This window comes from Urtica dioica, chromosome 2 (genome assembly GCF_054948205.1).
Source record: "Urtica dioica subsp. dioica isolate 48M chromosome 2, U.dioica_male_clone48M_v1_H2, whole genome shotgun sequence".
NCBI classification, from domain to species: domain Eukaryota; kingdom Viridiplantae; phylum Streptophyta; class Magnoliopsida; order Rosales; family Urticaceae; genus Urtica; species Urtica dioica.
Window position 1 is genome coordinate 32,495,769 of NC_142757.1, and position 71,677 is coordinate 32,567,445.

Genomic DNA, 71,677 nt, shown 5'->3' on the forward strand with positions numbered 1-71,677 from the left:
ATGACGATGAAGCTCATATAATTATATCACTGTGTAGTCAGCACAAAACCACTTTTTACAGTTTGATATTTAAAAAATCTTTGTTATTAAATGATCTTTCTTGATTGAATGTATACTGGTGAATCTTTGTGATTAAACATTGTTTTTATACAGAAGAATAATGAAAAGTTGGTTCTTTCATATCTGTTACGACCAATTTCTTTTTTTTTAGGAAACAACTTATTCCAGTGTGATAGAGTTGCAATAAAGATGACCAAATTTACAATGAAGATGATCAATTTGCAATGACGACTTCTTTTGTATTTTTTATTTATTTATTTTGAATTTTAATGTTTTTTATATTGTAGTAGCACTTTGATATTTTTCACCTAAATTTTATTATTTTTAAACTTTATATTGTTGATGGATTTTTATTTTATAAACGGGTAAGCGGGTCTATCCGACCCGCTACCCTTTTTTTTTAAACCGGATAAACGGGTAACAGGTCCAATATTTTTAACCCGTTACCCGGCCCGTCTCAAAATCCGAGTAAACGGGTCCGGGTAACGGGTAAAAAATTATAGCGGGTACGGGTAACGGAATAGGTGTACCCCGGCTTTACCCGTACCCGTTACCATCACTAAGTTTGAGGAGAGAGAAACAATCAATTACAAAAATACTATTTCTTCATTTAACTCTCTATCTCTTTCTTAATATAATTTATATTTTCTTAATTGTAAATATATACACATAAATTTTTTACCTAACCACATGGCTTGACGGATCCCTAACGAGCAAAAGACTTCCCTTGGGGGAACGTGACTCTCACGATCGTGATAAAAGAGGAGAACGTTATGTGAAAAGAAGATTTGCCGGTGAAATATCGGAGATGTCATTCGAGATCCTCTCTTTTTAGCGTCAAAATGCTCATGAGCTTCATCCCTTAACTATCATTTTATTTTGGATTCAGGGCCATGGACGAAGGGCCATAGCCTGTTGGCCTTATATGTGCCATTGTTGTTGGTCCTAATTCTTGGGCCATGGACGTTGGCCTCGCTCGAGCCATGACCAAGGGGCCATGATTGTTGGCCTTGCTTGGGCCATATCCGCTGGTCATAGAGTTTGTTAAATTTAATTGATCATTTAAATAAAAGAAATAGCTTTTCTCTATTTTATTCGATTGTTTTAAGCTTGTTTATCAGGTCCATAGTCCATAGTCTCCATTCGGCTAAAATAAGAAGAAATATGATATTTCACTGTTGTTTGATTAGTTACAAACTCACTTTTATAGTTTAATTGCAAAACATTTTAGTTTAGTAAAAAAGGATTTTGACGAATTAGTATTAAAATAACTAAATTTTAAGTGGGTTTGAAGATCACTTAAACCAATTCACAAGGCCGAGTTGGCTAACTCACTGTCTCTATCCAGCAACAATCGGATTGATGAACACAAAGTTGATCTAATCAAATTGAAAGTATTTGTGCACATTTCTTCTTATTTGGAATATGAAAAAATAGAGTATTCTTTATTTTTGTTTAGAAATTTGTATACAATATGTTTGTAATCAGGTGTTCTTTCAATTGAAGCTGTATATTGAAAGGGAAATTGATACCAATAATACCAATTACGTGTCACTTATAAAAAAAAATCAACTAAAACTCAAATATTAACACATTTAATATCAAATATGTCACATGATCAACTAATTCGTGGCCAAATGTGTCACAGAATAAACCAATTCGTTATCGATTTGCTACTAGATGTGTCAATATTTGAGTTTTGGTTGATTTTTGGTAAGTGACAAGTAATTTGTATTATTGCTGTCAATTTTCAAAAGGGTAATTAAGTTAAATGGCCTCCCGAAAATAAGCAATTGTTTTTTAATCCACATTTTGTTAATTTATGGTTAATAGCCACAGCAATATATTTACCGTAAGTTAAAAGATGTGAATGACCTTAAATGACTCCCGCCCATTATTTTCAACGTAATAATTTAAATGGAAAAAAAAAAATTCGACCATAACTACCTCGCATAAATCAAGGGAGCATTTAAAACTCCATAAATGCATATCTAACCCCTCTCTCATTATCTCTCCAGCGTAAATAAATATCAAATCTTCATAAATTAGAATTCTTCCCTCACCTCTCTGTTCATGCGCTCCAGGCCGTAATCCACGTGCTCTGCGTGATTCCTCCCCGACGATGGCGCTCAAGGTCACAGCCGCCGATTCCTCCCCGATGATGGCGCTCTGACGCCCAAGGAAGATGGGTCGGTGATTGGCTACACGAGGAAAATGAGTTTCGGTGGTTGTTTGGTTGTACAGAATAGGATGATTCGTTTTTGTTCGGATAGTGTATATTCCTGTAAATACAAAGCATATTTACAGTATAATTGTGTAAAAACAAAGCATATTTACAGTATATTCGTGTAAATACAAAACATATTTACAGTATATTCATTGTAAATACAAAGCATATTTACAATATATTCGTGTAAATAAACTGGAAAAATTTCTGGAAATATTTTGGACGTTCTAAAATTATGAATATATGGAAAACAAAATAATATCAATAAATGAAGAATATTTTCCAAATCCACACGTCCAAAAATTCAAAAAAATCAGGTTAACTACTTTCCTAATCAGTTTGATTCAAAATTAAAAAAAAAACTGCATAAATTAAACAAATTAGTTAAGTCAACGCTGAAATTTCCCCATATCCACAAGTCCAAAAATTCAAACAAACCAGGTTAACTACTTTCCTAATAGGTTTGATTCAAAATTTAAAAAAAATGCCTAAATTATAATTAATAAGGACAAATGTGTAAAATTATTTCAATTAATGAGATGCCACGTAAGCAACTAGGCTATTTACAGATTATTTATAAAACGTTGGCCAAAGTTAAATTGCTATGGATTTGGTGGCTTACGCAACCAATTTTTTGTTTTCAAAATGTACAAATTTTCAAGTTTATTTAAAATTAGTGAACTATTATTTATAGAAATATTTCAAGTGTTCATAATTTTTTTTTTTTGACATATACGGGGCCATATTTTTACTGACAAAGTAAAAAATATTTGAAAAATGTGGCTATTTTGATAAAACTTAATACTTCGGCTATTTTATTAGTTAATTAGTTTCAAACTTTTTAAATATATTTATTCAAATTTAAAGCATCATAAATAGAAATCCCACTCTAGAGTTAGGGTTTGAAAAATAACAATACTTTGTCTCGCCGCCCCTCAATAACCTAAATAGATTCTATGTTCATATATGATTCGGGAACTTGAAATTTCGTTTGTTATCCGAATCTTTTATACAGATGTATCATAGTCTTACGAAATTTACTTTCCCGAAGAGCAATAACTTGACGAAGTCAAATAGTATATTACTTGTTATATTCATCCGCATAAAATAGTTGAATAAACAGTTGTCATGCTGCGTGATTAACTCCAAAATACAATGACGCTTGAAGAAGAGGAATCTAGAAATTCAAACGATATGGACGACGAAAAGTTCCAAACTACCGCGGACGGTGACCGTGATGCGGATTCAGAGGCCATCGATGACTTCTTTCAGGCCAGTAATTATCGTAATAATATCACCATCTCTGCAAACGACGTAACGGCAAGCAATTCCAATATCGACGACAACGTGAAAGCTCATGCATGGCCTCTTACTTACGGGTTCGTAATTATATTTATCACACCAACAATACAGTACTTTTTATTCGAATGTAAATGTCTACTTCTATACGGCCTATAACTGGTTTGTATCTCGATATACGCGAATAGAGGCACCAGGCTACTATGTAATTTCGACAGTTTTTTAGGAAAAGTTTATTTGTGAATTTATAATGCGTATTTCATCAAATTAGGTATGTATTTATGCATACGATCTTGGGTGTTATTGACATTTATAATAGCATAAGAAAATGTCAACTGCATGAGAATTTTTTTTTGGGTCTATCAAAAATAAGTTCTCTTGGCTGCGTCGTATATAGATACCATCAGTAACTTGAATTAGTTATTTGTTCAACTCATATTTTTCCCGTAGTTTCACTCTTATAAATATATGGTTGTAATCATTAATTATAATTACAGTATAAAATAAAAGAAATATTGGTTCAATCTTATTGTAATCACCCAATTATACTACTTCATATATATGAGTTACTGGATATCAATCTTTCTAGAAAGCCTCTCACATGTGAATTTTATTTTTTAGTTTGTTTGCTATTTTGGAATCCAATCACACTGCTAGCGTTACATGTGGTCCTAATATCACAAATCTATGCGTTACACGAAATGGCCTCCATTCGTAGTAATTTTGATATAATAAATTAAAATAACTCAATTTATGTTTTTAGACACTTCTACTAGTTACTGCATATCTATATATCTATAATTATTGTTGCTTGTAGACTTATAAATCTACACTTTATGACAATTGTATACTGTCATGTCTACATTTACTAATAAAAGTGTTCAAAAACATAGTTTGATTTATGTTAGTCCAAAGTGTGAAAGTTGCCACTGCTAATGACCATTTTCCACTGTATTACTGCCGCCTATAATTCAATGGAAATATCAAGCCTAAATAAAATGAGGGAATTTTCTTTTCTGAGCAGGGCGTCAATGGACCTGCTCTCAACATCACCATCGATGGGGTTGCTGAGTTGGCATAGCAAAACCTCGTCGCAAACGCTTCCACTATATGCTCCGTTGATTGAAACTCCGGATAATAATAAAGAAACAACGCCTCTTCTAACATCTTCAGCGACCGGGTCGCCCCCGAAGCTCACACGCCGCCGATTCTCCAGCAACAACCCTCTCATCGCTCTCACGAAAGACCCTCCACAATGCTCTACTGCTCAGTCAGTATTTAATGGTAACAAAGTTTCATCTCAAAACTAATTGGCAATAACATAGCTCTTTATTTTACATAATTTTTTTCCCCTTCCAAATATGATGGTATGATGTTAATTAATTGTTATATTTTGTAGGGGTGAACGTGATATGTGGGATAGGAGTGCTTACGTTACCATATTCCATAATGCAAGGGGGGTGGTTAGGGCTTTCTCAACTAGGAATCTTTGGAGCCATGGCTTATTACACAGCCATTCTCTTGATGCGATGCTTAGACAGTAATGGCAGAATTCAAACCTACCCTGATATAGGCCAAGCAGCTTTCAGCTCCCCCGGCCGACTCAGCGTCTCAGTAAGAACCATTGAAAAAACAGTTTCTATATACTCTCTGTCACATATTACATGTATTATGAAAATGACACTTTTGTTCTGTTTCAAACCCAGGTGGTTTTGTACTTCGAGCTCTTTGTAAGTATACTATGGTACTCGATTCCTTTTGTTTCAATGTGATGATAAGAAATATGATACATATAGAATTGATAATGTTTGAAGGGTACTTGCGTGGAGTTTTTAATCATGATGAGTGACAACCTGACAATGCTATTCCCAAACGCTTCTCTAAGCCTGTTTGGAACACGTTTGGCAACTCGTCAATTGTTCTCCATTCTCTCGTCTCTCATAATTCTTCCATCTGTGTGGCTCAACGATCTCAGCCTATTATCGTACTTCTCAGGTAATATAATTACATCTCTCTACTCTCTGTCGCTCAACTTTTTATGACCATTCTTATCAAACAATATACGTACACGTATCTTCCAGTGGGAGGAGTTGCGGCGTCGATTCTGATCGGGATTTGTCTGTTATGGATCGGAGTGGTGAACGGCGTGGGGTTTCACCCAGGCGGGTCGGCCTTGAATATGCCTGGCCTTTATGCCACCATCGGAATCTACGCCTTTGCCTTTTCTGGCCACTCCGTTTTCCCAAATGTCTACACTTCCATGAAACACCCCTCTCGCTTCCCTTTTGTTCTCGTCGTCAGGTTATGTTGTTTGCGACACTCATTATCATTTATTTATTATTATCATTCATTCTCATATCATAACATTTCTTAATTTGTTGAATACTTAGATATACAACTGTTTCTTGAGATATATTGACATTTTTTTTTTCTTTCTTTCATTTGCTTCTTTTGGATTTGTAATCTCTATTTTGTTACACTATGTAAAACCTCTGAGCTTGTAAGAGCATCTTTAATGGTTTATGCCTTAACAATTTTAAGGATTTGCTAGTAAATATTAAAAGTATTTAGCTAGTTGCTTAACCATTGTTTTATATATTGGCTATTGATTTAGCTAAGCAAATTAGCTCTATAGAGCTAGTTGCTTAACTATTTAGCTCTAGAAAATCTATGTGACAAATTGAACTAATACATTTAGTTAAACCATTAAAGATGCTCTAAGATGTAACATCTTTAGTAATCTTGGCTCTTATATATGTTCTTCGTTGAGATTTGTTCTATTTTCTGTTTTCGGGGCTATATATCGAAATGTTGTTTGTTTGTTTGTAAAATCAGTTTTATATCATGCCTTTTGATATCAATTGGAGTTGGAGCGTGTGGATATCTAATGTTCGGAGACGCCGTAGAATCGCAGCTCACACTAAGCATGCCCAAACAACTCGTTGCCACCAAAATTGCTGTTTGGACAATGGTAAGATTATTACAACTTTTATTCATTGATATCATAGATTTATTAATTAGTACTGATTCTGTTACTACAGGTAGTGATTCCGGTGACAAAGTACGCGTTGACAATCACACCTGTGGCAATGAGCCTCGAAGAGCTCTTGCCTTTGACTCTCAGAAAATCTCACTCCGTCTCCATCATTGTCCGAAGCCTTCTGGTTATTTCAACTTTGATTGTGGCCTTAACCGTCCCATTTTTCGGTAACTAACCAATCTTATCCTTTTTCATAGTACTTTTTTTTTAATGATTTCGGCTGACTTATTGAACTTTTTGTAGCTTCTGTAATGGCACTTCTTGGATCTGTGTGTTCAATGCTCGTGGTAAGTGTATGTACATAATGAATCCTTAGATTTTGGTCGGCCATAAGATTTTGACACCTTAGCGATGTTATCTTTGGCAGTCCTTCATATTCCCATGTGCTTGTTATCTCAGCCTGTTCAAAGGAAGGCTAACTAGAATCCAGGTCACAAAAGAATTTTTTTTTCCCCCAGTTTTAGTTTCCATTATCTCTTTATTTTGCATTTTGGGTATTAATTTGTTTTGTGTTTAACTGCAGATCGCTAGTTGTGTTAGCATCATAATCTTCTCTATACTCTGTTGTTATCGCGGCACATATTCGGCAATAGCAGATTTAGTTGCGCAACAGAAAGTCGTGCAGGGTTAAGCATAATTTTTTTTAAATGTTACTTTTGACCAATTTCGAAATTGGTATTTGTTTTCTCGTCATAGTCGATAGCATATATGTTTATACTAGCACAATTAAATTTTAGCATACGAGGATTGTTGTTACGTGTGTGGTTGGCTTATTTTTTACTATAAGTTTGTTTGACAAGATGTCTGACAACATACTACAGGATACGTTGAGACATCTTTGCCTTTGCGTGCAAATCTGTTATTTTTTGTAAGTTTTTTGAATTTCCAGACTGTCTCGCCGAAGACTTTTTTTTTCTACATCGACTTCCAGAGGTGTTGATTATTATAAAAGTCAAGCGCTTCTCTCTTAGTAGTTTTGATGCATTCATCTTACATGTAGGGTTCTTAGACGTGCATGATCGGTGGACTGAGAAACTAATTGTGTGATGTGTGTGGTGTAATTCTCTAAACACGTTTCTAGACATTTGAGTGTTAGAGAGTTGTTGGGTTTTGTGATTTCGTGATTGAAGGTTTCATGAGCGTTGACATCGAAGAATACCAAACACTCGGAGAGTGTTTAAGAGTGGAATGGAGGGGATCCAATATTCAGGGAGGGCTTGATTTGGAATTCACATGTAGTAATTGGAAAAGGACATTAAGATAGAAATTTCTCATAGAAGTCCATTATTATACTATTGACTACTTATTGTTATAGTGAATTTCCTTTTCAATAAGCACTGCCCTCCAGCGTAGGTGACGTTGCACCAAACTCAGTTACCATTATTTGTGTCATTTTTGTTATAGTCAATTCACTGTCTTGTTTATAATTCATTGCTTACATCGAAACAGAGTGTCGCACATATTGATTCTATATTGTGTGCAACATCTTATATCTGTCTAAACAGAATTTCAATTGGTATCAGAGCAGGTACTCAGATCTAGAAGGTGTTTTCCTTGTGTTGTTGACCTTTTTATGTTTGTGGATAATATCAGGGAAGGTGGATTTGCTAATCGTCCTTCGGTTCTTGGCGGAACAAATTATGGGTACTAAAAAGCTCGGATGAGTGCCTTTCTTAAGTCCATTGACAACAAGAACTGAAAAGCTGTCATAATTGGCTGGTCTATCCCCCTTATCAAAGATGATAAAGGTGTTGTCATATCCACCAAACCGGAAAAGGACTGGGATCCCACTGAAGATGAAGCTGCTCTTGGTAACTCTCGTGCTCTAAAATGCAATCTATAATGGTGTTGACAAGAATATTTTTAGGCTCATAAACACTAGTACAAGTGCCAAAAAGGCGTGAGAGATTCTTGAAGTTGCTCATGAAGGAACTTCCAAAGTGCGCAGTCAAAGATTTCAATTTCTCATCACCAAGTGCGAAGACATGAACATGCTCGAAGAAGAGACCATAACTGAGTATCATGTGCGAATTCAAGATATTGCTAATGAATCATTTTCACTTGGTGTTCCTCTGAGTAATGAGAAACTTGTTCGAAAAATTTTGAGGTCTCTCCTTGAGAAGTTTGGAATGAAGATCACAGGCATTGAAGAAGTTAACGATCTTGCTCATGTGAAGGTTGATGAGCTAATTGGATCTCTCATGACATATGAACTGTCTCTTCCCAAACCTGAGAAGAAGAGCAAGTAATTGGCTCTCAAAATGTACTTCACTGATCAAAAAGAGCATGTACTTTCTGAAACTGATGATGAAGTTTTTGACAATTATTGCTATGCTTGCCAAGAATTATAACAAGGTTATGAGGAGACTTGACAAGCTGCCTGGGAAAAACGCATCTCATCAACAACATTATCAGAAAGGAGGGAGTTCTCAAGGAAATGGAAGGGATGGTGACAGGCACAATAATTCCTATAGTTCTAAGGAAAGTTCTCATGAGTATGGCTTCGGACATTTTCAAAAGGAATTTTCTAACTTCTTAAAAAAGAAAAAAGGGCTATAATGCTACTTTATCCGATGATAATTCTGATGAAAGCAAGTCCGATCAGATAAGTGATTTTGTTTCCTTTACTACCTCTATCATTAATCATAATCCCGATGATTTCATTAATGTGTCTATTTCCTCTATTCCCACTGATAATTATGCTATAATTGATGATGGCGATGAACTCTCTAATGAAGCTCTTGCGGAAGCTTACAAAATTCTTTACTCTAAATGGATAGAGGAATAAAAGGTTCTGGAGAAGAAAAAAAGGAATGATTGAATCTCTCAAAGAGGAAAAAATTGGGTTGTTGAAGTCTATTGCTGAACTGAAGCTTGAAGTAAATCGTCTCAACTCTAAGCTTGAGAAAATGACCAAATTTGTGAGGATGCTCAACTCTGGAATAGATAATCTTGACAAGATTCTCACCATTGGTAAACCTGCTAAGAACATGAAGGGATTGGGATACTATCATGGTGCATCTAGCTCAAAGACCACATTTATACCTCCCACTCAGAATAAGGCTGCTCAAATGCCTCCCAAGATGACTTGGATATCTAGTAATGAGATGCTTCATGTTCATCAATCCCAAACTGCTATCGTCTATATGGGAGAAATCTCCATCGCCCTCAATTCTCCCATATACATTAGAATGATCAACCATCGAACATGCACATAGTTTGGAGAATAAAAGCTGACTATCGTGCAAATATTGCTTACACCTCTCTTCATACTTCAACCACTAAAGATTAATATTATAATAGTGGTTGCTCCACATGATAGGTGTTAAAAGCTATCTGACCAACATTAAGTCCTACTCAAACAGCCATGTTACTTTCGGGAATGGCATTAAGTCATAAATTATTGGTAAATGTCAGCTTAATTATCGTGGTCTTCTTTACTTAAAAGATGCTTTATTGGTTGATGATCTTACTGCTATTCTTATCAGTATTAGTCAACTTTGTAATCAAGACTTGCATGTTAACTTTACTCGTGATGAGTGTATTGAGTCTAACAAGCAACAAGTCAAGCTGATGAAGGGAGTTCGATCCCTTGATAATTGCTACGTGTGGTCGCCCATAAAAGACTATAAAGTTCAATCTTGTCGCATGACCAAGGTGGATGAAGGTAAATTGTGGCATAAAAAACTTGGTCATCTAAATCTGAGAAGCATGAAGAAGATTATTACTAAGAAGGCCATTGCAGGTGCGTGCATTCCTGAGCTAATAATTGAGGAATAAAGAATCTGTGGTGACTACGAAGTTGGCAGGCAAGTAAAGACGTCGCACAAGATGATTCCACATCTTATCACCTCTCGTGTTCTAGAACTTCTCCACATGGGTCTCATGGGTCCTATGCAAGTTGAGAGTCTTGGAGGAAGCATATATTTGTTTGTTTGTGTTGATGACTATTCCAAGTATACTTTGGTTTATTTTATTCGTGAATAATCTGATACGGTCACTGTTTTTGAAGCTCTGTGTAACAAGGTTGAACGCGAAAAAATGAAAATATCGAGAAGGTGGTCAGAATTCAAAGTGATCATGGAAGGGAGATTGAGAACTCTAGGTTCTGTTTGGTATATCATTGGAAAAATATTTTCCACTTTTTAAATTTGCACAGTGTTTTTCAATAAAGTGAAAACGTGTTTGTTTTGTAACTTGGAAAATTTACTTGAAATTTTTTCAAGTTCTATTATGCATTTGTGAAGAATTTTCAAATACAACTAAAAGTCGTTTTCTCTTTTTTTTAACTCATTATTTTGGACTAAAAGTTCTTACCAAATAGTTATTTGAAAACAACTGCAAAAAAAATTTAAACTACAACTATATGAAAACAAAAACAGAAAAACAAAAACAAGTTTGAGTGAACTACCAAACAGCCCTCTAGTTTCTCGGATTTTTGTAATTCTGAAGGGATATATCATGAATTCTCTGCTCCAATTACCCCTCAACACAATGAGATTGTAGAGAGAAAGAATCGTACGCTGCAAGAAATGGCAAGAGTAATGATTCTTGCTAAGGACATTCCTCTTCATTTTTTGGCTGAAACACTAACACTTCTTATAATATTCATAATTGTGTGACCATTCGTCTGAGAACCATGTCTACTCATTATGAAAAATCGAGGGAAAGAAATCCCAATGTTCGCTATTTTCATGTGTTTGGATCAGTTTGCGATATTCTTGCCGATCATGATCAAAGAAGAAAATTTGATCCTAAGAGTGACGAGGGTATTTTTCTTGGGTATTCTAGAAATAGTCATACATATCGTGTGTTAATAAGCGGATTAAGTCTATGATGGTATATATTCTATGGTTAATGATAACCTCGATGTCTCTGTGAGTTCTGTTGATGAGGATGATAGTCCTCTAGGTAGTACAGATGGCAACAATGATGTATCAGACAACTCAAGCGACATTGGTACTAAAGAGGATTCCACCTCAGATCATCATCCTTTTGACAAAGAAGAAGAAGAAGATCTCACATGAAGCATAGGTCTTTCGTCAAGTGTTCAGAAAAATCATCTTGTTGAAGACAGAAAAATCATCTTGTTGAAGAAGTCATTGGCAATCTTGAAAAAGGATTTGTACTAGAAGAAAAGACTGAGTCAAATACAGGGAGATGGTCGGTAATGTGTGCTATTTACTTCCAAGATTGAGCGTAAAAATATTAATGACACTATTGATGATGAGTTTTGGGCGAATGCCATGTAAGAAGAACTAGTTCAGTTTGAAAGAAATAATGTCTGGAATCTTATGCCAAGACCTGAGTCGGTTAATGTTATTGAAACCAAGTGGATTTTTAAAAATAAGTCCAATGAAAATGGGCACGTCACTCGAAATTAAGTGTTGTCAATGGTGCCCACAAGAAGAGTTGTAGTCTTTATTTTTTACATTTGATGTAATAAAGTCACACGAAGACTCTTGCTTGTAATTGCTTATTCATTTAATAAAAAGTTGAAACGTTCATTCATTCTTCTTTGTTTGTTTGAAGCTTTATGATAAAACATAAGTCTTTATATCATAAACAAACTTAACAACTTACGAAGAGACAAATGTAGATTTGCATGAACAAACTCTTCGTAGTTTGCTTAAAACGATATATTCGCAATCTAAAGGTCAAAGGACTATTGACCTCAGTACGATTGTTAGGAGAATCTATGATGTCTGGTTATGGGGCATTGAGAGTTGGAGACTCTATAGTTCTTCTAGGTATCTTCCGAAGGTACTGAATTGACCAGTGCACTTCTAGAGACAAAATAAGAACAAACCATTTAACCTCTTATGTCTCGAAGTCACTACGTATGAATTGCATCGTGCTTACCTTAATCCTGAAATGAGACATGCCATTTCACAGCTTACGTATTCTCATTTGAGAAAGTCAGAGTTCGGACTCACTATGTGATTCCGAACAGGACCTATTGGTGAAGTACTAAGTTGTGAAGATGTCATGAGTAACTTTGTGAAGTTCTCATAGATATGGAATTCATGTACAAGATTGCTGAAATGCAATGTATATCACCTCATGCTTTGTTCCTTGGAATGTGAATAAATGAACTGGCTAGTGTCCAAATTGAGTCTTGACTCTTTTGGATGAAACAATGTGACTTCTTAGCTCCTCGTCAATACATTGTTTCTAACTTATTCACAAGCGACAAAGGAGTTGAGGAAATAACAGCCAGAAGGGTAAAATGATAACTTTGTAAATCCCGACTAGCTGATGATATTCATGAAGGGTAAACATAGATAATATTCAGTAGATCCACTCATTACAATTAGGTTGAATTCTTGAGTAGAAAATAAATTCATTTGAACCGAGAGATTTTCAGTGTCAACTCTTTAGTGGAGTCAGTTGACATTAAGCTAAACTTAGAAAAGGTTTGTGAACTTTTGAGTCCAAGTGTTTAGCTCAAGCTTTGTTCATTTGGATCCATGAGGTCACTGTCACAAATCACATCGAGTAGGAATAGTTCAACTGGAAGCTAAGTCAAAACAAGAACGAGACAAGTTTTACGAAAATTGTCAAAAGGGTTTTTTTGTCTTTTGAGACATAGGATGAAATGAATGTCAATAAATTTTTTCACATGGTCATTTGATGACATACATCACTCGGCCAACATTAGTTTTATTGGGCCTTGTGGATTAATCTCATTTCATAAGAATTTTATTGAAAATTCTTAATGGGCCTTTTTCATGTTGTCATGAACAAATGGAAAAGCTTCTAGAAGCCCTTTCTAGAGGATGTTGGGCGCCTACTACCCAAGAGAAAAGAGAGAATATTTTGTGCATAAATGTATCAAGATACTTGCCAAAAGAAAAAGAGGAAACAAATTTCTCATGCATGCATAAGGGAATTTCGGCCAACCTAGAGAAGGAACAAAATAGGAAATGAATCAAGGCCTTGTTTGGCCGTGTGTCTCAAGTGGGAAAGGAGGGATATTTTGCTCATGAATATGTGATACTCTATAGAAGAGGAAACTACCTTATTGAAGGTGAGACCTCTCCTATAAATAGAGCCCTCATTCCTCACATTTTATTCATCCAAGTTTTAGAGATTTGAGATACTCTCTCTCTAGAACATTGGCCGAATCCTCTCTCTCTCTCTCTAGTCAATTTCGTTTTTGGTTTTGGCACCTAGGTCCTCATTTGACCTAGTGTTTTAGTTCTTCGACTTTAAGACTTGTTCTTAAGTCGTAGTGTTTAAAAGTGCCCACACACTAATTCCTTTTTCTCTCGAGTGATTTAGTGATAGAAACTTTCGTGGTTGCTCGAGTTGTCGAGGAAGGAAGAGAGACGTGCTGCGAGGGGAGACGAGCGTTGCAACCTTTTCCAAAATCTTCTCAACGTTCAAGCTTCTAAAAAGGTTAGTAATCTTTAATGCTCATATATTAAGCTATATAGCCACACGGATATAGTGGATTGAGATATAGCTCACCTTTAGTTAATTTCTTGTAAATAGCCAAGTAAACTTATTAACAGATTAATAAAAGACTTATTTAACACAGTCAAACATATATTTTAGTTAGTTAATAGGCTGCCACATATGCAAGTTGGTTATTTACAAAGTATTTACCAAAGGTTGGCTAATTTACAATTCCTATAGTTTAGGTGGCTTATGTAGCCAATTTATTAAGTTATATAGCCACACGGATATAGTGGATTGAGATATAGCCCACCTTTGGTTAATTTCTTGTAAATAGCCAAGTAAACTTATTAACAGATTAATAAAAGCCTTATTTAACACAACCAAACATATATTTTAGGTAGTTAATAGGCTGTCACGTATGCAAGTTGGCTATTTACAAATTATTTACCAAAGGTTGGCTAATTTACAATTCCTATAGTTTAGGTGGCTTATGTAGCCAATTTATTAAGTTATATAGCCACACGGATATAGTGGATTGAGATATAGCCCACCTTTGGTTAATTTCTTGTAAATAACCAAGTAAACTTATTAACAGATTAATAAAAGCCTTATTTAACACAACCAAACATATATTTTAAGTAGTTAATAGGCTGCCACGTATGCAAGTTGGCTATTTACAAATTATTTACCAAAGGTTGGCTAATTTACAATTCCTATAGTTTAGGTGGCTTACGTAGCCAATTTTTTGTAGTTTTTATTTACATGTGCTTGCTCTTTGTCTAGGTTAGTAAAAACGTTTTACATATCAAAAGAAATTTTTTAAAATTCCTCCGCTTACCGAAGCGTTAAACTTTTTCTTAAACCCTAGATCAATTCCAACAAATGGTATCATAGCTATGGTCAAAGATATGCATGTACATGTATTTAAAATTATGATCTTGAAAATCGTTTTCGAAAGTTTACTAATTTTGTGACAAGTTAGAATTGTTATCTTAGATTTTTTTTTTATTGCTCTGACCTTTAAATTAAAAATCATGTTGATTTTCTATGAGTTTGGGATGATATTAAAACACATTAGAATCAGTTCTAAACGTTTTTAATTTTTTTATATTAAAAAACGTGTTCTTAAGTTTGAGAAAATTTCGAGTAAATTTTGTGACTAGTTTTCTTGTCTTACTAGTTTCTTTTATTTACTTGAATCGTTTTATGCTTGTTGTTATTTCTTTTATACCTTGTTTTTACCTTGCTAATAAAACAAAAATAAAATCTTTAACAACTTCCTAAAACGTTCCGTTACACTCGATTCTTTTTCGCACCTAAAAAGACCGAACTTTAATTATTTCTTTTTCTTCGAGCTGGAGTAAATCCCGCAGTAAAAGTGGCATAACTCTCTGCTCAGAAATCGAAGTTTAATGATTCTTGAACCATGTTAAAGCTCTGTCTGTCCTCTTTCCAATTCCACCGGTTTTAGGTTAAAATGACATCGGAGCCGCCAGTTATGGCGATTTTACTCCGAGGTGTGCGGCTGTTCCAAAAGTCCAGTTTTTTAGAAATCCGGATTTTCAGCCCCACTACCATGAGTTATAGAACTCTAATGAGAAAATTTTGTTGAGAAAAAAAATGTTTTTCATAAGATTATAAACATGATGTGTAAGATGTTTTGATTTTTGAAAGTTTAATTGAAATTGAATTTTTACAAAACTAGTTTGATTTTTGAAAAAGTGTTTTCATTTTCAAACTCGAAAATATTTTGTCATCCAAATCAAATAAGTTTTCAAAATGTTCTCAAAACTATATCTATATCACATATGTTCAAAATCTATATGCTCTTGAAAATTTGAGTGGGAGGTCTCTTCGTAGACAAGCCGAAAATAAAAGAATCTTAAACCCTAGATCAATTCCAACAGTAAGTACGTATAAAAGAATCTTTCGTTGGGGAAGCAGTGAAGCTTAGGGCTCATATGTATCAGGAAAGGTGTAACGAAATAATTGACCTTTCTCGATACGAGTTGAACTTGGAGGATTGAGCTCATAAACTGATTATATCAATGGACGCTCATATACATCGAGTAAAATATAATTCTAGTAACAAGAAGAGTGCAGTCTCGGGTCATCTTGTGGAGTGACGCCGAGATTGATGAATCGAATGAATAAGAGAAAACATAGATTTCATCTATTTTGTTCGGATTCATAGGAACTTCAGTTACTAGGTCCATAGTCCTCAAGGTTGCTCTGATAAGATGTATAAAAATGCTCGTAATAATTAGATAATTGATTACATTCTCACTACTGCAACTTGGTTGCAATTTCTTTGGTATTCGTAATAAAGTATTTTACAAATAAGTTATTAATTGTTTAAATAACTTTGTAATATCACTTAGATTTAAATGTGCTTATAAAAGAGCAATTTAAATCATCTCACAAGGCCCAATAAGGCTTGTGGTAGGCGTGTACATCATGGTACATGGGCCTTGAATTTGTTTGATCAAAACTCAATTGTATTGGAGCTTTTCTCAAATAGGAAATAAATATTATATATTAAATATGATCCGATTTGGTGAGTATTTAATGTGGTAATTATTTATGAGAGTGTCATGAAGATATTCTCTACTTTTTATTTTATGGAATAATATACCCTATTGTGAGAAACAAACACTATACTAATTATGTTATTTATTGAGAGTATCATGAAGATATTCTCCACTATCCTATCTGTAGAATACTATCTCTTATTGTGATAAATAAATAATATATTATTGATGTTATTTATTGGTAATATCATGTAGATATTACATATTAATCAGTTACCTGATTAATATATTCTAAAGTGAGAAATAAATAAATATCATATATGAACTGGATTCATAGAATAAATATCTCATATTAATTAGAATAAGGTCAAAGGAAATCAATTTTGGGTAAGTTAGAAAGCTAGAAATAGAGATGGTAATTTGACCCGTTACCCGCGTTCCGGCCCGTTACCCGCGTTCCGGCCCGTTACCCGATTTATTCGGGTCGGGTAATACCCGTTCTTTTTGGGTAAACGGGTAATACCCGTTAAGGTTTTAGCGGGTCCGGGTACGGGTAACGGAATAGTCATCCCGTACCCGGTTACCCGGGACCCGATCCGTTAACCTTTAAATATTTAAAAAGATAATAAATTTTTATATGTTGTAATGAAGATGATAGCGTTGCAATGAAGATGACCAAATTTACAATCAAGATGATCAATTTGCAATGAAGACTTCTTTTGTATTTTTTATTTATTTATTTTGAATTTTAATGTTCTTTATATTGTAATAGCACTTTGATATTTTTCCACCTAAATTTTATTATTTTTAAATTTTATATTGTTGATGAATTTTTATTTTATAAACGGGTAAACGGGTCTACCCGACCCGCTACCCTTTTTTTAAACCGGGTAAACGGGTAACAGGTCCAATATTTTTAACCCGCTTACCCGACGGGTATCCCCGTTACCCGGCCCGTCTCAAAATCTGGGTAAACGGGTCCGGGTAACGGGTAAAAAATTATAGCGGGTACGGGTAACGGAATAAGTGTACCCGGCTTTACCCGTACCCGTTGCCATCCCTAGCTAGAAAGCTATAAATATGGAGTTTGGGGTAGTGCGAAATTTGCCCAAAACAATGTCTTCCACCCTTGAAATTCACTCCCAACTGAGTGCAATTTAATCTAGAATTTTTCCGAATTAAGCTTTATTCCACACTGGAAATTTGGCAACCTCCTTCCCTTTGCTCTGGACGTTTTTCCTCTCTCCCATAGTTGGAAAATTCATTCATACCATCTCTCAAAGAAAGAAATAATTATTCCAACACCTTGTTGGAGTAATTAGTGAGAAAAGAATTGACTTACACCTTGGTCTCTTTCCTTCTGGAGATTACATCTTGGAAGATTGTAGTAACGATCAATCGACGAGCAATCGAGGAGTCCAAAAGCTTGGAGATCCGAAGATCCAAAGAGCAAGGAGTCGCCGAGGAGTCCAAGAGCTTGGAGATTCAAAGATCTAAAGAATGAGGAACCGCCGACGAAATCAACAAACAAGGAGATCGAAAAAGCTAGGAGCGTGGAAGATCTGTGGCTAAGCCGAAAGGTATATATTACTAAATCCTCTTGTGGTTTGTGTTGATTGTGCTTGTCTTAAATATTAGATATGTTGTTATTGGATAATTTTGAGTATCCTGGTAGTTATTGTCTACATTAAAGATTAGTGATTGTTCGTGTATTCTTCTATTTTGCATCAGTAAACATATTGTAAGGGTTAAGAGATTGGTTACCTAATAAGAAGTATTGAAACTGTTGTCGATCGGTCTCAGAAAACCCTATTATGGCCCCGTTGTCGAAAGACGTTCTCACTGGTTAAAACTTTCTTAAATGAAAGTCGAACCTGAATATTGTGATGGTGAGTGAAAGCATACGCTTTATCCTCACTAAAGATATACCTCACTTTCTTGGTGCTAATGCCTCTAGAAACATAAGAGAGGATTATGACAAGTGGGTAATGGCCAATAACAAGGTTGTGGCCTACATTGGTTGACTAAATTATGACACAAGTAAATTGACTGAGCTGATGATTTATATAACTCAAAGTTTAGAAACGACAAGCTCGTGCCATTTTGTGTCAACTATACTTATTGATATGATGTATAAGCTCGATTGATGAGGCTAGACTCTGTCATTAAAGGGATTGATAAACAAACCTTTGACAAGAGTAAATTTTCGAGGAATAATTAGGTGTTGAACACTAATATTTTTCGAAATAGTGAGATACTCGGTTATTAAAATACAGTAAATCCTTAGTCCTGTGTATATTGAATATGAACACGACTAATAAGGACAAACTATAAATAACCAAGTGATGGAAATATGTCAATACATAGTTCTTATAAATACGTTCAATAGATCACACTATGAATAGTGGTGAGAGATTAAACATGCTATGGTGCAATTAGTTTTGGCGCCAAAAGGGATGTACACCTATAATAGATAGATTTATTATCTGAAATATATAAAGTCTGGTATATGATCTAAAAAATATGCGAAGTGTTAATGTATTCAATAGTAAATCATATACTAGGAACAATTTGACTTGGCCTTAGATGGTAAGTCCAAGATCACTTACAAAGAAGCATGTACTGGAAGAATATTAAATGAGACATATACATCGATCGACATAATTGACAAAGATATAAATTAACGTGAGAATCCACAAGTTGAGAATCTCAATCCTAGTCAGAAATCTGAGATGTCTGTTGTACAATGGCTGAGCATTAATGATCTAAGGAAACTGCTCTGGTCAAAGTGGGAGATTGTTAGGAATATTGTTGTAAAGTTAAACTTTTGTATCATTCGACTTGTAAATTCAAAATCGATAAACGAGCTTCGGTTGTTACGACTAAATTCTTGAGTGAATTATGGTCCAACAAGTTCATCGAATTAATTTAAGTATGTTAAGGTGATGAGAAATGTCGGAATGAATAAATGATTTATCGTGTTCGTCAGGAATAAGAAATTATTCTTCTAAGAGACATTTCGGAAATTAATTAAATAAATAAATTCTCGAGAATGAAAATTATTTCTGAGACACCTTGAATATATTTTAATTAATCTAAACCGAATGAGAAAATTCTCGGTTTAAATCATATAGATACTATCCATTCGATTATGAATTTAATTAAAGAATTATATGATAGGACCCATTTGCAATACGTTCTAAGGACCCAATTGTAAGAGAAATTAAAACCCGAGGTCAGTTTGAGGCACCGACTAAAGCTGAGGGACTTAAATGAGCAATTTCCAAATTTTTGCTCAATATAAAAGCCTGACCTTCTTCTCCTTCCTCGTTACTTTGCTTCATTCGACCAAAATAAAATCACTAACCAGAGAGAAGAAGGCTCCGTTTGGAACTCGGAAAATAAGAGAGAAAGGAAAAATTATAGAGAAAATGAAAATGTGAGAAAATAATAGAAAAAGTCAAAATTCTAATTGTGTTTGGAAGTCATGGAAAATATGAGAGAAAATTGACGGGAAATTAACGATGAGACCAGGGACAGAGCTAACTCAGGTTCAGGGTGGACTCTAGCCCCCCTTCAAATTTTTTTTATTTACATTTTTTACCCATTTTAAAAAAGTTTTACATTTTTCACATTAAAAAATTTACACTTATGACCCATTTATGAAAAAAAAATTTCATTTTTACCATGAATTTTTTTAATTAGCCCCCCTAAATTTTTTTATTTACATTTTTTACCCATTTTTAAAAAGTTTTACATTTTTACCCTAAAAAATTTACACTTTTGACTTTTTTTTTTTAAATCATTTTTACCATGAATTGTTTTAATTAGCCCCTCCTCAAATATTTTTTATTTACATTTTTTCCCATTTTTTAAAAAATTTACATTTTTTACCCTAAAAGTTTACACTTTTGACTCATTTTTTTTAAAAAAATTCATTTTTACCATGAATTTTTTTTTAATTAGCCCTTCTAAATATTTTTTTCAAATAAACCCCGCTATTGAGCTATTCTGGCTCGGTCCCTAGACGAAATACACAAATGTGATCCCCTCATAGACAAATTTGGAGAGATTCTCATTTTCCATTTGATTTTCGAAGGAAAATGAAATCCTCATTTTAGTTATACATTTTCCCTCGCATTTTCCATCATATTTTTTTTCCACCTTATTTTTCTCAATCCAAACAATCTAAATAAAATAGGAGGGATTTCCATTTTCTTTTCCCTCCTATTTTCCGGGTTCCAAACGGAGCCGAAAAGACGCGAGAAAGGAAAAGGAGAGAGAGAGAGAGAGAGAGAGAGAGAGAGAGAGAGAGAGAGAGAGTGGCGCCGTGATGTTCCACCGGAGAAGAGGAAGGAAGCTTGCCGGATTGAAACAAGATGAAGGAGTTGTCCTTATCTCTGATTTCCTTCTATTTCTTCTTCACTCTCTTTTATTTTGCTTCAACCGAAATAGGGTTTTCAAATTCCCTTTTCATTTCTTCGGTTTCAGAGCTTCGGAGTGCTTAGACAAGGAAGAAAGAATGGGTTTCGGTCCAATATCGCCGATTCACGTGGTCAGGTAGGAATTTCAAGATTTTTTTCCCCAATTTTGGATTCGAGATTAGGGTTCATCTTTTCAAATTGGGGATTTTTCTTATGATGTTTGATTCAGTGGCTTGCATGTGTTGTTAAGCGATTGAGCATGTTTGATCTTTGTTTGATGTTTATTTTTTGAGATTTTTTTTTATGATAAACCGATATGGACAGCCAGGTAAAACGGATGTGAACAGTCCAATATATTTTGAGATCATTTTTGTTAATATTTTCCTAGATTTTATACTAAATGGGCTTTCTAAAACATCCAAGAATATGTAAATCCGTTAGGAATTAAGTGAGATATGATTTGTTGACAGTGGTGTTTTGGAGCAGTGAAACTGGAACTCCGCACCTGTGAACCAATTTTACGGGGTATTTTTTAGTTAATTGTCGTGATTCAATCCCGTTGGAAAGCTACAGGGATTATCTTTGTTATGAAATAGGAATTGTTGCGTTTCGATTTGTGTAGCTAAAGTTATGATGCGCTATTTAGTTAGTGTCGGATCTGGGATTGTTGAGTTTGTGTTTCGGTTTTGGCTCTCGTTACGTGGCTGATTAATAATCTGAGATTAAAAGTGATTTGGTGTTAGTCTTTGTTCGATGATGACTCGATGTGTGAAGGGTTTTCCTTTCATGAAACTGTTTTGGCTGAGTTTTGAATTTGTCCCGTGCCTTGATTATTGTTGTGAATTTTTAATCTAAGAATTGATTTATTTAGAATGTGTATCAAAACTCGGATGGATTATAAGAATATCAAACCGAATCAGAGAATCATACGTTTATTGATATGGTATGCGTGTTTGTTGTAGTGTTTCCGTTGGTTTGAGAAACGTTTGTTTGAGTCTCATAATTTCTCGGCACTCGTCGTGTGACCGAACGATTGGAATCTCGGATTCAAGATCGTGTGAGTGAATATGGATTTGGTGGGTTGTTTATGTTTGTGTTGCAGAGAGTCTAGTGTCGATTCGAACTGGGACGAGACGTTCGAGTTTGACGGCCGAAGACTCATCTGGAATTGAAGACCGGAAACGAACCGCGACTAATCGTGAGTTACAATTCGCTTAGTAGCGTATAGTTTCTCCCGAGTGAAGTCGTAGGTCTAGAAGTCAGTTTATTTTCAGATCTTAACTATGGTTTATAATTTTTGGAAAATGTTTGGGAATTTAATTGCGTTTATTAATCTGGAAATCTTGGATTGTAAGGTTTCAGATTATTTATTTAAGACTCATTAAAAGTAAACTAATAAAATCTCGTTTCGTACCGCTTTCGGTACTAGTGGTTACAAGTCTTAAATAAGGATTAATTTCCAAAGGGCCGAAAATTAATAAATTAAATTCTCGAACCTCAAACCGACACGCAACAAATCCCAACAATGAACCCCAAACTCTTCAACATTCCCGAGTCAAATAACAAACAGAACCTCAAATAGAAATCCTAATCCTCTCCACGTAGTCCAGGATGTGTCAAGTAACCTCAGGAAGTGTACGAAGTAAAGTGACTCATCAAGACAAACAAGTATTATAGAGTGACTATTCCGAGTAAGTGTGGAGACATATGTCAACTATTTACCAAGGGAATAACCTTGTTTACATGCATTTTACGCGTTAGTAAACAAGACAAGGTGGAAGCCTTAAAATACACACATTAATACGATTAAGACTTCGGCTAGTCTCGAAAACTTAGATTCGGGTCTTGCCCGTGAGGTTCAACGCTAACTTGAACTAGCCTTGATGATATCTTCTTTTAGTTAGATCCCTCTGCTAACCATAGTGGATAGGTTAGATCAGGGGTGACATGAGAGCATAAGTAAACTCTTGGATTCAAACCAAGATTGGAAGTACCTGAAGTTACATCTCGACTCTTCCACCTAAAACACTTAACGAGCACGAAAGAGAAACTTTAATTATTTTGGGGTTTATGCCGAGATGTTTTCCTGTAGTAGTATAAGTGTGTACTATGCGTGCCGCAGAGTACCCGAACCTTTATTGAACGGTTGTCAATGGTACCCACAAGTCAATGACTTGTGTTTGGCAAGCCAAGATGGTCTGTATGGCGTTGAGTACTCAAAATGGGGAGAATCCAACAATATCAGGCAGCCGCCTCGAGCGAGCCCGACGATAACAGCCAGCCACCTCGACCGAACTCGATGATAACAGGCAGCCACCTAGAGCGAACCCATTCAGGATTGAGCACTCGCCTCGAGTGAACTCATTGTCGTGCCAAGGCGGCACACTTGCGCCGATGCCAGATGAAGATGATACCACTAGTGGATCCCAGAAAGTCTTAAAACACACAAGCTGCCGTAAGATCGCTGCTCTAGGTATGAGGCTGGCTTCTTTCCGTTTTGGAGATTGTAACAGGTGAGGATGTATGATCTTGCAGAGCGGAAAGTATGTAGATAGAGTGTGACGTCACGCATCAGCCATGCTCTAGCCCTAGAGTCTAGCTGCATCCAGAGCTCATTCAGCATACTTATGTGCTTGTTTGCACGTCACATGACATCTAGTTTATTTTCTTTTTTAGATAGACTCTCACTTACCGAAACATTCAACTTATAACTTTATGAGTACCCTTGGTAATGTAGATAAGGGGAAAAGCTCGTAAGCGGGAAGCGGAGTTGAACACCGAGATCGAGCACATATCGCCTTGACTTATGGGCTATGGGGTCTCACAAACCGAGCATTAGTTTTATTTGTTTAAGACGGAATGTATATGTATACGAGTCGCTACAAGACTCTAAGCTTTTATTAAAAGCAAAAAAATTTCTCGGATTTTCGCAAGCTACTTTAATATATATAAAAAACCTTATGCGTTACTTTGTTTGATATGTATTTATGTTATGAGCTATTTATGATTTGGAGTCGATCAGTCACATCTCGTGGGCGAGCTGGATCTCGCGGATCGTGACAATTGACCAATGAAAATAATAAAATAAACATGAATGATTACTAAATATAATAGGAAGTTTACTTTATTATGATTATTTATTAGTGAGTTGTTTTCTAGTCAGTATCAATAAGAACTATAATCCATAACATCCGTATTAAACTGAATTACATGTTGAACATCTAAGATTGGGGGGTGACATAAAACATAATCGGTGATTGGTTGTGGCCGAAGCTTGGCTTGGTTAGTGGGATTTTTCTTGAGTTGTCCTTCTGGGTTGAGACTTGACTTTGTGCTCGTCTTTCTCTTCATGTTGTTTCTCTGACGTGGGTATGATTTTTCCTCGACCGGAAATTGATCCCTAACATATTGCATCCAAGTAAATTCAAATTTTCTCAAATGAATACATCTTAGGCCTTGTAAGATATAACAAAAAAAATCCCCAATATTTGAAGCTTTAGTTTCACACTTTATGATAGAGTCGTTGTGTTGTTTGCGTGTCAAACACTCCATTTAGTACAAAATAATATATTATATATATATATAGTTGATTTGATCGATTTTGACATACGAGATCAAATGAATAAGAAATTGTTGAATGTTGTTAGGTACAATGAGTCATGTTGGCTTTGTTTGATTCAAAAGCATTGGCTTTAGTACTTGATTTGAGTTTTATGTGATATATATATATATATATATATATATATATATATATATATATATATAAAATTATTTCCATTTTCGACAAGAGGCTTTTAAGTTGTAAGCAAGAACCACCCAAAAATAAGGATATATGTGGTTACTTCAATTACGAAAATCATCACAAATAAGAAAACTATTTCCGATTTCTAAGGCATGGTTAACGTTTACTTTTTTTTTTTTTTTTTAGTTAAATACGTTTAATAAGTAAGACCCCGGAAATTAAAGTATCAAAGATGTATATATTGCATGGACACTACACAAACTGACTACACGAATGCATCCAAAACTGACTACACAAGAATGTACAAAACTAAAAACTAAAAACAAATACAAATACAACTTTTCCCAGCTCAACACCATACTCCAAGCAAGTGCAGCAGGTGAACCGTTCAGTTTCAACGGTCCCACTTGTAAATGTAATACTGTATGTGTGGCTATGAATTCATATAATGTTATCGTCTTCCAAAACAAAAACATGAAAATATAAAATAAGAGTTAAATAAGTGAGTTATCATTCAATACTCCCGTAATGTCAAACTCAAATGCGGCTGTTAGGTAATTAGTATCAATAATTGAATTAGTAGTCTATAGAGCAAACAAAAATGCAGGTGAAAATCAGGAATTATTGAAACCTAATCTGTGGACCATCAAATCACAACGGGTTTGGGCGATCCCGATCCGCGAGCGTTGGAGATCGAACTCCATCCACATGTCCTGTTGGTGGTGGTGGCCGATGAGGTAAGCCTCGACGCCGAGGAGGTCGGAGTTTCCGAAGGTGAAGCAGTGGACGGAGTTGGCCCCGATCAGCATTCCGGGGACCCGGTGGAGCAGGGCTCGGTCGGAGACGGTGATGCGGGCCCCGTCGAAGACGAGAGTGACAGGTGGCAAGGGAGGGGGCTCGGGGCGGGCCAAGGGGAGCAGGAAGCAGAGGTCCATGACCCCTTGGAAGACGAAATCCTGCGGGGCCGGGGCCAGGAGGTGCATCGTGCGGTTGAGAAACTCCGTCCTCAGGGCGTCGTAGGCGGGGCCCATGAGGAACGAGAACTGGGTGCCCGAGTCCACGATGGTCTGCCCGGCCCCGGTGTGGTCCGGCACCAGCGCCGACGCCGGCACGGCCACGCTTTTCCCGCCCACCTCGATCCCGGAGAGGCGGACCGTGTACGCCGCGCGGTCGAAGTACGGGAGCGGCTCCGAGCGCCGCACCATGGGCGTGTAGTTGAGCGGCGGCGCGAGGCCGCCGTCGCCGCCGCCGAGGAGGAGGACGCCGGAGGCGGAGGCGGCGGAGATGCAGTACGAGAACTTGGGGAAGCCCATTTGGGAGACGAGCGAGAGGGAGCCGAGGTTCATTCCGATGAGGCCCGCGGACTTGGCGTCCTCTTCGGCCGTGGCGCTGAACCCGGAGCTCATGCACCCGAACACCACGCGCTCACCGCCGCCGGCGAGGCTGAACACGTCGGACGCCAGGTTGCCCTCCGACGACGAGAAGTCCGCGTAGCTCAGCGTGGCGTGGCAGAGACCCACGGCGTCGCAGCCCGCCGGGATCGCGAAGTCGCGCGTTCGCTCCTTGCACACCGACGACGAGCACTGCACCGGAGCGTACGACCCCGACAGACCCGGGACGAAGGTCTCGGGGTAGTTTTCGGATTTGTTGCAGTGGAGCCACGACAGCTCGCTGCCTGTGTCCAGGACCATCGTAACGTTCTGTGGGGGCGACCCCACCGTTACAGACACCGTTAGGCTCACGTTGCGACGGAACCGGACCTTGCTCGCCGGCGTTATCTCTTGGACTTTCAGGGGCAAAATCAGGAATCCAGTACTGATCTTCGTTGACGAACATAAGCAGAGGAGACTCACCACCACAACAACAACAGCAACGGCAATGTTGTCTCTCATCGATTTCTTTCTTCCTTTGTTGTTGCCGGCACACTAAATGATGCTTGTACTACTATTGATTTATAAATATATATATATATAGTACCGAGTTTTATGTATAAAAAGACGCCAACACGAAAATGAGAAGTTTCAGATTCTGTTTTTAGTAGTGCGAACAAACCAACCAGTGAGATTTTTATGGACGGTAGATCTGAAATCGGTGAGATCTGGTTTTGTGTGTGTGTGTGTGTGTGTGTCATTTTTTTGTTTGTATTGGGACGTCCAATGTGAGTTGGATTGTAAGCAGATTTGGTACTGTTGGATGACATATGAGCTTAATCAGATACTTTGTATGCTAATTCAGAGGTCACATGTCAATTAAAATAAATACGAGTGAAATTAGCATGCTATGCATTCACACTTGATTTTTTTTTTTTCCCCGAAAAGAAGAGAGTAATATGTCATTAATCAAATGGCAACTTTATCACCTCCAATGGCGAGTTCAATACAAGATGGATACTCCAAAAACCAATAATTATTGCTGTAATTAAAAGCTTCCTTGGCCATTACGCGAGCAACCTTGTTTCCCTCACGAAAAACAAATGTGCAAGATCCACAGCCAACCTCCCTATAAGCAAACGACGAATATCGATGATGATATCCTGAATTCTCACCGGAGGCGTCGTGCTCGTTGCTGCCTTTACTGGCCAGTAATCACTATCCACCGTCGCTACCCTCAAGTCATGAGTCTTGGCAAAGACCAACCCTTCACGAAGCGCCATGCATTCCGCTGTGAGCGAGTCGTAGCAGCTCGTCACAGCTGCAAAAAGCTCCAATCAGCTCGCCACATGAGTCTCGAACAACCCCACCATAACCCGTTCCATCCCCGTTCACCGGAATCGATGCATCGACGTCAGATTCTCCGGTGAAGGCGGAACCCACTTCTTATCCTGTAAGCATTGTTCTGGTGGCAGTTTGGGGGGACTTTTCATCGCATTCTGGAATTTCGCCAACCAAACCCCCACTGAGTCTGGAATCATCTCTGGGGAAAGACTCTCGCCGCCGTGTACCAGCCCATTTCATGACTCCCACAACAAGAAACACACAATACCAAAGCACTCATTCTCTTCCTTAGAGAATCTCGATCACAGACCCTCCATCAACTCTCGAGTACCCATGCATGGCGGTGGGCGAGACCGATCATAGAAGATAGTCCTTCGCTATATCTCCTTCACTCTTGTACATGTAAAGAAGGCGTGCGCGGTGCCTTCTAGACAAGAACAAAAAGGGCAGGTTACAGAGGCATGTGCAGTAGTTTCTAGATAGTCCTTCGCCACATCTCCTTCACTCTTGTACCCTACGTACCTCAGGTGGAGTTGACATCCTCGAAATGGTTTTCCAAGGGCTTAGATCCGATTGTAAAGCGGGTCAAAGCTCATTCGCCAGACCGGAGATACGATAACCAGATTATGACCGTATACTGACCGAGGTCTCCCAGTGCCAAATAAAATCAATGGGGTGCGGCACGAGACTAAGCGAGATACTCAAAACTATCGAGATGTCCACTTCCCACATGACTTATCGTAGTTTGGTAGCATCCCAAGACTGATTCGGGAGATCGATTCACCTATCCACTGTGATATGCTTTTAATCTTTCGTGGGTATCGTGATTAGAGAAAATGATGTGTCTCTCGAGATCTAGCGATCAAAGAAGGTTTTTATCAAACTTTTGCTACCAACCGTACGACGACAACCTTTCTCCAATATCATTCTTCCCCACAGAAAAGATGGCCACATAAAAGGGCAAGAGGATCGGACATTTGCTTAGAAGAAATTTGACCTCTTGAAGTATTTGGCCTTAAAGACTCGAGCCGCAAGCAACGTCGAGGCTACACCGGATAGATGACTTTAGGAACTTTATCATTTTCCCAAAGCTTTCGAGTAGAGATCGAGAGCACGTTTCAGAGCAGCCACATCTCTATTGCAAGCAAAACCAACCAGATTCCCGGGCACTGCCGATTTCTGGATTAGGGAGGATATGTTGGAATAGATCTAGGATTAAGAAAATATTAACGCTTCTTCAAGCGGCAGAATTTAAAATTTCTTTAAACAAGTAAAAACGATTTTTACTAACCTAGACAAAGAGCAAACACATGTTATTAAAAACTATTGAAGAGCAATTACTCGTTTACTAACCTTTACGTAGCTTGATCGTTGAGAAGCCAATCTCGGCGCCCGAGAATGGAATGTTTGACCGTCAATCAAATTGCCACTCGTTGTCGCCTAATATATGTCCTATTCACTGTGATGTTTGATAATTTAAAAAAAAAAAAAAAAGTAATTAGTGTCATATGAATCGATTTTTTTTTACAATTAGGATCGTCAGAATAAAACTTCAGATAAAATTTCAAAGTTCTTGCTCTTCTCCTTGGATTTCTTTTCGTGGTGGTGGAAGTGCTCGCACCGCAGCTCACGACATTTATGATTTTCTGGCGGAAGTTGCTCAAAAGAGAAAGAAAACTAATGGAGAGAGATTGAGAGATTTAGTAAAATCCGATGACATTTGGTGATATCGGTGTTAATTTGCCAACATTTTATATATTTTCAATATTAATTTTGTTCAAATATAAAATGATTTATCATAAAACAACACTTCAAAACTGGTATTACTTGTTGCTATTTTCAATGTCAGGCGGCCTCATTATTACTGGGTTTTTTTTTCAACAATGAATATCTCAAATCAATCGCGTTGAAATTGGAACGGAGATCAGATAATTACTTGTAAACTTTAAATGTGTTTTTATTTTATTTTCTGAAATAACACTTGAAAACTTATCCATTTTTTTTTTTCTTATTTGGTCTGATCCCATTAGAATTTTCGACCAATTTTAAATCGGACCGGATTGTGCACGTAATGATTATAGATGTTTTCCTAACACGACATTTTAAAGTGCTTTGGAACTGGAAAGTTAATTAAAGAGAAAACATTTTCTAGAAAATGTTTTCTCTTTAATTAACTTAACATGAGAGACTGCTTAATTCGGGTTTAATCCCGATCTTACCATATATTCTTTTCGCTTATTTAGTAATAAATGAAAAACAAATCTCTCAGACCCAAAAATCATTTCTTCCCCTATCGTCTCTCTCTCTCTCTTCTCGACCTAAACCTCATTGCTTGCATTTGCTAAACCACCTTTAATCTCTCCACAAGAGAAGAGGGTCCATTAATCGTAGCTCTCCGGAGAACGTAGCTCCCTCGTCACTTGACGCCGTTTCGGGTGAGGCTCGCCGGTAATACCATTTTTTTTTCCTTCTGATTTTCTGTTTTCCTTGTTAAACAGTTAAGAACACTATCGAACTTCTATTTTGGGTATACGTAAAATCCCCGAAAATATGATTCTTTTAAACATCTCATCAGAGTGTTTTTCACTCAGAATACAAAGTTATGGATTTCTTGATTTTATTGTCCAAGGATTTTTATTTTTCAGCCGAGTGTTTGCACTCAAAATACAAAGTTAGTAGAACAGTGTGTGGAGAGATGACGATTTCAGAACAAGAAAGGAACCAAGCCCGTCGAGGAAAGAAAAGGAAAAGCAGCCCGGATTGGGCCGGGCTTCCGGGGCCCATCCTAGAGAGCGTCGTTGACCGGGTGTCTCTGGTGGACTGTATCTCGGTAAGCAAAGTCTGCAAAGCCTGGAGAGACGTGTTCTCTCGCGATCTCTCGTGGTGGAACGAGCTCGGATTCCCGGCGCTCATAATGCCGGGCCAGAAGAACCTAAGGAAGAGGAGCTGCCTGGGGATAGTCGAGAAGCGGGCATGGGAGATGGAACACCCCTCGGCCCAGGGGAAGTACTGCTGGGCCTCGGCCCGGGAATGGCTCGTCCTCGTGGACCACGTCGATGAGTTCTACATCGTCTGCACGCTTCTCAACCCGTTCACGGGGGTCGAGATCAGGCTCCCGAAGGCCTGGGACTTCTACCACAAGATCGTCCTCTCGGGGGATCCGACGGGGCAGGGCTTCGCGTGCTTGCTCCTCGACTGCCAGAGCCGCGACCTCGTGTTCTGGGTCACCGGAGCTCCGGAGTGGCGGGCCCTGAAAGTCGCCGGAGAAGGAGGCTCGCTCGTGGACGGCGTCTTTTGCCGCCGGCGTTTCTTCCTCCTGACCAGCGACGGCCGCGTTCTCTGGATCGATGCGGCAGCGCTGTCCCGTGATTCCGAGATTGAAACTCATTCGCTCGAAGCTCGTGTCCCTGAGAGCCACGGTGTCGTTCTCAGGTATTGTTTGACCTTGAATTATCTATTCAGTTTCGCAATAGGGGGGATTACTTAACCTCTCAAATTGTACATGGGTTGATCGATGCATATTAGTAATTTGTGGTCGGAACTAATCCCCGATATTTATTGACCGAAAAGGGTAAATTGGTTATATATTTATGTAATTAAGTTTAGTACAAATTAGCCATGAGAACGAGTCATTAGGTTTTCATCGCACAATATCGGGTCCTGATCAGGTACCTCGTGGAGTCTCTCGGGGAAATCTTGCTCGTGTGCAGGTACTTCAACGACGCTCCCAGGGTGGTGCTCGAGACCTGTGACTTCAAGGTCTACGCTCTCAAAACCAACTTAGAATCGTCATCGTGGAAGGCAGTCAAGAATTTGGGGGACAGAGTGTTGTTCCTCGAGAAGTGCTCGTCGAGGTCGTTCTCAGCGAGAAAGCTCGGGATCGGAAATGCATTTAAGGGCAACAGGATATACTTCTCGAACGACTCTGAGACGCTGTGGGGGAACGAGTGGCATCGTCGAACTTTGATAGGAATGGCGTCCCTTTCCGGTATCAACTCAGGAAGGAAACACTGGGGAGTTTTCAGGCTCGGGATCGACGGAGAGAGAAATGGATTTTGCTTCCGTGGAGACCTTGACAACACGGGTCCGGTCTGGTTCACCGCGCCTCTCTGGTGGTACTGTAACAATTTCTCTGGCTACTAACCAATAGTTCCACGGAGCTGAGTAGAGGAGTGTGTGAACAGGATAGTTTTGGTGTGTAGCTCTTTTGGTCCATGATTTTGGGGTACATGATAGTATGTGAACAGGATAGTTTTGGTGTGTAGCTCTTTTGGTCCATGGTTTTGGGGTACATGATAGTATGTGTACAGGATAGTTTTGGGGTGCGTAGCTCTTTTGGTCCATGGTTTTGGTGGCCAACTTGCTGTATGTCATACCGTTTTGCCAACTGCTGCGAGACAGTGACTACTATAGTACAAATACAAACTAAATGTTGATATAAGACCATCTCCACTCCATCTTACTTTTCATCTATATTTTATATATCTACATAAGTGAACATTATTTTTTATCTACACTCCATATTTATTTTACATCTTCTTTAAAGAATATTCTAAGTACATCATCTCCCATTATAATTTTTTATAATTGAGTTTTAACTCATTATTGTTTATATATATCATAAATTTTACCAACACCATTAATTTTGTTCGTATTAGTTCAAATACATAGATATTATTAATAATATATCCGAAAATAAAAAAAAATTATTCATTAATTGCACAAATATGACAATATATTAATTGAAAATAGAGTACATAAATTAAAATATTACTTTTCATAATAAAAAAAGGGAAAATAACACATATATACCTTGTGTTTTCGTGAAATATCGAGTTTAATTTTTGGTTTTAAATAGAGTACATAAATTAAAATAGAGTTGCACAAATATGACAATATATTAATTGAAAATAGAGTACATAAATTAAAATATTACTTTTCATAATAAAAAAAAGGGGAAAATAACACATATATACCTTGTGTTTTCGTGAAATATCGAGTTTAATTTTTGGTTTTAAAAAACGTCGAGTTCATACCTTCTGTTTAACTAAAATGACGAAATTATACCATCTGTTTAACTAAAATGACGCAATTATACCCTGAAATAGATAACAGTATCACAAATCTCCATTTCATCAATAAGAAACAGAGTGTAGAATTTCGTCATTTATATCATGTATTTTTATGAGCTCCATTAATAAAAATATGGAGATCAAAATCATGATACAAGACTCAAATACTATTTCTGATCCACGCTGACGTGCTTATATTATTCAGGAACAAGCACGTATCACATAAAATATATGAGGAACAACTACAACAATCTGGTACATCTAATTCCACGAATTAATGTGTTTGGGACAATATTTGATAATATTGGAGGCTATAGAAGTGATTTTCCGAGCTATTAGACTTTCATATAAGACTAAGTAGTTTGCTTTTATTTATTATGCCTTTAAGTTTTTATTTATGTCTTGATCTTTTTTTTTTTTTTTTTTTGTCTATGTAGTATTGTGACTTAAGTTTTTTAATTATGTAATTTTTAAATGTCTTGATGTTTTTTTAATTGTCTATGTAAAATATTGTGATTTCCATTGTAGTAATTTTATTTTCTTTTTTCAAGTATGAGTTGTTTTTTAATTAATAATTTTTAGAATACACTAATTTACAAATAAATACATAATACATATAAGTATTAAATTGTAGTTATAAATTAAATTTTGGGGTAATAATGCAATTTTTAAAAGTTTTGGATAAATATAGAGATGAAATAGTGCATCTATATTTGGAGATACACTATTGCATTCATCTCTATAAAGGAAGAATAGAGATATATTTGAAAATGTATTGAATCTCTATCTCTATCTCTATCTTCATAATGAAGATGCATCGTGGATGGTCTAAGAAACTTATCTATTCTAAACCGGAAATGCTCTGTGACACGGGTCACGACCACGAACGACCCACTCACATTTTGACACGTGGCAGCACAGTGCCACGTGTCAAAATGTGAGTGGGTCGTTCGGTGGTCGTGACCCGTGTCACATAGCAATGCTCATTCTAAACATCGAACTTGAGCTTGTGTTCTTTTTATTTATTTATTTATTATTGGTGATGTATTCAAAAGACAAACTTTATGGTGATCTTGAAATTATCGTAAAGATATATAAAAAGAAACAAAATAATATTAAAAAGTTACTAATAATGAAATAATGTATTAGAATTAAAAGTTATAAATTTAAATGACTACTAGGGTTAAACAAAAACCGACCAATAAAAAACCCTAGCCGAAAGCTTTTTCTCTCTACTCAAACCCTAGCCGTCAGAAACTTTTCCTCTTCGCCGCTCCCCTCCTGGGAAGACGCCGGCGCTCTGGTCGGCTCCGACTTGGGGGGGAGGCTGTCCTATCTTCTCATTACCTCGGAAATAGCTTTTACTGATCCCGCATCTATGGGTCTCCTTGTCCTCGCCGGACCCCGAGCCTCGCCGGACGCCCTTGTCCTCGCCGGTGTTTCCTGCAACAACCGTGCTCTTCTTTTTCCTCCGCCGGAGATGGGAGCCTCTGTTCTTTGGAGGGTCATTCGGTTTGATTCCCAGATCTGGAGCTTTCGGTCCCCGAAGTCAGCTCCTTTTTTGGGCCTTCCTTCCGGAGATGCCGTCCTGTCCGGCGCCGGCCCCGTCGTCCCGGTGTTTCAGAACCTCCTCGGCGAGGATGCCTCCGTTGCGGATCTTGAGGGGTGGGACTTCTTTGAGGGCTTTTTCTTTGGGCATGATGAAGACACTTTTAGTTTAGATTCAAGTTTTTCTTTGTATCTTTTGGGGTCCTTGCTCCGACTTTTTTATTTTTCTGCTCGGTTTCTTTTGGTACTATTTGGACTCGGATTAGCCGTAGTCTCTTATCCCGTAGTGGATTTCCTGTTAGGTTTTGATCTATGCAGGTTGAAGAGCCATCTTATTCGTGGCCATCGGACCGAGGTTGGTTGGATTTCTCCATCGCCAATCTTTGGGTTTTTGAACGAGCCTCTCGTGTGCTCTATCTGTGCTTGTAATTCTTCCCGTTGTCGGAAGTTTGCACATAACGTACTTTTACCGGAACTTAGTGTTAGATTCACTTGACTTAGGTCTTGGTGACTCATGTACTGAGATGTCTTTCTCCTGTATTGATGAGTTTGTTACCCAATTTTAATGGAAAATCCGTTCTATTAAAAAAAAAATGACTACTAAGATTCAGCCTTAATGGTTTCATATTTAAGAACGAAAGCTATAGAAATTAAAAAATAATGAAACATTGCATATGTGAGCGTATGGTAAAAGGGATGTTATTCTCCAACACCCTGGAAATGACCCCCCGTAACAATAGCTAATTCAAAAGAGGACCCCGTAATAATAATTAATTCAAAAAAGGGCCCGTGACAATAGTTACTTCAAAGGAGAGAAATGACAGTATATATGAGTAAATTTTGCAAATTTTTTGTGACAATATTCACACAAGAGTATTTTGTGACAACATTTGGTAAAACAAACATTTAGTTTTGTGATAACATTGTCACAGATTGATCATAAATTGTCCTTTTTATGTTTATAAGAAAATATAAATTTACCATAATTTAGTCATAGATATATCCATCTCCTTCTAAATCCATTACACATATAATAACGAGCTAAGCAATTCCAACTTTCTTCCATAGGCTGACACGCGGATTTTGTAGATAAATAAATGAAGGTTAATTACTATAAGGTTATTAAAAAGAAATTACACAAAAGATATACATGCATAATGTACATGTATTTGTTGTAACTAATTTTTACAATTCTTTTTTAAATCAGACAACTTTAACCTATATTCTGTTTCATTTGCTAATCTTAATTATATTATCTCTTATATATTAATGGTAAAAGATAAAGTATTGTTCTCTGTTACTTTTAATATGTCCCAAGTCTCAACCCAATTAATAAAAATAAAAAATAAAAACAAATTTGTATTTTTTTCCTGTTGTTTACATCGATCTCTATTTCCTCTCTTTTCTCCTTTTTTTTTATTTAAAACAAATTAATTTATCTCATCGTTAATGAAAAAAATAATTCTTACATTTATTAATATTGTTAAAATCATTTTTACTAAGACCAATTACCACAACTATCATTAGGGAAACAAGAATCATATATATTTAAAAAAAATGCATATAAATTTATTCAGGTGATGCTTAATTTTATATAAAAAAAGGGTAAATAAAAATATTTTAAAACTTAAACAATATACTCATTTTTAGTCAATTATAAATTATTAAAATCATATTTGTTTTCAAAATATTTGCTTAAATTCTATGTTTTATATTTGGTAACTTTATTACATACTAACTTTTAATCATCCGTGCGTAGCAAGCACTTGATACTAGTGAGCTTAGAAGCCACAAGAGAGGAACACACAGTAAGAAAATACCACATTTAAGAAATACCACAAGAGATAGTGTCTTTCTTGTGAGAGCGTTTATTTAATATTCTTTTATTTTCCGTATGTTTCTTGCTTTTGTTGGACTCCCTTTCAGTTGGCGTGGTGTTTCATGTGCCTAATTTTTCCCGTTGTTCTACAACCCGTGTCTTGGGTGTGTTTCTATTGGTACTTTTTTTTTTCTTGATTGATTTGCTTGATATGCATCGTCTTTATTTTCTCATTTCTGTGTGTTGGATCCTTTAATTATACGTGCCTTTGTTGTAGACTTCGCTTGTTTCAAGATCAAATTTTGCTCTTGGGAGTTGCCTTGCTTGATTCCCTTTTTTGTTGGGGATGTTCTTTGGCCTGGGCCGAGTTTGTTAACTGTCCCCTCGCGTACTGTTGGGCTTGAGCCTCTCCTGCGGTGGGGATGTTGTTATAGGGTAAAAACCCAGCCATCAGAAAAGGACAAACGACGACAAAATATGAGGAAAAAAATCATTCCTGACCACCGCAGAGCCAGTCTCCGACCAAGGTTAGGCGAGACCTCAGAGAGGTCCTCAAATTTGAGGCAAGACCCGGCCTCAATCGGCAGGTCTTGAGCCACAGGCGAGACCCAACCCAAAAGGGCATGTCTCGCAGGCTACAAGCAAGACCCAACTCTAGAAGGCAGGTCTCGCAGATCCTGCTGAGACCTAGCTCAGAGAAACAGGTCTTGTAGATCCCGCCAAAAGCTCCGGGGCCAAGTCTTTCCACACACGGCGAGGCCAGGACCACCCTTGCGGTCCCTCAGCGAGGTCTCGCCGCTTGACGGTGATGCTAGCCTCCAACAGGCATCACCTATCAACAAATCTCGCCATCCAATAGTGAGACCCGCCTCCTATAGGCGACACCATCCCAAGGTCTCGCTAATCAAGGATAAGATCGGGAAAACCCGTACTCGAGACCTCCCACACAGGTCTCGCCCATGGCCATGGAAATCGTGCCAGCCACAAGCTTGGGTCCTTACTTGGACTCACCCATACTTACTCACCAAATTCTCTCAATGCTTCCGAGCTAGAGGATGTTTTCCATTGTCTATTAACATTAAAATCACACTAATGTTGAGCGTTGGAGAGCGCGACAAAGGAAAACGTTTTGCGTCCCTCTAAGTTCATTGTTTATTTCCTTCTCAAGATTTGAACTGAAGAACTCCCTCCTATCAAAGGTCGGTGAATGCAGGTGTTTTATGACACCAGCCTACATACGACCTCAGGGGTCTGTCCCTATGTCGAACGGCAAAAGGCTCTCAAGTGTTAACCCAAAACCGAGCGTTAACATGTGTGTCCTTCGGCTTGGATCAGATTTGTTGACCATCCATCGCGTTTGTTTGGGCATGAGCCTCTCTCGTGATGTGGGTGCGTCCTTCGGCGTTTGAGCCTGAGCCTCTTTCACGGTGGCGGTCGGAAGAAGGGTCGGGGACCACATCAGGGACTACGTCAGGTCCACCGCCAATCCCACGGTCGTCCTCAACTTCGGTGGGACTGTGCTCAACGTCAGGTCATCATCGATCGTGGCAGCGTTCAGCTCTCGGGGACCCAAATCTTGTGACACCAAAGATCCTAAATCTGGACGTGATCGATCTCGGTGTCAACATCCTCGCAGCATGGTCAGAGGCCATCGACCCCACCGGACTCGAGAAGGACACCAGGAAAACTCAGTTCAACATCATGTGAGGTAACAACAACGTTTCTTAACGGCTATATATTATTACATGTGAATCAAATGACTATGTTGTTTTCCACTGGATTTGATACAAAGTTAGTTGGGTTGCTCAAGTATAACAGCAATGTCATGGGTCTTCCTAACTTCAGATGCCCTCCTCATGTTTTGTATTTTTTAGCAAGTTTGGTGTTTTCCGTTTTTTTAGGGAAAAAATATAGTGTAGCAATTTTCCCGTGATTTTTTTCCTCTTATTAGAACTCGGAAAAAAGAATGAATCGAAAAAAAAGAGTTGTCTTAATAAAATGGTTGATCTCAATGATGATGGCAGGGACGTTGATGTCTTGTCCGCATATAAGCAGGCTGGCGGCGCTGCTGAAGTTGGCCCTCATGACCACCACCTATGTCATCGACAACACCGAGTCCCCTCTCCGGGATGCGGAGGGTGGACCACGTGGATCCTAACAGAGCCCTCTCCTCGGGTCTCGGTCTACGACATCTCCACCAACGAGTATGTCCGCTTCCTCTGCACCCTCGAATCCTAAACCTGCGGTGCGGGTAATTAAGTGAGATTTAGACTACGCTTTCTCAAACTAGCCATCTTTAGAATCCTAAACCTGACCAATCAATCCATGATCCAATGATGTCGCGCCCTTTCACTTTAAATTACGTTTGTTAATCATCATTGATTTCTTTTATTTGTTTTTGCATTTTAATTCATTTTCAATCTAAAAATATTAAAAACTCCCACTTTTACATTTTCATATCTCAATTAGAGTTTCTAGTTAATTTAAATTAAAAATCATACAAATTCCTCGTGTAATTCGATATTCATGTTTAAGCATCCTTTATTACTTGACGACACACGCGCTTGCTTCCACTAGTACAATTGATAGCATCAGGTGCGACAAAAGTCGCACCTGAAAGCACCAATGTCGCACCTGAAAATATCATCAGGTGCGACTTTAGATGCGACAAAGTCGCATCTGAAAGTCCGCACCTAATGATTTTAGGTGCGACTTGTCGCACCTGAAAGTCATCACTATCAGGTGCGACATTTTAGGTGCGACTTCTCGCACCAAACGTCGCACCTAAATATCCTCCAAAATAAGATATTAAAGCGGGAATTATAGTATCAGATGCGACTAGTCGCATCTGATAACTTCGCGGGAAAAGTATCAGATGCGACTAGTCGCATCTGATAGTAATTCCCCGCTTAATATTTTGGCGGGTTACAGTACAATCAGATGCGTCTAGTCGCATCTGATACTTTTCCCGCGAAGGTATCAGATGCGACAAGTCGCATCTGATTGTCTGTAGTTTTTTTTTAAATGCTGATTCTAATAGAATCAGCCTATTAATTATTTAAAAATTATAATTTAAAAAATTATTTAAAAATTAATTAAATAATTTTTTTGTTAAATTAAATAAATAATTTGAATAATATTAATTAGAATAATTATATAAATAATTTAATAGAAATTCTAATATTAAATTCATAAAATTTGATAATTTACGTTCAATAAATTAAAAAAATTACAATCTATTCTTTTTGTTTCCCTTTTTCACTCGAAGTCTTTCAATTCTGGAATGCACGGCCTCCTCTTCCGCCAGATCTTCCTTGTGCGCCTTGGCGGCCTGGTGCGCTGGCGCTCGAACGATGTCGCTGAAATTCTACCGAGCCTGGCGTCTGATCAGCATTTGGCATTGAAGCGGATGGCGGCGTCTGAACATTCGGCATTGAAGCGGATGGCGGCGTCTGAACATTCGGCATTGAAGCGGATGTCGGCGTCTGAACATTCGGCATTGAAGCTGATGGCGGCGTCGTCCCAGGGTGCAGCAATGTCACCGGTTTTGTACTGCAATGTCACCCGATTATTCTCCGTGATCCAATCTTTACTTGGATTGGACATTTCGCTGAATGAGAGCGAAAAATGAAAGTTGTGAAGAATTATTTATAAAGGACGACGGAGAACAAAATGAAAGAGAGATTATGAATTGTATGTTATTTTGAAGTCGGATTGAATAAGTTGAGAGTTTTTAGACTAATTGATTCGAAATTCTACCGAAATTTCGGCAGAGTTTCCCCTATTATACAGACAAACCAAAAACCTGCAAAATTATTTAAAAACATATACAAACCATCCAGAACTATCCTACAAATTAGCTCGGCCCTAAACCGAACCTCCGTGGTTCGGTCACAACATTTTCTAAATGAAAAAGCCAAATAAACAAAATGTCACAAACTATCAAAACATTTCACAAACTATTTTTCTTATTTAAACTAACAATTTCATTTCATGTTAAATCAACTAAAACTAATCTCAAATTCATTAATTTAATTTGAACCTAAACTTCATTTTATACTAAACATATCACAAAACATCAAAACATGTCACAAAACACAAATAAAACTTCGTTTAACCTAAACTAATGAAATTATTAAACATGTGATGACATTATCAATTACAATTACTAATCAATTTCAAAGTAGCATGTTACAGTTACAATTACAATTTTAATTTCATTAAATAATTTTAAACTAAACAACCTATTCATGTAATTATTCGACTAATTAAAATTCCTAATTGATAAATTACAATAAATCAAAACTAATTAAAACAAAACAAATTTAAACTAAACACTAACCTAAACACATTACTAAACATTGTAATTAATTACAATTTCTTTACAATTACAATTAACATACTAATCAAAATTAAATTAAAGAACCTAAACATATTACTAACTATGTAATTACAATTTACAATGATTAACTACAATTATATTAACTAACATTTACATTTACATACTAACACTTAACATTCTAAATAATTAGTTACTAACATATCTATTTAATTAACTAACATTTACATACTAATTAACTAACTAACATTTTATATCAACTAACCTAATTAACTAAACTAACTAAACTAGCCATCTTATATAACAAACAATTTTTTTTTTTTTAAAAAGCTAGACTTACTTGGACAGCTCGGGACAACAGGGCTGAGCGCGCGGCGGTGAAACGGCGGAGGAGGGATCGAGGCAGCGACGGTTCGGTGCAGCGGGGAGAGAGACTCGTCGAGGACAGGGGACGAGGCAGGGACTCGTCGAGGACAGGGGACGACAGCAGGGCTGAGGATGACAGCAGACTCGTCGAGGACAGCTCGGGACAACAGCAGCCTTGCTCTCGGTTCTCGGTTCAGTCAGAGAGAGAGAGAGAGAGAGAGAGAGAGAGAGAGAGAGAGAGAGAGAGGCGGTGAGAGAGAGCTTACCGGGATTGCAGCGACGCCGAGGCTGAGTACGCGTCGAGGCAGCATGGCTGTCGAGGCAGAGACGCCGAGGTGTCGAGGCTGAGCGCGCGGCGGTCGGAAGCTCGGTGAGAGTGAGGCAAAGAGAGAGCCTGACGGAGAGAGTGAGAGTGAGAGTGAGGCAGAGAGAGAGCCGAAGAGTGAGAGTGAGCCGGAGAAATACCGGACCTGACGGAGAGAGTGAGAGTGAGGCAGAGAGCGAGCCGGAGAGTGAGAGTGAGCCGGAGAAATACCGGTGCTGAGGGGCTCGAGGCCAAGAGTGAGGCAGAGAGAGAGATGGGGAGTGAGAGTGAGAGTGGTCGGAGGGGCTCGAGGCCAAGAGAGAGAGAGAGAGAGAGAGAGAGAGAGAGAGAGAGAGAAATACCGGTGCTGAGCCGGAGCTGTGGTCGGAGGGGCTCGTGGCTCAGTGAGGCAGAGAAAGAGAGCTTTTTTTAAAAAAAAAAACTGTCGGCGAAGTGGGGAAGACGAAGTGCAGAAGAGTCGGGTTTATACAAAAACCTAAATTACAGGTGCGACATTGTCGCATCTGATGGCTCTTTCCGGTGCGACTAGTCGCACCTGATAAGTTATCGGCCTATCGGGTGCGACTAGTCGCATCTGATTAATATTAAAAAAATTAATTAATTTCGGAAGCCACGTCATAACTGAATGAAAAAAGAAGGGGGAGAATTGGCCCGCTTAAAATTTAAAACAATCAGGTGCGACTCTGTCGCACCTAAAAGTTTCTTTAACTATCAGGTGCGACTAGTCGCACCTGATACTCAAAATATCAACGAAATTTTTTGGACTTCTGGGTGCTAATCGGGTGCGACTAGTCGCACCCGAAAGTCATTTAGATGCGACAATTAAGTGCGACTAGTCGCACCTGATAGTCATGCTCATCATAAAACCAAATTTGTAGTAGTGTTCGTAAGAGTTTTCTGTGAAACGAAAACTCGCTATCAGTTGTCCATAATGTAATCGATAATTTAAATATTTCTCCACTTGAGCATGAGAAAACTCATTCGAAAATGGCTCTATAATTAATAGTCATTCCCGTGATAAAAAAAGAAGAAATAGAACTTAAAATCCTTATATATAAAACTAATTTCTCCTAAGAGTCGACAAGAATAGGAAAAAGAGGAAGAAAAAAAATGAGAAAATAATATATATATATCTTATGTTTTAATGAAATATTGAGTTTAACTTTTGATTTTAAACCAAAAATGTCGAGTTTATATTTAATTAAAATGAGGTGATTATATTTTTTTCAACTCTACAGTTTTTTGTTATATAATTCTGTGTAACGTTTGTATAGACAAAAGTTAAAAGTTATTATAAAAGAAAGGGTAAGTAAGGTCATTCCCCCTCGTTAACGATTCCGCAAACGACACGCCACGCCAAAGTAGAACAAAGGCGGCAGGAGTACGACACACAACCAAATTCAACAAACATTTGATATCGTCGTTTGGCGACGCCGGTGGTGGGTCGAGCGCCGTCGTCTGATGAAGCGGAAGGTGAGATTTTCGGCGCCCGTATGCGTCGTAATCTTAGCGATCGCGTACATTTACTTCACCACCGTCTTCGTGTTCATAGACAAGTGGTTCGGCCTCGTGACCTCTCCCGGGATCGTCAACGTTGTAGTTTTCTCCGCCATCGCCGCTGCCTGCGTCTTCAACTACGCCGTCTCGCTCCGCACTGATCCGGGTCGGGTTCCGGCCACGTACATGCCCGATATCGAGGATTCCGATAACCCTGTCCACGAGATCAAACGCAAGGTCCCACATTTCTCTTTTCTTGACTTGGAATTCCTTGTTACCATTTTTGAATTCTCGCCTAGTTTATTAGTGAAAAATCTTGCCTTTATTCCGTTTTTTTTTTTCTTTATTTGGTCGTTGCACATTTTGGGGGTTTTTCTTTTATGTTAATAATATATAAAATAGGTCATACTGGGAATTCAGTGACTGGAAAATTGCTTGTGCCTTTCTTTTTTGAATTTTGATTCTAGATTTTGTTCTGACTGGTTAGGCTTGGATTTAAAAAAGATGAATTGGATTAGTAAATTCTATTATAATTTGTATTGATGTTTTGGAAGGCAAATCTGAGCTGCTCGAGTACTTGAAGCTAATGGGCAGTAAAACAAGTGGCAATGCTACTTTCAGAAAGCCGATCCAAGTGTGATAAAGTCCTTTAGCGGTTGAACTCATAGTTGTTGGTTTTTGAACCCATTGAATCTTCCATTTTGCATTTTTTTCTCCTGTTCACCGTTGGGGGACGGGTAGCGACTAAATTTTCTACCTTTTTTTCAAACAATAACTACTTGGATTAATGAAAACGTGAGCCAATTTACACAAAAAAAGGTGAGACAAGAAAAGCCTAGCCCCAAGATCCAACGCTAGTCCAACACGCGAACCCATTAGGGCGAGACAGATTCGAAACACCAAACAAAAATACCATGGCCTTTACAAAGGAGAAAATAAACAGGGAAATCACCCACCCCTCATCACAAGCAATAAAAACCAGAATTTACAAACCAAAACACAGGCCTTGAATTGTCGTCAACTATCCCTTTAGAGAGAACAGGGAGTACAAAAATCGGAATCAAAGGAAGGCAAGCCCCGACCAGGATGAGCTTGAAATTTACGTTTTCTCGATCTGGTTTATTAGGATCGTCCTTAAAATCACACCAATTGGTTATTCGCCAGGTAATCCGTCTTAAAACCGTTATCATCCATAATACAGATAATTCGTACCTTCCTGGCTGTGCAAACAGAATCCTATAGAACAGACTAGGATTAAATGATCTTCTGATTTATGAATCACTATTTGTCCATTAATCCATACGCAACGTCTTTACACGGAAGATGTCTACCGGCTAGGTGCACCAAAGTAATGAAAAGAACATAATCTTAGGATTGGCGAACTTTTCATTTGTTATTCACATAGGTAGCTATATGGTACTTTGGTGTATACTCCTTTTTATTTTTTCATTTTTAATTTTTTAATCGAATTTCTTATACCTTAGATTCATGTAAAAAAAGAGCTTCTCTTGCTTGCTTACTGGGTTCGTCTTGTTATCATTAAGCTTTTCTGATGCATTATTCATGTATTGAAGTGGCTGAGCAAAATTATTATATAGTCTTTGAAGTTGGAATATGAACACATAGAATGTGGACTATTTCACAATGGTCATTATTTTGTCAATACTGGAACTAAATACCATAAATTCTGGGACCCGGAATAGGACCACCTACATTGGAAAGTCGAGTCTTGAATGTACTGTTTTTCAGGGAGGAGATTTGAGGTATTGCCAAAAGTGTTCTCACTATAAACCACCCCGCGCTCATCACTGTCGTGTGTGCCAAAGATGTGTTTTGCGAATGGTATGCATGCATTCCGTTTTAACAATGAAAAGAGCCGCTATTTTTTGTGTGGGTAAATTTGATTGTAGCTAATGTGTTTATTTGTTTCCTCTCGCAAGGATCACCATTGCATATGGATAAATAATTGTGTTGGCCATGCAAACTACAAGGTCTTCTTCGTCTTTGTTGTCTATGCTGTGATCGCTTGCATTTACTCGCTGGTAATTTATTTCCTAACATAGAGATTCTTGTCTTGAGCACTTTACATAAGTAAGAACTGTAAGGTGCAGCCTCAATCTCTTATTTTATTATAATATTTGTTAAATCTTTTTGTATCTTAGCCCGTACACGTCGATTTTTTTTGTACACACAGTCTTACTAGTTTTAGGACGTGACAACAAAATTTTATCGTCCCATTATTTTTATTTTTCAGGTTATGCTTTTGGGTAGTCTGACCGATGATCTTGAAATAGACGATGAGAAACATGAAAGCTCTTATCGGACAATATATGTAAGGGGAAATAATGAACATATCCCATCAAATTTCACTTTTTTTTTTTGTCATATTGTTTCTCAATATTAAATATGCAACCTCCCATTTCTCACGTTGATACAAATATATCACATGAACTCATTTGTTTCAAATTCCAAGCACCAAATAATTTCATAATCAAGGGACGGCGCTGCGAATAACCGAACTATTTTTTCATAAAATTATGTGGTTTGGTTATGATTTATTTTGTTTTTCTGAAGATTTTAAAAAATGGTTTTAAGTGGTGTATTTGTAATTTTGTATCAGTTTTGATAAACATAGGGCTCTATATCAAATATCGGAAAGCTCAATGACAAATAGTGAATCTTGACAAAACTAGAGGGTTATAATTCTAATTTATAGATTCCATATTTCTTAGTTTCCCAGGGTGTGTTTGGAACTTGGATAATCTGATGGGAAAAAAACGAAAATCCATTGTATTTTCCTTGAGTTTTTTTTTTTTTTTTTAATTGAGGGGAATTCGATAGAAAGAAAATTTGAGGAAAATTGTACTACTAAAATTAAGATTTCAAATAAAATTCAAGCAAATTTGCACATGTGGGGGTCATACGCAAGTCTCTCTTCTCACTATCTCCCCTCTCTTTCCTTCAAAATTTTATTGACTTCCAAATGCAATAGAGAATTTTGGTGGGTTTTTTTTTTTTGGTAAAATTTAATTTTCTTCAATCACAGCTTCATCGCAAATCATTCTAAGTAGGCACTTTGCTGACATTTATCTTATTTTCAGGTGATTTCTGGTATGTTGCTTGTTCCATTAAGCGTGGCATTGAGCATACTTTTAGGTTGGCATATCTACTTAGTTTTGCAGAACAAGACGACAATAGAGGTCAGTTGTGTGATTACCATTTTGTTATAGAAACGGGTGTATCAGCTTTTTTCCAATTTTTTTCGTCGCAGTATCATGAAGGAGTGAGAGCAATGTGGCTTGCTGAGAAAGGAGGGCAGCTCTATTCTCATCCTTACAATCTCGGTGCATATGAAAATCTGACAACGGTATTATTTTCATTTCTTATTCATTTTCTCCAGCAATGAAGACCTTTGTAGTATTTGATAACAAGTGGTGTGTCCACTTGAAGTTTGTAGTCGCTCGACTGTTTATTAGTTTTCTAGATCTAGACCCGCCTAATGAAGAATTCGTTCTGATTGCCAATCTCTGGTTCACTTGAATTTTATGATCGTAGCTGCCACATATAAAATATAAAACAACGGGAATAGTTTGTTCTCCTCGGGGTCTTTTCTGTTTATTGTTCTCTTGAGAAAACAAACTGTAGTTCCAAGTTTGTTGATACTAGTTATATGAGAGTCTTAAGTCAGAAAGCTTTCTAGAAGTGTTGTTTGTTTGGTCTCTCTTATAAATTATTATCTTATATATATATATATATATATATATATATTATTGGTGAAGGTACTGGGTCCGAGCATCTTCAGCTGGATATGCCCCACAGCCGGCCACATCGGTTCTGGGATTCGTTTCCGAACATCCTCTGAGTATTCAGCGCCTCTATCGAAATGAAGTGTTTTCTTACCTGTCAACCTCGGATGAGACTCAGTGTGCCACTGCTCTATACTGTTAACTGGGAGAGCAAAAAAACGAGAGCCATTTCTAGACTAGGAGCTGAGTTCATTCATCACTGCTAAAAACTCCAACGGATCCAACGGAGAGAATTAAAAGATTGCTTTCAAGCGATGATGTGTCAAGAGCAACATGACTGATAATGCGTAATCGGTAGATTATTTTTTTTATTTTTCATTTTTGCTTAATTTTTTTTACATCCTAAATCCTGTTAATCGTACCCTCTTGGACACACTCCCTCAAAATAGCTTGTTCCCATGTAAAAGGAAAAAAAAAAAAGGGTTCAAACTACTCAACAACCAAAATAGAGTTTGTAAACTTGTGTAACCTTGTAAAAGAAATAGAAGAAACTCCTACATCACAGTCCTTTCCTTTCTTTTCTTTGCTTTTCTTTTCTCGTAGAGAAATAGTGAACCTGTCAGTTTGGTTTAAAAAATTAAACAGGACTTCAACATACAAGTTATTTGTAGTGGGTTCTCTGATGCAGTCGTCTTTTTTGTGGTTTTTTAGATCGTCGAACTCGACATCTTCCAATATCTATATGGTAGCGTCAGTGAAGTGAAGTCAAATCATGTTTGATTTTATGTGCACACAATCTGATAGGAAACTAGAATTATTGAAGAGTTGCCAAACGAAGCAATCCTCAAAACTTAAGTGGAGATTGTGGGATCCGCAGCTACGAGAATCGAGCCAATCCCACGTGCAGAGAAATGGCCTTTGTCTGACATTCCCATAACACACTCGCTCTTCTACACGCAAACCATGTTATAAAATTATTGAAAACTTTCCATACTAATAACGTCCGAAGTTCGATTTACGGCCTTGCGTGAAATTTTACTGGTCAGCCGGATCTCCAATGTTTTTTTTATTATTTAAGATTAAACTCACTTCCCCCACGTTTTAATGTTAAAATTTTAATATTTATTATTATTTTAACACAGATTGAATAATATTGAACTAAATTTAATGTAACTCTAATAATTTAGTATCAAAATTACACCAATTATTTAAATATTATATTAATTTAATCAATTCATTATTAAAAAACATACTTTAGTTAATTCAAGTTTAATTAATTTTTTTTTTACCTTTTTAAAGCTTTATTCATAATCTAAATTATCGTCTTCGATACAACTTAAATAATTCAATAAGCTTATTTTTATAGTAAATAATTCAATTAATAATATGTAGTTTTCATTTTTTTTAAGGGTGCATTATTCATTGATGAGAATGCGTTTGTTTGGAACAATTTTTGCACCTTAAAATTTGGATAGTCAAATTGTTCTCTAAAATCAAGTTTTATTTATTGACATACACCCTAATTTATTCAAGACCACCACCACAGCAAGAAAACATATATCTACTAATTAACCTCGTTATTTGTTACACTTCCCATTAAAGCAAGTTTACAGCCTCTATAATCTCTGCATTGACATTATACTTCTGAGCAAGGTTTTAATGTACGTAATTAAGTATTAAAATGTGAGCTCTCCGTACCCAAAGCGGTGTAAGTAAGTACTAGACGTAAGCCTCAATACGATACGTTAAAAAATATTTCTCATTTTGTTTTTAATTATTCTCTATATATTGACTTAAGAGGTTTAAAATAAGAGGAAATAACGGCAAAAGTCCATTAAGTTTTAGGAAACAGCTAACATAATCCATATTCTTTATTTTGAATGGTAGAAGTCTCTAATCTTGACAATTACACATTCTGTTGGTCCCTAATGCTATATGACGTTAAATTGTTAACATAATCAACATTTAAACGTTTATTTTGTAAAATAAATAAAAAATAAATCATTAAAACATTTAAAACAATTCAAACAATAAAAAAAAAAAAAATTAGGCTCCGAATGAGGTTCTCCACGGTACAGAGCCTACGCGGAGCTAAGAGAATCCAGGCTCCGAATGAGGTTCTCGCCTCCGCAGCTCAACGACGAGCCGGAGCTCATGAGATGGATTCTGACGCCGCCGCCGAAGAAGCAAGTCAAGTTTCAGACCAATTTGGAGACGACGACGAAAAGGAAAGTCTCCAATTATTCTTCTTCGGCCGTGGCTCAGTCTGTGCTCGATTTCTCGTCTATACGGAGGAAAGAGAATCGGAGACCTCCGATGCCGACGATGATGGAGATGACTCCGTCGCCGAAGGGAGGAGTGTCGAGGGCCAAGCTGATGTCGACTTCGAAGGGGAGCAAATCCGCTGGCGCCGGATATAAGCGCCGTCCTGCGGCGGCGGCGAGGAAGAACTACGCGAGCATCGAGGACCTCAAGGGTTTCTCCATGGCCGCTGCGAATGCCATTAACTGTGGCAGAAGAACTGTTTTGGGCTCTCGAGCGCTTTGACGAGTTTTCTTTTTTGCTCAGCTGTTACGAAATTAAATGTTTGAATTGTTTTAAATGTTTTAATGATTTAGTTTTTATTTATTTTACAAAAAAAAAACGTTTTAATGTTGATTCTGTTAACAATTTAGCGTCATATAGCGTTAGGGACCAACATAATGTGTAATTGTCAAGATTAATGACTTCTACCGTTTAAAATAAAGAATAGAGATTATGTTAGCTATTTCCTAAAAATTAAGGGACTTTTGCCATCATTCCTCTTAAAATAATGAAGGAGAAGTAACATATATTGTCAAATGCATATTGTTAGAGGTCACATGTATATTATGTTTTGTGTTTATATGGTATTACTAAATCTAACAAACTCAAATTGCTATAAATATATGTGATGTATATGACCACTTCGCTTAATAGAGAAGAAAAAAAAACTTCATTATGAAATCAATATCACATACACATAATTCACTATTATTTATATATTTATACAAAAAAATATAACCTCTTTTTAATATATGCATCACCTCGCTCATTTCACAAAAAAAGAACTCCACATTATTATTAAATTACTATTATATACATAAAATTTACCATTATTTCTAAATCTACAAAGAAGATAAATTAGAAGAAAAAATATTCTAAAATAAAAAATAATGAGAATTGCTAATAAAAACTCGAATAAATTATAAAGGATAAAACATTTATAAGATGTCTATATCGAATATAATTAAATATAAAAAGGAAAAAAATATAATAGCCTAACTCTACTGATACTGACACTTGTACTATTAGAAAACCCAATCGCTCGACGTTTCCCACCGTATCGCACCGTCTCATCGTCACGACCACCAGGTGATGTTCAAACCAAACTCTTAGTATTGCTTGAATTCCCTATTTCATTGCGAAAATATATAATTGATGTGTTTTTTACTCGGAATAATTTCTGTTGTTTTTAGTTTATGTAATTTGAAATCGTTAATTCAAGTTCCGTTCTTGTCAAAGTCTAATAAAGATATACCAGGTAGAGCATTCCAGGGTCCCTGATTTTAGGGCTTAGATGATGGTTTTTGTTCGTGTATTTGGATTTTGGGGGATTTTGTCCTGGGTTTTGACTTAGGTGTTTAGGGTTGCGTTTTTCTTAGTTGAAACTGAATAAAAGTAAATGAAAAAGAAAAAAGGTCTTTATAAAAAGTCCAGAACTGCAAAGTGGTGTTCAAGCAAGGTCATTCACGTAAAAAAATTCCAGCAAGGCGTACGTTTCTGAGGGGTTTTCCGGGCGTTTTACAGTTTCTACGACTCAGTGCGTACGTTTTTATCGTTTTTTAAAACCTTGCTTCTGAGTGATAGTCTTATCCTATTATTAACTGTTTAATACTCTCATAATCCCCAAGTGTGTCACATTTAGCATTTTAATGCTGTTTAATCTTATATTTCACACTTAAATTAAGATAAGTAGTCTCTGATTAAGCGTATCACGCATCTCTTGATATGTTTTCTTTTGTATTACATCAGCCTGCGAGTCCTAAATATGTTGGGGATCATCAGGAAGAGGAAATTTCAAGCCGAGCAATTGGAGTCACCAATTCCGAAGCACAAATGCTGGGAACGACATACCGTGTCCGATGTACCAGTCTCGATTGAATGGCTCAGATTAAACGGAGAAACGAAAGGACTCGCGATCGACCATGACGACAACAATGTGTCAGAACCCGAATCGATGAAAGACAGCAACAGTTACGCCGAAGACTCTGTTTCTTCGACATCCATACTAAGCGAAGCCAAGTACGGAAAGACGACCGTGGACGGGATTAATTCCTTTTCTCATTCTTCTTCTACTTCGGACGATTCGACTGCGATGAAGGTCGTCCGTAGCGGCAAAGAAGAAGAAGATGAAGAAGAAGAAGAGACCGCAGCTACGCAAGGGTTTATCGATCTGCAAGAGCAGCTTCTAGAATTCGGGTCCCATGCAGAGTATGTGGACGGGAAGAGCATTGAGGAATGCACGGATAAGGATCTCCAAGGCTTTCTATGCGCCAAAGGAATGAACTCCGACGTTTATGTTCTCTCGTCTGGGAGATGGAGCGTCAATGAAGGTACTTCAATAACCCCACAAAATCTCATGGATCTATAGTTGTGGCTCTCAACCACAATTCTCTTTATGAATATATGAGTTTGTTGGTTTAAGCCCGGTTGATCCACCTATATTCTCATATACTTTACAATAAGTTTTACCAGTTCCATCTCAAATTCATTTGGTAACTTGACTAGTGATCTATGACCTCATATGTCTTGTTACGTCTCTTAATATTTCTACCCATGATGGTGACTCTTTGGGCTAAATGCCAATCCCGTTATTTTAGACTGGGGGAGGTTTTTATTTTTTAAAATTATTTTTTTTAATCATATTTCCCGAATACCATATAGACTGTTTTCGATGAAGTGTGATAGGTAGTAATATATATATATATATATATATATATATATATATATATATGGATAAATGAGATGATAGATATCAGCTAGGAATTGGAAACTTGAACATATATTTAAAATAAACTAGAAGAAAATAGTACAATGGCTACCTTAAGTTAAATTATTATAGCTCAACTATTCAAGTGTTAAAAATATAATCCAGCTCATGACCTCACACAATGTTTGATTTTGATGCTGTTTGTACGCAGAGGTGGAATCAGGTAGTAGGAAACCGACAATTGACCAAGAATTTGAGCAGTATTTTTCGATGCTTATGCTCTAATAAATAAGGTAATTGTTTATTTAGTATTGCAAAATGATTTCGTCACTGTAATCTGTGAGTGATCTTTGAAAATGTGTATATTCTCTGATGTATCCTTGTGTGTAAACTTATAATAAATAATTATGTGGCGACAGCACAAATACATGTCTTCGTATTAGATCTTGTTCTCACAGATGGTATGTTTGACCATGTCAATGGATGTATTAAACATGTTGGATGCTGATATTTGACTGTCTAGTTTATTGTGAATTCTTTCTTGTACTAGGGAATTTAGGGTAGTATCTTTGCTTTTCGACAAAGTCAGAGTCAAACTAGAGCTGTGTTTCAAGAAAGAAATCAAACAAACAACCGAATGTCTTAAGGAAATTCAAATCTTGAAGAGGCATAAGACTATGTGGGATGGCATAGAACAGTCAATCTCTGTCCATCGGCCATACAAACAACTCCTCTGTTACCTCACAAGTCTCGTAGACACCAAACGCCTACTAAATTGTCATAATAACAATATGTTGCTATTTATATATATTTTCAACGTGCATTATAGAAACTTAAATAAGATTTCAAACTACATTATATATGGACATCAAGAGTCCGTTTGGAACCTAGGAAATGCAAGGAAACTGAAAATCTGAAGGATAATATAAAACTTGTAGGCGAAATGCATGGAAAAATTCATATTCCTGTCTATGTTTGGGAGTAGAGGAAAATACAAGGGAAATAAAATAAGAATCCCCAGCATTTACCATTCTTGTTTTGGAGCTAAAAATATTTGACGGAAAATACAAAGGAAAATGAGCTTTTTTAGCTTAAAAAAAATAATTCTTAATTGAATTATAGGAACTAAGTATACGTTTATGTCTGTATGTATATATTAGGGAACTGGACAGATATATTAGTTGCTATATTAACTTTTCCAATAATTAACCAAAAGCATAAAACGGACACATCTATTAGTGAAAGTCAGAGAAAAGTTTGTGTAAATTAGACCAAAAGCATAAATTGTGTTCTCTCCACGTTATTTTTCCAGAAAACGTTCCAGAGAAATAAAAAAAGTAAACCCAGGGAAAACTCGACCTTCCTTTCTTGCTCGGCGATGAACAACATTCGTTCCAAATTTATTGATATATATGTCAACAAACAACACAATTTGTTTATATATACGTCAACAAATGTCCAAATGAAAACTTTGTGGATTTGTTGATATATATATTAACAAATGACACAATTTGTTGACATATGTATCAACGAACGCCACGATTTGTGACATATATACAAAACGGTACGATTGTCAACAAATGACACAATTTGTTGACATAAAAAACAAAATTTCTTAACAATTTGTAATTTAAAAAAAAATTGATGTTTAGATTATTTAAAAATAATAATAATGACGTTTTAGAGAAATTGTAGTCTTGTAAGACCTTAGCATCTTCCTTGCAATATATTTATTTATTTTCTCTGATCAAGTTCTCTCTTTTTTTTTTCTTTTTTTTTTTTTTTCTTTTGTCTCATCGGAAAATAAGACCAAGGATGAATAGAAAATATTTTAGTCTTCGTTGCTATTTATTAAAAAGAGAATAAAACCCGTTTAAAACTCAAAATCCATTCCCAAATTCGTTACTTCACCAAACTGTTGGATATGGCCTTGAATCAATCCATTCCCTAGACCGTTAATGCCCTTGGTGGCTTAATGATGATAAGGTACCTTTGATGTTAAAAAAAAGGTTATTTATCATGGCTAGACTTAGAATTATATATAAAACTTGTTCTATTCTAGCAAAAAAAAAAAAAAAAAAAAAAGAAGAAGAAGAAGAAGAAGAAGAGAAAACTTAACCTTTGAACGTCCCACCCGCTTGCATTTTCAATGTCCTTTTAACTTCCCACAAACAAATCAATGCCTATACAGACAGTGCCGGCTCAAGGGGAGGGCAAGTGGGGCAATTGCCCAAGGCCCCTCTCCCAAATAAGGCCCAATTATTTTTTTAATAAATATATTAATACATCTAAAATTATTATATAAATTTAATTTATAGTTATAATTTACTAAATTAATTAATTTGTGATTATAATTTTATTAAATTTGTATTAATATGTAGTATTAATTTACAGTTATTAATAATTCAAATATTTTGTATTTATTAATAATTTATATGATAATAAAATTATTTTTTAAAAAAAAATTGGGGCCCCTTAAATGAGTTTTTGTCCAAGGCCCTGGATATTGTCGAGCCGGCTCTGTATACAGAGACAAACTATATAATGTGCCCATAATAAAATGTCTATAGAATGCCCAAACGTACAGACATTTTGTTGAAAAATCATAAAATTTAATAACTCTTATACTCGTATCTTCTAATCTTATGCCGATATCATATAAAACAACTCAAATCAATCAATAAAAAACAAACAATCGACAATGGATTAATATATGTAGAAGGTTTTCGACGAATCATTCTGGCATAACAGAAAATTTAAGAAATACAGTTTTGCAGATAGTGACCAGGATATCTCAAGAAACCCTGGAGCATAATGCAAGGCATCTTAGCAAACAAAATTACACTAAAAATAAGCCAACAACATGCGTAACCACACTTACACAATCGAGTAAATGTGATCAGATCATATAGATATCTCTTCAACACAACAAAAATTATTGGAAGGATCTAGGAGATCCACCAAAGCACAAAAGCCAAGATCTATAAGAAAATGGATTCATATTTGAAGAGTGCATACACACATGGATAAGCTCACACTAACCCGTCAATTTGGGATCTGATACGAGATTTTCCTAGGGAGGTCTTGGGAAGGAATTGGAATGTAGTCATATATATATTTATACATTAGAAAATGTTCTTCATTCATTCAAAGGTTGTACCTCCGAGACAGAGAAATAGGAAGAAAGCGAAGATTTTACATAGTTTTGATTGAAATCAATCTTATTAACTTTCTAGTGTATTAAGATAAAAAAAAAGAGAAGATTAAAGCTATATCACAAACTGGTTACACCCCTTTTTTTTTTTTTTTTTTTTTCAAAAGAAGTGAAAATTTGAAAAGAAAAAAAAAAGTACAAAAACAACATCATTACATTGTTCTCAATTAAACTCATATGCACTATTTCAAAAAACCTAAAAAAACATTAATATTTGTTCTCTGCTAATCGTGTAATATTTTCACATTTATGTGATGTTGAAATTGATCTAGGGGTAAGAAAAAGTTTAACGCTTCGAGCAAGCGGCGGAATATAAAAATTTTCTTTAAAACAAGTAAAACGATTTCACTAACCTAGACAAAGAGAAAGTACATATAAATTAAAACTATTATGGGCATAAATGTTTAATAACCTTTTTAGAAGCTTGAACGTTGAGAATCCTTTCGAAGGTTGAAACGTTCGTCTCCCCTCGCAACACGTCTCTCTTCTTTCCTCGGCAGCTCGAGCAACCACGGAAGTTTCTATCACATAAATCACTTGAGAAAGAAAGGAATTAGTGTGTTGGCACTTTTAAACACGACGACTCAAGAACAAGTCTTAGAGTCGAAGAGCTAAAACACTAGGTCAAATGTGGACCTAGGTGCCAAAACAAAAACGAAAAGAACTAGAGAGAGAAAGAGAGGAAGTCGGCCAATAGGTTCTAGAGAGAGAAGCACTCAATCTCTAAAACTTTGGAATGAATGAAATGAGAAGAATAAGGCCCCTATTTATAGGAGAGGCTTTACCTTCAATAAGGTAGTTTCCTCTTCTATAGAATATCACATATTCATGAGCCAAATCCTTATTTCCCATTCTCATTTTGGGCGTGTAAGCCTTGGCTTCTAGAAGCAAATTTATTTCCTATTTTGCTTGCCTTGGCCGCCCATGTCCTTTCCTCCTAGAGGAAATTTGTTTCCTCTTTTTCTTTTGGCAAGTATCTTCATACATTAATGCACAAAATAAACTCTCTTTCACACTATGGCATGAACGAAATTCAGCCTCCTTTTCCTAGGGTTGGACGTGCAAGGCTTCTAGAATGGGTTTCTAGATTTTTTTTCACTTGTTCATGATAACATAAGAATTTTCAAGTAAAATTCCATGAAATGAAATTAATCCTCAAGGCCCAATAAACTCTTCATGGCCGAGTGTTTTAAGTTTCATTTGTCATCATATGACAATGTCAAAAAATTTATTGACATTCATTTCGTCCTATGTCTAAAAAGACAAAAATACCCTTTAGACAATTTTCGTAAAACTTGTCTAGTTCTTGTTTTGACTTAGCTTCTAGTTTAACTATTCCTACTCGATATGATTTGTGACAGTGACCTCATGGATCCAAATGAACAAAGCTTGAGCTAAAAACTTGGACTCAAAAGTTCACAAACCTTTTCCAAGTTTAGCTTAATGTCAACTGACTCCACTAAAGAGTTGACACTGAAAATCTCTCGGTTCAAATGGATTTATTTTCTACTCAAGAATTCAACCTAGTTGCAATGAGTGGATCCACTGAATATTATCTATGTTTACCCTTCATGAATATCATCAGCTAGTCGGGATTTACAAAATTATCATTTTACCCTTCTAGCTGTTATTTCCTCAACTCCTTTGTCGCTTATGAATAAGTTAGAAACCATGTATTGACGAGGAGCTAACAAGTCACATTGTTTCATCCAAAAGAGTCAAGACTCAATTTGGACACTGGCAAGTTCATTTATTAACATTCCAAGGAACAAAGCATGAGGTGATATACATTGCATTTCAGCAATCTTGTACATGAATTCCATATCTATGAGAACTTCACAAAGTTACTCATGACATCTTCACAACTTAGTACTTCACCAATAGGTCTTGTTCAGATCACATAGTGAGTCTGAACTCTGACTTTCTCAAATGAGAATACGTAAGCGAAATGGCATGTCTTATTTCAAGATTAAGGTAAGCACGATGCAATTCATACGTAGTGACTTCGAGACATAAGAGGTTAAATGTGTTAGGAATTCTTGCCCACGAGAAGATACTTATGTAAATTCTCGTTGAAATTATTAATAAAATAAAATTTGACATTTATTATTTATTTGAATTGAAAGCGTTATTTCTTATTTATTGAGATTTATTAAACATTCATTATTCCATAGCCTCCATATCTAACTGAGTCACGTGCTGGGCACCTGAGTTCGGGCGGTGTGCTAAAATATGGTCGATGACTCATATACGCCTGGAAAACTATATCTAAAGTCATATATGTGGAACACATAGGTGAAGGCTGATCACTATGTGGGAGCATTCTACAGTTGTGGTAAGTGTACGACTTGGACAGGTCTTGGTGCATATGTGTCATTTAAGGACCATTACGACACAATAACCGAGGCCACTATGATGGTCACAGTGAGACTTGATCTAAATCCTGAAGTGATCATGGACACTGGGTTATGTTACTGAGCTCTTTGACTCATTCGCTAAAAGGCTATTCATGATAATCACAGCTTATGTATTGGGAGTCTTCTCAGAGCATAATTCGAGTGGGAAATGATTTACAGATACGGAATCCAGCCTTCCTGAAAGAAGGTTAATGTTCTCTTACCTAAGGGTTGATTCCAGAACCGATAGATTGCGCGCACTTTCGAAGTAAGTAACGTTCGAAAGAATCTTTCGCTAGGGAAGTAACAATGCTTAGGGCTGATATGTATCAAGGGAAGTATAACGGAATAAATTGACTTCTCTCGATACGGGTTGAACCTGGAGGATCTTGATCACGAACTGACTATATCAGTGGACACTCGTCCCGATGAGTAAATATAATTCTAGTATAAATGAGAGTTCAGTCTTGGCTTACAAAGTGGAGTATTTGACCAAGATTAGACGAATCGATGAAAAAGGGAAAGGACTATTTCGTCTTTTTCATCGGATTTGTTAAGTTTCTATTACTAGGTCCATAGTCCCCAATATTTTCTCTTTAGTTGTTTAAATAAAGGAGAGAGAATAATATAAGATATTGTCCTATATTCTCTCATTATTTAAAGGAAAGTATTTAGGAGAATATATGAGAATATATTTAAAGGGAAATAATATATTCTCCTTTATTATCTCGCTAAATAAAATATTCTCTATTTAAATAGAGAATAATATCCCATAGATATTGATCTGATGGATGAGAGAAAAAGTAGGATTCACTTGTTGAGATCCAATGGCCTAGATTTAATCCACTAGTGTGAAATAATAAAAGGAAATAAAATATTCTGGAAGATTCCATGAATGTCTCCTTTTACTACTATAAATAGGGGTTCATGAGAAGACAAAAATAAGCAATTAATTTGAGAAAAATTCGTGCATCCTAGCCTTCCTTGGCCATGCACTTCTGCTTCTCTTCCCCTCGGAAATTCGTTTCTATTCTTAGCAAAATAAGAGCGAGATCTTGAAACACCTAGCTTCGTGATCTAGTGAGATAAAGACTGTGCCCACACATCTTTCTTATTCGTCCAAGAGATTACGTTTCGGAGGGACAAAGGTGTCATCCTCGAGTCCTTCATCAAGACGACGCAAGGAGTACGCGATTGGTTTAGGAGCTTTCTGTTGCTGGATCGAAAATCAATGTAAGTATTCGTTTACTCTTATATCGGTTGCTTGACATATATGCTCTCGTATAATTTTAATTAACGTAAATCTAGATCTTGTCATATAATCAATGAATTAATTAGCTCATGATTAGCGTAATTAATTACTTTTCCGTATTAATATAGTTATATGGGGGAATCATCCCCAACAAGTGGTATCAGAGCTAGTCGATTTACTTAGTTAATTGATTCGTTCATGTGATTAAATTTAATATGGTTTGAATGAATTTATATTTTGATATGAAGTTCATGCAATTCAATATATGATTATGTGAATTGTGATTTGTGGTTGATCGTAGAATTTTTGATTCTCGGTTTTCTAGTTTTTTTTGTACACCCGAAATTCAAAGGGTATAGGATTTTTTGTAAATCTTTTATTATTATTATTGTTGTAATCCGATGGTGCGACGTTCTTGATCACGACGATCGGCGAGAGACGGACATACAACGAAGAAGCATGACGGACGAAGAAAGCCTCCACGACTACGTCACAAGAAAACTTGTCACAAAATTTTGTGACAAGTCTCGGCCGTCCTCTTCGTGCCGGGCCGCGCCCTCGTGGCGGCGGCGGTCCGGTGCAGCCTCAAGTCTAATCTTGACCTAGGTCAAGATTAGAGGATTCGTTCGAGCCTCAGCCCGGAAACCCTAGTGGGCCCACGGGCCCACTCATTAAAATTAAAAAAAAATTAGAAAAATTAAATAATTTGATATTGATTTATTTTTCTAAAGGACATAAGAATGGGCCCAATTGAATCCATGGGCCAATATGATTGGGCTCATCTTGATTTACTTTATCGAATCAAATAGGAAACGATCAACACAAATCAAACCATGCTTGCTATGCTTGTTTATTTAATTGCTTTGCCATGCTTGTATGCTATAACTTAGATCATGTATCGTATGTTAATGGTTGGCATGAGCTTTCATTCATTAAAATTGTCTAATTGGATTAGGATAGTTAATTAATGAATGAGTTGAACGGATCGGAGTGCTTTGTTACCAAGCCGATAAGAGGCTAAGCTGAGAAGGTACTTAAGAAGACTTTGTGTCTCACCTTCTCTGCTGGGAGCTTTTCCGTGAAGGAATACTATTAGGATAATCAAGACTAGAATGTCACAAAATTTCTAACCACTAAGCTATATCGAAAATTATTGTTTTTAAGGGTAGCTTAGAATCACTCGAGCTTTTAATGTGATTTAGTAAACACGAGTGTATCACCTAGATTAAAGTTAATGCTAGGAAATTAAAATACTAAAAGTATATTGAGTATTAGGCCTCCAACATTGACACAACACCGTGAGGATGAAAGATCCCCTTGTGACCGGCGGTTTTCTAAACATGGTGGTCAGTTCCATTCGGAAGGGCTTTTCTGATTCCAATACCAAGGTTGTGTCTCTGACGATAGGTGGGAGGGTTGATCTCTGCGTGTACTAGTTACGCTAGTGTGTATGGGCTTGATTTCTTTCACTGAAATGTTGGGTCGACTCATGCATGAACCAACCGGTGGTTGCTCATGTGGCCAACGATTCCTATTAAAATGGTAGTTAGTGAGCATAGTTATGAAGGTACATGTACTGTGATTGTTCACTAATCTGAGATGGTTCTCATTTTCACTAGGTGCACTCCGTTACGTCACCAGAGTGAAACGGACTGTGACTATTAATCGAATTACCTTGGAATATAAAAAAACTGAGTCTTTTAAATCTTTAGTATTTTTCCCCGTGCTTATGCATTATGTTTTTTTATTTCCTAAATTTATATGATGAATGTTTTTCATTTTCAATAGTAATTTATGTACTTATATTTTATTAATTTCAGCATGACCTCGAATTATAATCTCTTGAAGTATATTATGGATAACAAAATGAAGTCTGATGAATGCGCAGTTCTCTATATGAGAAACATGTCGGATCGGATGAATCATTTCCGCCTTCGGGGGCACAAAGATTGATGAGGCAACTCGGGTTGAAATCATTCCGAGTTCACTCGCCGAGGAATACGCCGACTTTGTCATTTACTTTCGTGGTTTTGGCCCGGATTATAAGATGACGAAGTTTCAAAGCGAACTTCTTTCTTGGCGTGATGGTTTGATAGAGTATGCTTACCATCAGGTGCAACCGAGTTTGGCACCACAACCTCGTCCACCTTCACCAGAAGATTTACCATTAGAGAATGTTCTCCTTTATTATCTCACTAAATAAAATATTCTCTATTTAAATAGAGAATAATATCCCATAGATATTGATATGATGGATGAGAGAAAAAGTAGGATTCACTTGTTGAGATACAAGGGCCTAGATTAAATCCTCTAGTGTGAACCAATAAAAGGAAATAATATATTCTAGAAGGTTCCATAAATATCTCCTTTTACTACTATAAATAGGGGTTCATGGGAAGGCAAAAAAAAAAGCAATTAATTTGTGAAAAAATTCGTGCATTCTAGCCTCCCTTGGCCGTGCACTTCTGCCTCTCATTCCCCTCGGAAATTCGTTTCCATTCTTAGTAAAATAAGAGCGAGATCTCGAAACACCTAGTTTCGTGATCTAGTGAGATAAAGACTGTGCCCACTCATCTTTCTTATTCGTCTCGGAGATTACGTTTTGGAAGACTAAGGTGTCATCCTCGAGTCCTTCATCAAGACGACGCAAGGAGTACGCGATTGGTTTAGGAGCTTTCTGTAGCTGAACCGAAAATCAATGTAAGTATTCGTTTACTCTTAAATCGGTTGCTTGACATATATGCTCTTGTATAAAGTTAATTAACGTAAATCTAGATCTTGTCATATAATCAATGAATTAATTAGCTCATGATTAGCGTAATTAATTACTTTTCCGCATTAATATGGTTATATGGGAGAATCATCCCCAACAAAATGGTTTGTGCTTATCTTGTCTCTAGAAGTGCACTGGTGAATTAAGTACCTTTGGAAGATACCTATAAGAACTATAGAGTCTCCAACTCTCAATGTCCCATAACCAGATATCATAGATTCTCCTAACAATCGTACTGATGTCAATAGTCCTTTGGCCCTTAGATTGCGAATATATCGTTTTAAGCAAACTACGAAGAGTTTGTTCATGCAAATCTACATTTGTCTCTTCGTAAGTTATTAAGTTTGTTTATGGACTAAAGACTAATGTTTTATCATAAAACTTCAAACAGACAAGGAAGAATGAATGAACGTTTCAACTTTTTATTAAATGAATAAGCAATTACAAGCAAGAGTATTCGTGAGACTTTATTACATCAAATGTACAAAATAAAGACTACAACTCTTCTTGTGGGCACCATTGACAACATGTGAAACTTTAATTATTCTTCTCATTGATCAAGTACTTCGTCGCTCCCCAACATTTGACGTTAGTATGTGATTCCTTAGAGACATGTTTCAGGAGCTCTTGTTCATAGCTATATGAGTAAACCGGGCAACATTTTATGTTTCTAGAAGGATAATTCTTATATAGAACCGGCCTTCTCGGTGGACCAAGAAATTTCACCGAGTTGCTGAAAATATCATATGTCAGAAGCCTGAAACAAAACCAAAATGCAGATGACTTAATTTATTATTATTATTATTATTTTATTGAATAGTATTTTATTAGATGAAGGGACTTGAATCCATAACAATACTACACATCAAGTTCATTACTCCCCGGATAACATTTGGGAAACATATAACTCAAATACAGGAAATCATTTAAGTCAAACACTACTAGCACTCTTAACAAACAAACCCAAATAAGAAGCATAGTAGCTTGCATATATAATAGCTTGACTACCCTAAGTTATCTGGCTCGTTATCATGACTTTTTTCAAGATAGATCTACATTAATATATAGTAGCTTGACTACCCTAAGCTAAAACATTGAAAAAGGCCATGCAAGTGGGCCAACTCACTTCAAAGTTTGTGTAAGTTACTATGCAACATTTAAACTTTGTGTTTTAAAAACACTTGACGACATATTTCCATTTTGTTTGTACACTGATTAGTATGGACACAGAACCCGATAAAAATATACGTGAAATTTTGTTTGTCGATAGAAAATTTTAAAGTAAAATATATATTGTTGATGCCGTTTTTGGATCAACACTTGAAACCACTTGTGGTTTGTTCTTGAGCTGGACCTTATGACCGCACATGAGTCAAAATGTGGTTGAATGTCAAAACTTGAAGAAGAACTTGAGATGTTCTCTTGTCCTTTCATAAGACAACATTCATCATGAAACTCCACATATACATCGTTCTCATTGGTGAGTTTAGAGATACTAATCAACTTCTTCTTTATTAAAAGAACTCTCAGAACTTGATATAATTCTAGGCTCCTACTAGCTTTATTTCTTGCAATTAACATCATATATATTGAAAACCGTACCATTACAAACCATTAACTTATCTCTTCCTTTGTACTCTAAATTGGGTGGTTGTAGGTGACTGAGATCGGTGATGATATGGTTTGTGGCGCTTGTATGAGCATACCAGGATAGATCAACGACTGTATGAAGCCTATCAAAGAAAGAAGACTTGCTTTGAGCCAGTGTTGCGACATTTGATTGTTAAGTGAGCTTTGATACGTCTCGCTGAGTCTATGACAACATGTTGCATTAGTGACCATCCTACTCGCCCATATCCTTTAGATCTTTCTCCTCTACCACAAGCTTTAACAAAGTTGACTGATCCGTGTATTTCAATAGTGGTGTAGCTATTTTGTTGTTCAATACGTGTATGTATATCTTCTGAGAGACCCATCACTATCACTTCTTGAACTAAGACTCCAGATTCTTTGTTTTCCATTGTTCTGAAGTTAATTTCGCACCATAGTGACTATGATATCATATTCTCTTGGCAATCGCATCAGGATCATTTTCATGAGGTCATCTTCTAGTATTTCACTTCCAGCGAGGAAAAGAGAATATGCAATGTGCTCCATTTTGTAGAAGTATTCAGTGACAAAAAGAGAACATTTCTTCATGGTTTATAGTTGAATTTTCTATTGAAATTTATGCCCACAAAGAGATGTGGAAGTCAAACATTACATTAAGCTATTTATGACTAATATAAAGTAGAAGTAACATTATTTCAATAGTATGTAGATGGCCAAGGCGTAGCATTGGAAATGCTATGTAGGCTTTTGTTTACCGAGGGTTCGATTCCCTCTCTTTCCGTATCCGTCACCTAATTCAATAACGTTAATGTTATTAAACGCAATATCTTAAATAAAATACACGATTAATTATTGCAACAGTTAGGGCTTTCTTGGATATATTTTCGCTATTCCTAATCCCAAGTATACCAGTCTACATCTTGATAATTACTCACAATGAACAAAGAGTCAAACAAAGACTTGGAAGATATCCAATCTAAAGATTGAAAGAACAATCAAATCCAAGCACTTATTGTTAGGAGAACTATTTATGTACGATCTGAAAGACATAGAGAGTTATGACTCTATAGCTTTCTCCTAGATATATTAAATGGAGATATATAATGAGACCAATAATGTTTCAAGAGTTAACGCAAAAACCATTTAGATGCTCGAATTCTTAATTTCATAAATAAAATGTAAATTCATAATTATCTCAATCCGGAAGTGAGGCATAAGTTCTTATGAAGCTTCATATCAGTTTAGCTTGTCAATGACTAAGCTCTTAATTAGTGGATCAATACCTCGATGGCTAGTGATATGAAATTGTTTCGTTGAACTCGTGAGAATCACATATATGGTAATGCATAATATTGATGTAATGCAATGTATAACACCTATTTCTTTGTTCTTGCGAATGTGAACAAATAAATCGGTGTTGGTATTAATGAATTCATTTTACTAAAGTATAGTGACATGTTGGCTACATCTCACATAGTATGCTTTTATTATATACAAATAATAAAGGAGTTGAAAGAATTAATAACTAGAATCGTTAAAAAAAGTAATAATAACTAGCAGGGTAAAACAATAATTTTTAAATCCCATGTAGTTAATGTATTCAAGAAAGGTAACATCGATAAGTAATCAGTGAAAAAATGTAGTAGTTAGAGTATTGCATCAAATAAGAAAATGTTAACGTGTATGAATCGAGAGGTAGATAGTATCATTCCTTTAGTGGTGGAGTTAGGTGATATCAAGAATGAAAGCTTGTAAAAGGAACTTTGGAGTCTAAAAGTTTATTCCTTATACTTTATTCATAGGGGTCCTTGAAGTATTAACACTAGACCAACCTATTAGGATATGTTGAACTAACACAAAATGAAGTCCAAAATGTGTTTTGAAACACAGTCTAAATTACCTTTGAACTTAAGTCACTTCTAAATTCGAAATGATGAGTTTTGGGCCTAACTTAATTCTAAGGACCAAATTGGATTTGGCCTTGACCCTCTTTAAGCATTAATTAGGATTACAAACCTATTGGATTTTGATCTCAAGCGGTGATGTATGACTATGTTAAAAATTTAAATATTTGTCACAAATTTTGACATGTCATTACTTGATTGGTTTATAAATTTTGAAGATGACTGTGTCAAGCCATGAATGTGCACGGCTTTATTATACTTATATGACAGTGTATAATTATTGTTATTTCATAAAGAATGCTTAAATTAAGTGGTAAGTGATTAATCACAAAATGACATTTAAAGCTATCTTACTAGTTTAGAAGTTTCGGTGAGAATTGCTTGGTTGTCCATTCATGAGTTAGTAATGAATTTGTTTTGTGGATCTAGGCTATGTATAAGGAGTCAAGGAAAAGTATAGGGTCAGCTAAGGTGTCCTTGATAAGTACCTAAATGGTAGGATCATTTCACAACTTTCAAAATTATAAATAACTAGTTTGAATTTCAAGTATTTGAGGCAAAGAGAGAGAAAGAAATGAAAAAGCTGATTCTTTTATATTTTTGGTTGTTCTCTCCTCTGTTTCTCATGTTCTTGACCGCCAAGCTAAATTTCTATTCTTTGGGTTCTGAAATTTTGATTTCATAATTCAACATGTTCACTATTAGCCCACATTAATAATATTTTCAATTGTACTTTTGGGGTTTTGGGGCTCATGGAGACTCTCGAAACTTGTGAATCTAAAAGGGAAGCATGTCTTGTTATGGTTTATGTTGCGATAAATCACACACACAAGCGCATGTGTCGCCCAAGTGATAAAGATTTGTAAGTAAAGATGTCGAACCCACGAGGATTAGCAAAAATTAACAGTTTAATCTAACTTGAATGCGAATTGATTTCAAAGTAATGTCGAGTGATTATTACGATTAAACTAAAAATAATTAAACGATAAGAAGACAATAATTCGAACGAGCTTAATCAAAGAGCAAAGCACGGCCACGACTTCACGACGAACAGACTACATTGACTATCCCTAGTTCATCTATTGTTGCGTCGTTCCTATGTTACCAATCTCACTCTTTCTTACTATCCTCCCTCAAGTGCTTTAGAAAACCTATGCAATTGACAAATTATTATCCTCTTGTATTCAAATCTTATTAAAACAATCACACGAATAAAAAAACAAGAATTCAAACGATTGCACTCTCGTCCAGAGTTTTCTACTAAACTAGGTCAACAATGATGATTATAGTAAAAGCACGCTAATTTTCTGTCTCTCGAAAAGCAATTGCTTCTAGGTATCAATACAAAGATAGCTAATCAACGAACACAACAATATGCACGGCTAATAATCAAGCAAACATTAATGAGAACGAAAATATATAAAATTAGAGAATCATATAAGTATTAACATCGGTTCGGGCTACATCGTAGCCCCATAAAAATATAGTGCATAATTAAAAACATGAAAGAAAAACAAATAAACGAGGACATAATAAAAAAGTTAAGAGAATGAGAAGAGAAGAAACTAGTTGAAGAGGAAGATGATGCTCATAAATCTCAAACAAGCCAAACAAAACTACAATAAAGGAAAATAAAGGAAACAAGCCAAGCTAGTTATTTTCGAAGTTATTTGGACCCTTAGATGAGATCTTGGGGTCAAAAAATACTTTAAAATCAAAAAATTCGCGAAAACATGCTTTTTGGACATCGCGGCGCGGTTAAACGCGATTTGTGGCGTGTTGAAACTCTGGAAGTTGACAGCGGCGCGGTAAACGTTGACCGCGCCAGAGTGAAAATGGAAACCTGCACAATAATTTTGAATCGGCCGTAACTTCTTGCTTCGATGTCCAAAAGAATTAATCGAAAATCCTCATTTAAGAACCTCAAATTATGCAGAAAAATATGCTTTGTTTTTTTTTTGTTTTTTTTTTTTTTTTTAATTTATATATATTAGCTCTAGCTTGTCTAAAAATTCTTTGAATCATCCCAAAATTGCTCCATTTCCCTCAAAACACTTTTAGCTCATGAGAATACTAATAATATCAAAGAAAAATACATAAGGTATCAAACACTTAAGGAATCGTTTCGATTCAAGATTAAAAGGGCATGGTGAGTGTAGATAAAACTCACTTATCATTTTCATGAATGTGTTCAAATAGAAAGAATAATTTTTTTTGAAATTGTGCCCTATTAGACATGTTATTAAATTGTTATAAACCCATATATAAGTTCCAATATATTCGACACAAAGATCTATAGTGGTTCACTGTCAATGTGAAAACTACATCCACTTTGCCGCTACAAAATCACTATAAACCCAAATCGGAGAGGTGTTTACAATATACACTTAGCTAAAAATGATTCTTGCTGTGATGAATAGAATACACCCTATGGACCCCTATTTATACACTTTAGGAGTCCACAAAATTGCTCTCCCTTTCCTATTTGGGACTTTTTTAACTCCTATTATTTTAGGTCCACTGCTTCTAACTGTTGGGGATGATTCTCCCATATGACCATATTAATACGGAAAACTAATTAATTACGCTAATCATGAGCTAATTAATTCATTGATTATATGACAAGATCTAGATTTACGTTAATTAATTTTATACGAGAGCATATATGTCAAGCAACCGATTTAAGAGTAAACGAATACTTACATTGATTTTTGGTTCAGCTATAGAACGCTCCTAAACCAATCGCGTACTCCTTGCGTCGTCTTGATGAAGGACTCGAGGATGACACCTTAGTCTTCCGAAACGTAATCTCCGAGACAAATAAGAAAGATGAGTGGGCACATTCTTTATCTTACTAGATCACGAAACTAGGTGTTTCGAGATCTCGCTCTTATTTTACTAAGAATGGAAACGAATTTCTGAGGGGAAGGAGAGGCAGAACTGCACGGCCAAGGGAGGCTAGAATGCACAAATTTTTTCACAAATTAATTGCTTTTTTTTCCCCTTCCCATGAACCCCTATCTATAGTAGTAAAATGAGATATTCATGGAACCTTACAGAATATATTATTTCCTTTTATTGTGTTCACACTAGAGGATTTAATCCAGGCCCTTGGATCTCAACAAGTGAATCCTACTTTTTCTCTCATCCATCAGATCAATATCTATGGGATATTATTCTCTATTTAAATAGAGAATATTTTATTTAGTGAGATAATAAAGGAGAATATATTATTTCCCTTTAAATATATTCTCATATATTCTCATAAATACTCTCCTTTAAATAATTAGAGAATATAGGACAATATCTTATATTATTCTCTCTCCTTTATTTAAACAACTAAAGAGAAAATATTGGTAAATACCAATTTTGAAATTTTCGAACTTGATGGCACACAGCCAAGGAGATTTGCGCAAATCCTAGTACCAAAACCCTAATTCGACTTTTCCATGTGTGCAAGGCCCAATTGCTTAAAACCCAATTAATCATTTATTTACTTGGTCCAATAATAAAAAAATAATTAATAATTGTTTATTTACTTGATCAAAGAATAAATAAACAATTCTACCATATTTAATTCTGCAAATACCCGTTTTCCAGAATTAATGCTGTCAATTACAGCAAGTGAGATGAATAATGATAAACATTATTATACAAAATTTCTTATCCGCCTTTATCAGAGCCGAATCGGGGACTATGGACCTAGTAATAGAAGCTTAACAAATCCGATGAAAAAGACGAAATAGTCCTTTCCTTTTTTCATCGATTCGTCTAATCTTGATCAAATACTGCACTTTGTAAGCCAAGACTGAACTCTCATTTATACTAGAATTATATTTACTCATCATGACGAGTGTCCACTGATATAGTCAGTTCGTGATCAAGATCCTTCAGGTTCAACCCGTATCGAGAGAAGTCAATTTATTCCGTTATACTTCCCTTGATACATATCAGCCCTAAGCATTGTTGCTTCCCTAGCGAAAGATTCCTTCGAACGTTACTTACTTCGAAAGTGCGCGCAATCTATCGGTTCTAGAATCAACCCTTAGGTGAGGGAACATTAACCTTCTTTCAGGAAGGCTGGATTCCGTATCTGTTAATCATTTTCCACTGGAATTATGCTATGAGAAGACTCCCAAGACATAAGCTGTGATTATCATGAATAGCCTTTTAGCGAATGAGTCAAAGAGCTCAGTAACCTAACCCAGTGTCCGTGATCATTTCAGGATTTAGATCAACTCTCACTGTCACCATCATAGTGGCCTCGGTTAGTGTGTCGTAACGGTCCTTAAACGACACATCTACACCAAGACTTGTCCAAGTCGTACATTTACCACAAGTGTAGAATGCTCCAACATAGTGATCATCCTTCACCTATGTGTTCCACATATATGACTTTAGATATAGTTTTACAGGCGTATATCAGTCATCGACCATGTTTTAGCACACTGCCCGAACTCAGGTGCCCAGCACGTGACTCAGTTAGATACAGAGGCTATGAAATAATGAATGTTTAATAAATCTCAATAAATAAGAAATAACGCTTTCAATTCAAATAGATAATAAATGTCAAATTTTATTTTATTAATAATTTCAACGAGAATTTACATAAGTATCTTCTCGTGCGCAAGAATTCCTAACAATCTCCCACTTTGACCTAGAGAAGATATGGCAGGTATCTAAGGCCCATTTCTCCCACGTGTTTCATGAACACATGTTCAGATAGTCCCTTTTTCATTGGATCCGCGATGTTATCCAACGTCGAGATCTTCATGACTGTCACGTCTCCTCTTCGAACTATTTCTCTTATAAGGTGATATTTTCGCTCTATATGCTTTCCTATCTTATGGCTGCGAGGTTCTTTCGAGTTTGTGAAGGCTCCAGTGTTATCACAGTGGAGTTGCACAGGCTCGTTCATGTTAGGAACTACCTCCAGTTCGGCTAAGAAATTCTTAAGCCAAACAGCCTCTTTGGCTGCCTCGGAAGCTGCTATATATTCAGTTTCCATAGTAGAGTCTGCGATACTAGATTACTTAACGCTTCTCCAGACAATCGCTCCTCCATTGAGAGTGAACACTGACCCATACATTGACTTCAACATGTCACGGTCTGCCTGAAAATCAGAGTCAGTGTATCCTTGTATCACCAAGTCATTACTTGTGTATACAAGCATCATGTCTCTAGTTCTCTTAAGGTATTTTAGGATATGCTTAACAGCTACCCAATGTTCTTGACCAGGGTTTGACTGGTATCTACTAACAACTCCCACTGCATAGCGTATGTCGGGTCTAGTACATAACATGGCATACATCAGACTACCAACTGCTGAGGCATATGGAACTCGACTCATATCCTACACTTCTTGCGGTGTCTTAGGATACTGCTCTTTCGACATGAACTTTCCTGAACGAATTGGCAACAACACCCCTTGGGCATTTTGCATCGAGAAGCGAGAAAGTACCTTGTCTATATAAGTACCTTGAGACAGAGCTAGTAGTTTGTTCTTCCTATCACAAATGATTTGGATTCCTAGAACAAAGGCAGCATTCCACAAATCCTTCATTTGGAATTGCTTTGCCAGCCACTCCTTTATGTCAGACATTACTTTAATATCGCTTCCTATAAGGAGGATATCGTCTACATAAAGGACTAAGAAAACAACTACTTTCTTCGAGTACTTGTAAACACAAGGCTCAGAAAGGTTTTGTTCGAAACCATAGGTCTTGATCACCTCATCAAACCTTTGGTTCCAGGATCTAGACGCTTGCTTGAGTCCATAAATGGAGTTCAATAATTTGCAAACCTTGTGCTCTTGACCATTTTCTATGAATCCGTCTGGTTGAGCCATATAGATTTCTTCTTCCAGATAGCCATTCAAGAATGCCGTCTTTACGTCCATTTGCCAAATCTCATAATCGTAATGAGCGGCAATAGCCAAAAGAATTCTGATGGATTTAAACATGGCTACAGGAGAGAAGGTTTCGTCGTAGTCCATTCCTTCTCTTTGGGTAAAACCCTTAGCCACAAGTCTAGCCTTAAAGGTTTCGACTTGTCCATCAGCTCATTTCTTCCTCTTATAGATCCATTTGCACCCATTCGGTCTAATTTGTTTGGGTGCATCTACTAGTGTCTAGACTGAGCTCGAGTGCATAGACTCTATCTCTAGATACATGGCTTCTAGCCATTTTTCTTTGTCCAAGTCGACCATGGCATCATTAAATGACACGGGGTCGTCGTCGTTCGCATCCAAGGCAACGACATTTGCTTCAAAACCAAGATATCGGTCGGGCTCTCTAGAGACCCTCCCACTACGACGAGGCAGTGTAGCACTTGGACCAACCTTTGTGCTTTCTTCTTTATCTCCCACTCTCACAACAATTGTAGGTGGAGATGGATTCCCTTGGACGTTAGTCTTCGGGGTTGGTCTAACAGTTTCCTCGAGTATAATTGTACTTCGAGGTTTATGACTTTCAACATAATCATCTTCAAGAAAAGTAACATGAGTTGAAACGAATGTTTTCCTATCAATAGGATCATAAAAAATACCTCCTTTTGTCCCTTCTGGATAATCAACAAAAAAACAAACGTTTGTTCTTGGTTTCAGCTTGCTCGATTTCTTTTTCAAGACATGAGCGGGACAACCCCAAATACGGAAGTGACGCAAACCTTCAGGTGCTCCATTCCATAGTACTTTGGGTGTTTCGGATACAGATTTTGAAGGAACTTGATTTAAGATATACATGGCAGTCTTCAATGCATAACCCCAAAAAGATGTTGAAAGTGAAGAGTAGCTAATCATGGATCTTACCATGTCTAATAGAGTTCTATTTCTCCTTTCAGCAACCCCATTTTGTTGAGGGTTACCAGGAGCCGATAATTGCGACTCAATCCCATGCTCAAGCAAGTAATCGGTGAACTCAGTGTCTAAGAACTCGCCTCCCCGATCCGATCGAAAGGTCTTAATAGTCTTACCCAATTGGTTTTCAACACAAGCATGAAATTCTTTGAACTTACTAAAAGTTTCAGATTTTCGTTGCATTAGGTAAATGAAACCATATCTAGAATAGTCGTCAGTAAATGTGATGAAGTATTCATAACCGCCTCTCGCAGCTTCACTCATTGGTCCACAGACGCCAGAGTGAACAAGTTGCAGAGGTTCGGTGGCTCTTAATCCTTTTCTAGCTAAAGACCGCTTGGTCATTTTTCCTTCAATACAGGATTCACAAACAGGCAGAGTTCCCACTTGAAGGTGTTTCAACGGCCCAAGCCTTGAAAGCCTCTCTAGGCTCTTTATATTTATATGACCAAGTCTTAAGTGCCATAAATAGGTTTGTTCATCACTAGACAGCTTAATTTTCTTATT

At 36.7% G+C, this 71,677-nt stretch overlaps 6 protein-coding genes and 1 pseudogene across 9 annotated transcripts; 6 read left to right on the forward strand and 1 right to left on the reverse strand.

The window, feature by feature from the left end:
* LOC149404413 (zinc finger BED domain-containing protein RICESLEEPER 2-like) overlaps positions 1–233 on the forward strand; it is a 2,204-nt pseudogene extending 1,971 nt beyond the window's left edge.
* Positions 234–3,442: 3,209 nt separating this feature from the next.
* On the forward strand, positions 3,443–8,875 carry LOC149404414 (amino acid transporter AVT1G-like). Its single transcript, XM_089607518.1, has 14 exons — positions 3,443–3,666; positions 4,611–4,870; positions 4,986–5,200; positions 5,293–5,316; positions 5,401–5,581; positions 5,668–5,887; positions 6,422–6,557; positions 6,628–6,793; positions 6,870–6,913; positions 6,994–7,056; positions 7,150–7,252; positions 8,220–8,270; positions 8,366–8,437; positions 8,556–8,875. The coding sequence occupies exons 1-14, from the start codon at positions 3,443–3,445 to the stop codon at positions 8,873–8,875; spliced, it is 2,079 nt and encodes a 692-aa protein (XP_089463644.1).
* A 16,112-nt stretch (positions 8,876–24,987) lies between these two features.
* PCS1 (Eukaryotic aspartyl protease family protein) lies at positions 24,988–27,013 on the reverse strand. Its single transcript, XM_089607252.1, has one exon. The coding sequence runs from the start codon at positions 26,617–26,619 to the stop codon at positions 25,342–25,344; it is 1,278 nt and encodes a 425-aa protein (XP_089463378.1). The 5' UTR covers positions 26,620–27,013; the 3' UTR covers positions 24,988–25,341.
* Positions 27,014–29,687: 2,674 nt separating this feature from the next.
* On the forward strand, positions 29,688–31,953 carry LOC149404416 (F-box protein At3g56470-like). 3 transcript variants are annotated; one of them, XM_089607223.1, is made up of 3 exons: positions 29,688–29,889; positions 30,087–30,873; positions 31,110–31,953. In XM_089607223.1, the coding sequence occupies exons 2-3, from the start codon at positions 30,137–30,139 to the stop codon at positions 31,582–31,584; spliced, it is 1,212 nt and encodes a 403-aa protein (XP_089463349.1). In that variant the 5' UTR covers positions 29,688–29,889; positions 30,087–30,136; the 3' UTR covers positions 31,585–31,953. The 3 variants fall into 3 exon arrangements, with proteins under 3 accessions (XP_089463349.1, XP_089463350.1, XP_089463348.1); XM_089607224.1 differs by having other exon boundaries at positions 29,688–29,876; XM_089607222.1 differs by lacking the exon at positions 29,688–29,889 and having other exon boundaries at positions 29,906–30,873.
* Positions 31,954–42,240: 10,287 nt separating this feature from the next.
* Positions 42,241–46,720, forward strand: LOC149404417 (DHHC-type zinc finger family protein). Of its 2 annotated transcripts, none has more exons than XM_089607286.1 (7): positions 42,241–42,644; positions 44,157–44,249; positions 44,348–44,449; positions 44,662–44,739; positions 45,509–45,607; positions 45,679–45,774; positions 46,187–46,720. In XM_089607286.1, exons 1-7 carry the CDS (start codon positions 42,372–42,374, stop codon positions 46,292–46,294), a joined length of 849 nt encoding a protein of 282 aa, XP_089463412.1. In that variant the 5' UTR covers positions 42,241–42,371; the 3' UTR covers positions 46,295–46,720. The 2 variants fall into 2 exon arrangements, with proteins under 2 accessions (XP_089463412.1, XP_089463413.1); XM_089607287.1 differs by having other exon boundaries at positions 44,348–44,398.
* Positions 46,721–48,088: 1,368 nt separating this feature from the next.
* On the forward strand, positions 48,089–48,700 carry LOC149404418 (uncharacterized). Its single transcript, XM_089607519.1, has 2 exons — positions 48,089–48,101; positions 48,216–48,700. The coding sequence occupies exons 1-2, from the start codon at positions 48,089–48,091 to the stop codon at positions 48,698–48,700; spliced, it is 498 nt and encodes a 165-aa protein (XP_089463645.1).
* A 716-nt stretch (positions 48,701–49,416) lies between these two features.
* LOC149404419 (uncharacterized) lies at positions 49,417–51,698 on the forward strand. Its single transcript, XM_089601419.1, has 3 exons — positions 49,417–49,546; positions 50,207–50,787; positions 51,376–51,698. Exons 2-3 carry the CDS (start codon positions 50,223–50,225, stop codon positions 51,447–51,449), a joined length of 639 nt encoding a protein of 212 aa, XP_089457545.1. The 5' UTR covers positions 49,417–49,546; positions 50,207–50,222; the 3' UTR covers positions 51,450–51,698.
* Positions 51,699–71,677: the final 19,979 nt, after the last annotated feature.

Excerpts from the sequence above, each read along its gene's own strand:
- LOC149404414 (XM_089607518.1), top strand. The coding sequence starts at position 3,443 with ATGACGCTTGAAGAAGAGGAATCTAGAAATTCAAACGATATGGACGAC. Across the intron at positions 5,582-5,667 it reads CCTATTATCGTACTTCTCAG|TGGGAGGAGTTGCGGCGTCG; the intron begins GTAATATAATTA and ends CGTATCTTCCAG. Across the intron at positions 8,271-8,365 it reads CTTGGCGGAACAAATTATGG|ATGATAAAGGTGTTGTCATA; the intron begins GTACTAAAAAGC and ends CCCTTATCAAAG.
- PCS1 (XM_089607252.1), bottom strand. The coding sequence starts at position 26,619 with ATGAGAGACAACATTGCCGTTGCTGTTGTTGTTGTGGTGGTGAGTCTC.
- LOC149404416 (XM_089607222.1), top strand. The coding sequence starts at position 30,044 with ATGGATTTCTTGATTTTATTGTCCAAGGATTTTTATTTTTCAGCCGAG. Across the intron at positions 30,874-31,109 it reads AGCCACGGTGTCGTTCTCAG|GTACCTCGTGGAGTCTCTCG; the intron begins GTATTGTTTGAC and ends GGTCCTGATCAG.
- LOC149404417 (XM_089607286.1), top strand. The coding sequence starts at position 42,372 with ATGAAGCGGAAGGTGAGATTTTCGGCGCCCGTATGCGTCGTAATCTTA. Across the intron at positions 42,645-44,156 it reads TCCACGAGATCAAACGCAAG|GGAGGAGATTTGAGGTATTG; the intron begins GTCCCACATTTC and ends ACTGTTTTTCAG. Across the intron at positions 44,250-44,347 it reads AAAGATGTGTTTTGCGAATG|GATCACCATTGCATATGGAT; the intron begins GTATGCATGCAT and ends TCCTCTCGCAAG.
- LOC149404419 (XM_089601419.1), top strand. The coding sequence starts at position 50,223 with ATGTTGGGGATCATCAGGAAGAGGAAATTTCAAGCCGAGCAATTGGAG. Across the intron at positions 50,788-51,375 it reads GAGATGGAGCGTCAATGAAG|AGGTGGAATCAGGTAGTAGG; the intron begins GTACTTCAATAA and ends GTTTGTACGCAG.